This window comes from Ixodes scapularis, unplaced genomic scaffold (assembly GCF_016920785.2).
Source record: "Ixodes scapularis isolate PalLabHiFi unplaced genomic scaffold, ASM1692078v2 PGA_scaffold2__306_contigs__length_199485367, whole genome shotgun sequence".
Taxonomy (NCBI): domain Eukaryota; kingdom Metazoa; phylum Arthropoda; class Arachnida; order Ixodida; family Ixodidae; genus Ixodes; species Ixodes scapularis.
In genome coordinates this window covers 89,478,303-89,550,391 of record NW_024609857.1, presented here as the reverse complement: position 1 = coordinate 89,550,391, position 72,089 = coordinate 89,478,303, and the positions used below count along the sequence as shown (strand labels likewise).

At 45.7% G+C, this 72,089-nt stretch overlaps 2 protein-coding genes and 1 pseudogene across 2 annotated transcripts; 1 reads left to right on the top strand and 2 right to left on the bottom strand.

Annotated features, from left to right (window-relative positions):
• Positions 1-2,880: 2,880 nt before the first annotated feature.
• LOC120841349 lies at positions 2,881-5,970 on the bottom strand (annotated as a pseudogene).
• A 2,935-nt stretch (positions 5,971-8,905) lies between these two features.
• LOC120841348 lies at positions 8,906-9,961 on the top strand. Its single transcript, XM_040212228.1, has one exon. The coding sequence runs from the start codon at positions 8,906-8,908 to the stop codon at positions 9,959-9,961; it is 1,056 nt and encodes a 351-aa protein (XP_040068162.1).
• A 53,588-nt stretch (positions 9,962-63,549) lies between these two features.
• On the bottom strand, positions 63,550-68,171 carry LOC120841347 (homogentisate 1,2-dioxygenase-like). Its single transcript, XM_040212227.3, has 3 exons — positions 68,125-68,171; positions 65,889-66,017; positions 63,550-63,696 (listed from the first exon to the last, which is right to left on the bottom strand). Exons 1-3 carry the CDS (start codon positions 68,167-68,169, stop codon positions 63,550-63,552), a joined length of 321 nt encoding a protein of 106 aa, XP_040068161.1. The 5' UTR covers positions 68,170-68,171.
• Positions 68,172-72,089: the final 3,918 nt, after the last annotated feature.

The following is a 72,089-nucleotide window of genomic DNA, read 5'->3' as shown; positions in this document are numbered from 1 at the left end:
TTCGCTATGCACGAGCTGCCACACCGTCGGGTCGTCATGGCATCCTTGGAAGACTCCTCGAAGTCTGGTAGAGATAACCAACAGCCACGGTGTGTTGTTCTCGCTGAGGGTATTGTACAGCACCCCTTGTCGATCAGCGAAGGTAGGCAGGAGTCGTAAGAAAGAGGGGGGAACCGTACTCCCTTGCATCTCTAGGTAATCGATGACTGCTTGCAGTTCAGGGTCGTCTCGTTCGAGTGCTTGCATGACGCTGACATCCAGAACGCAAAGGAAGCACTCACCGTTGTTATCGGTGGAGGCAGAACCTGCCTCAACGGGAGCCCTTGACAGGCGACTGGCGTAATTGTACTTCCGGTCGGACTCGTACACCTCGGTCATGTCAAACTCCTGCAGTCATGGGCTGTACCGGGCGAGGCGTCCAAGGTGGTCCCTCAAATTCTCAATACAGCGGAACGAGTGGTGTTCTGGGACTATACTTTGTTTCATACTTAGCGTGCAACGCTGTCAAAGCTACTGGCGCGAGCGCGTGGTTTCATCCATGGTTTTGTTTGCGCGAGATCGCGTGCAAATGATCTGTGAGATCTAACCCCTTGCTCGCGCCGGCAGCTTTGACAGCGTTGCACACTAAGTGTGAAACAGAGTATACGTAGAAAAGACTCTCATACAAATATGGGCGAAATTTTGCCACTGCTCAGACGACAACAAGGAACTCCTTTTCAGTCGTTGCGTAGTTCCTCTCCGCCTTAGACAGCGTCCGACTTGCGTAGGCGATCATTCGCCCTCCGCCCTCTTGACTTTAGACCAGCACCGTGCCAAGTTCAGTCTTACCGGCGTCCGTGTGGATCTCTATTTTAGCGAACTGGTCGAAATGGCCAACAATCGTGGACGTCTAGAGTCTGCTTGAGCTCATTGAATGACAACTGGTGTTCTGTCCACTCAAACTTTACGGCGTCCCTTGTGTGGTTCGTCAGTGGTGCGGACAACTTTGCGAACTCTCGAACAACCCGCCTGTCAAGGGCACATAATACGAGAAATCTCACCGCCTTGTTGTCAGATGACAACGTAAATGCTGGCTACGGCGCGTGTCTTCTTGGGGCCAAGGCACAAACATCTGTTGCTCACGTCGTGGGCCAGGAAATTAAGTTCACCGTAGGCTAACCAACACCTTGGAGGCTTGAGTGATATGCCGGCGGTCTTGATGGCATAAAGCATGGCTCGAGGTCGTCTCAGGTGTTCGCCGAAATGCCGTGAAAACACACGAGAGAGTCAAGGTTCACGAAACAGCTCTGCCGTTTCAGGCTTGCCAGCACGGTGTCCCTGGCATGCTGGAAGGTGGCTTGTGCTGCACGAAGTCCGAACGGCATCACTTTAAACTCTTACTGCCCGTCTGGCGTGACGAAGGCAGTTTTCTTCGCGGTCTGGTTTGTCCACTTCAACCTGCCAGTAGCCTCTCTTCAGGTCCATCGACGAAAAATGTCGGGAGTGGCGCAGCTGGTCTAGCATATCGTCGATATAAAGAAGCGGATGTACGTCCTTCTTAGTCACAGCGTTCAGTCGATGTTAGTCGACGCAAAGCCTCAGGGGTCTGTGCTTCTTTGCAGGGACGACTAGGACGCCCATAAGCTTCTTGAAGGTTGAATGTGTCGTCGTCAAGCATTTTCTGGGTCTGATCTTGAGTCATTTCCCTTTCCTTCAAGAAGACTCAGTGCAGCAACTGGTGTACATGGAGCACCTCGTCGTCTGTAATGATGCGGCGCTTCGTTACCGTTGATTGTCGCACTCAGGACGTCGTGGCAAAACAGTCGCCAAACTCGCTCAGAAGGTTAAGCAGCCGTCTTCTTTCAGTAGCTGGAAGCTTCAGGTCGACGTCAGGTTCCGAGGGCGGAACTCTCTCGCGTGCTGCGGTGAAGTCAACTCTTTCGAAAGGTCAGCTCGATGTGGACCACGGCGATACCTGTTGTAAGGTGTGGCGGCTGTTATCGGAAGTTTTTAACCAGGACCACGCCACGACCGTCTTGAAGTCTGTTACTCCTCTTATGACACCCATTCTTCTTTCTAGACGTAACTGGACGCTTCCCTCGAGCAGAATTTCGCTACAGATAGCTTCATCGGTCCCGACGGGTTTGAAAGCACTAGACGGCGGCGGTAAGTTAAAGTGCTTTGCGAGGTCGTGGGCCGCGAATTACGTCGCGCTGGGTTGCTCCGGTGGTAGGCCAAGCTTTCGTAGCGTCAGCCGGTTTGTTCCCAAATAAATGATGGCGATCGTACTCGCAAAGGAAGTCAATTCCGAGGTTAATGTCCCTCACAGTTTTGCTTAACATCGAACTTCACGGGGCACGTCTCACCATGGACCACAACTCGTGCAGTGCACATTCCAGTCGGCGCTATTAGGTGGCTTCCTGTGTTTCGTAATTGCGGGCCATCCCACGGCGTCGTAGCTTTCCGAGGACGGCGTGAAAGCCGCTCACCCCATACGGAGCAGTATGCTCCGGTCTTAACTACTGCTGACGCGTCGCGGCCGTCGATGGTCACGTTGAGGCTGTTGGGCACCATTGCAAATCCGTCGCTATAGCGACGGATTTGCAATGGTTACTAACCGTGGGTTAGTAACTGCTTGTCACATATGTTACTAACCTCTTAGTAACTACAGTTAGTAACGGGAGTGTTAGTAACAGTTACTAACCAAATAAGCTAGTAACGGGAACTGACCTCATCCGCGAAACCTTGTTGGAGCTACTAGCTTAACGTATATATACTCTAAAAGCTATGGCTCGATTTCTTTAGCAAGCCATCAGCAAGAATAAAGCAGCACAACATAATTAGTTCTTGAACGTTTAATCAGTATGCACTCAAAACTGAAGACTTATTCAGCACTAGACATCATTCAACATTGTTCAAAACGTTCTCGATGGCAGAAATTGCCCGTATCACCAATGGTGTCTGCGGTGCGCTTGGAAGTCCGCAGAAGTGCTCGAGGAGCGCCAACGTGTTCTTGCTCTGGCTTGAGTGCTTGATGTTGAAGATCCAATAAATCTCCATGACGGTCGTGGCACCAGCAATAATGTCGACGACCTCCACATCCACATTCAGGCCTTCAAACACGGAAAATATATCTTTGGCCTCGTGTGCCTTTGAGCCCTCAAAACGAAGGGCAGGGTAGATGTCCTGTAACATTTGCATTTATAAAAATCAGCCGAGTTGCGACGACCTAGACCGCACAAAAGTGAAGAGGGTATTCCTTACCGGTCCCTTTAGAAATCTCGGTTGTTCCTTTACCAGCATAGGTAATAACTGTAACATGCCAACTGCAAAGCAATCTGTTGCAAGAAAATTTCAATTACGACGAGCAACAGCACGGTTACAGCATTGTTAAGACAATACTAGGCAATCCAAGGAGGAGGTTTTTAACACATACACTTCCTGGCATCTCCCTCCAGTTTTTCGAGGTCTCCTTCCAGCTCGTGCACCGTCTCCTTCGCGCAGCGGCGAGACTTCACCAGGTAGAGGCATCTCTCCCCGTACTTGTTAATAAATGCCAGCAACTTTGACTCCAAATCTACGCCTGTGATGGCAATGAACTCCTGATGCAGCTAAAATTATGGGAATAGCATTTGTATGGGATGATTGACCAGGAAAACATAATACTGTTATCGGAATACAATTTAAGTAGAAACGGACTTTATAGCATTCGAGTAAAGAGTTAATTAAGAAAGTTATAAAATCTTGTGCGCATACATTGTATCTGGAAGCATTACAAGTACTAGCCTCATGCTGTGCTTATTATTTCAGCGTCTGCTAAGGCTGGGTACTTTTTCAGTACATCAGCTGTTGATGGTTGCGTCCGTCTCCATAATCCATTTTCTTCTCGAAGAGCGAGTCTTTTTCATAGAATCTCCGAGCTTCCGTAGGTCAGGAGAACGTCGTTTCATCTCCCTCGTCATGAAGTCAACATGTCCGTTTATGACGGATGCGTCGAGCTCGACACCTGTGTCTAGTAGGAGATTTGCAGTCTAACAGGAAAGAAACACTACCAATAACATTAAAAAGCTCTCGTACTAGCTTGCACTGATTTTCGCACTAAACTTCAGGCGATGACATAGCTTGTTCTGATTCTAAGAAAATGTCATTAAAATATGCCTTCAGCAGTGTACAATCAAAATGAGGCCAGTGCATGCTGCAGTATTGCCATTCAGTTCCATTAATACTTGGTTTCTTATAATAAGCCTATTGTATACCCGCAATGTTGAGCCCTTAGAAATTTTACTTTCAAAACAAACGTCTCTGGGGCCCTGTAGCAAATAAGGCTGCGCCTGGTCCAAGCAGATAACACATTTTCAAATGCTCTGAAATGCTGAGATTGTGACTCACCTTACGACACTGTCTTTTAGTAGCCGCACTGTCCTCAACGTTTTTTCGCTTGCCAAATTTCTCCCTTGCTGCTTGTACAGTAGGCACTCTGTCCAGAGTCTTTCTCACATTTCCCAACTTATATTGAAAAGACACTTTCCATGAGTCCTGTGAATACATATTTTCTCCTTGTTAAAATTGTGTGGTAACACCAAGTTTATTACTATGGCTAAAGTGCACGCTGCACAGAAAGACAATCTAGGACAAAAAGAGGCATCTTTACATGTGTTTCCTTACAGTACCTGCTGCGTAACTGTAACTGTGTTCGTGCTCACCCAGCCTGTGCCGATTGTGTCCCTTAGCACGGGATACTCCTGCACGAGGGCCTTTGCAGCCGTCTTGTAAAGTCCTCCTGGATAGCTGTGGGCATACCAAAAACGCAGCCCCTATTACACGAGAGACATGAGAATGCAGGCGCGCACTTACCAGTTGATTGTCAGCAAATGGCTTGTTATCCAGGAAACTATCCAAGATTTCGTACGACTGGGCACTTTTCCCAGTTCAGCATTGTCGATGGCAACCTTGACATCCAATGGTACAGGAGGCAGACTGTAATCACTTTTATTGGAAGCAGGCTGCTGACCGTCAGGAAGGCTGCTGCCCGGAACCATTCTCACCATCTCTCCCTCATTTGTGCTGAAAACAGAATAGATGCAGAAGCCGGTGCCACACCAGATTTGACTGGGCCCCATGCTTGCAACTCACCCACTTACCTGCGTTTGAGTGGCAAGTTTCCTTCGTCGCCGGTACTCTCATCACCAACAAGCCTAATTCTGTCCCCGTCACAAAAAATGTGGTCATCTGACGTGTCCACATATGCATCAAATCGAGCATTGTAGACCTGAAAGGAATGCGGATGTTTAGGACCTCGCGTATTTAACGTGACTAGCAATAGAGCCCCTTAAACAATATACTACGCGGGATATAACTAGCTATTTTAACCAAGGGCTCGTATCTGTAACCCACTGCAAGGTCCATAAAACGTAGGTTTTATGGACCTTAGTAGCACCCGATGCCGACACCACGCGCTCACAGGGAAAACGCAAAGAAATCTCAGGAAGCAAAATGTCACCGTAGCAAAGACAGCGCCACGAGCGCGAGCAGGGACACGCTCTTTCACGCGCTTCAGAGCAAAAAATAAAAATTAGCGTTCGATACAAAATGGCCAGATGTCATCACCCCAAGCAACGCGCAGATGAAGGCACCCTAGCCTCGTGTACACGCTGGATTCGCGTATTTCATGACCGTGGGTGAGCGAAACCCGTCAGTCGCTTTTTGAAGCATAAAACGGCGCCGTCGACACTTTTGATCTCAATGGTGAACATCATTCAATTTCGTGCTATCCGTACTCAGTGCGCAGAACGTTTAACACAAAAACTCGTTTATTCAAGCTAATATGGAAAAGAACAAAGAACTCACCTCCATCCGGCCGGAGAGCACAGCATCGCAAAGATCTGTCGCCATCAAGGCGAATACCACATCCGCTTTGTTTTGACCGTTGACATAAATAATCTTCTTACGGTCTTTCCACGTCACTAAGCATTGGATTGGCGGCGACGACATGGCTGCCCAACGCGTCCGCCAGCAGAAAACTAAAGCAAACGGTGTGAGAGCTCCACAGCACGCAGGACAGGGGGGCCCCTTCTGACGCCACGGGCTACGCGCGGCGCGAGCGGATCCGAGTTACTCCGGCCAGCTCCGACTGGTCATGTCACGAGACAGCGCAGCTATAGCAACGTTCGACGCGAGTATATTTTCGAACGCCAGGGTACAAAACTTTTACTCCGGCGTGGGATCAAGTAAATTTCGAACACGGCCCTGAAGAATAAGAGAATAAGGATGGATGGATAGATAAATGCTGACGCTACCCTTTATAACGGGTGTTACTTTGCTCCACCTTGCCTAGAATTACTCCCCCCCCCTCCCCCGCAAGGAAACAAAAAAAGATAAAAGACTTAAAAGTAAACATCAGACAGAAGTCTGTCTGGTTGGAGAAATGATTATTAAAAAAGGACGACCAACCAATCCCTAAATCAGGGGCCCAACGTTTCGAAACCGGTTCGGCTTCTTCTTCAGGGGCGACTATGGAGGAAAGGAGCCGCAATCTTCTTTTTCCTCTATGACGGAGGCGAATGTGCACGATCCCATCTTCTACCTCTTTGATCGTTTTTTGAAGACACATGGTGGAGCCCGTTCACATACACAGATGGCAGTGCGCCAAGAGACCTATTAATGTTTGTTGGCGTGGCCTGAATGTGCAAAGGTCTCTTGGCACATTCATTGGCATTGGCACATTCATTGACATTGGCACATTGGCACATAATAGGTCTCTTGGCGCACTGCCATCTGTGTATGTGAACGGGATCCACCATGTGTCTTCAAAAAACGATCAAAGAGGAAGAAGATGGGATCGTGCACATTCGCCTCCGTCACAGAGGAAAAAGAAGATCGCGGCTCCTTTCCTCCATGATCGCCCCTGAAGAAGAAGCCGAAACGGTTTCGAAACGTTGGGCCCCTGATTTAGAGATTGGTTGGTCGTCCTTTTTTAATAAAGATAAAAGACTACACAATTCGTTAACAGCCTCTACATCCTTGGAGCTATCACCGGGCAGGTGGAGTAACCACCTTGAGGAACTTTTGAAATTGGACAAAGATAAAAAAAGAGCAAAGGGTAAAGGTAAAACTGCGAGGTTCCGTTTTTAAAGAAGATAGTGTGCGCACCCTATTTAAAAATGCGTTCTGAGCATTTTTGTTACAGCTTTCTGCAAGAAAATAAAAGAGCACTGCATAATTTCTTGAAAATAGTAGCAGGAGGAGAACTATATTTCGATGCGATTCAACAACTTTTAGTGGTTTTTGTCGCTAGACCAGTTGTAGCTATCGTACTATAAGCACAAAGGCAACACTGTTATTGTTCGCCTACAGATGTAGGCTGCTGCCAACGTTGGCTGCTGCGTTGCCCGCCCTAGAGCGTAGCCCGCCCCACGTTGCTGCGACGGCGACGCTGAGTTCATTGTCTGGCATGTATGGTCTTGGCGGGAGCTGGTTGCCGCAAGTAGCGTGAGTAAACATAGTGAATACGTGCCCACGCTGTTCGTTTTCGTCCACGAAGTTTTGCAAGGTCGTTTGGCACCTCAGGGACCATCGCCACGATAGTAATTTCTCAATTATGTGCGGTGTAGAGGGGTGTGCAAGGACGTATAAGGAGTTCGAATCGTACCGGAGGCATATTTATCGAGCACACAGGAGCTATATGGATCTCGGTATGCCTGAGGAGACACACGACATCGAACAAGATGACCTTGAGGAACTACCAGCGGGCGTCACGGCGTGCGCCACTGCGATGCAAGACAGTGCTTGGAACGACACTGAATCGTTTTCTTCGGGCCCCCGTCTGAACGGTACCGGCGACGAACACGATGCGACTTGTATTCCTGGCGTTCATGTTGCTAGTACGGTGCATGACCTCACCCTGAAAATGAAGAAACAGTTGTGTTTGCTTTTTTTTCGTGTAGCTGGGGTGCACAAGTTGCCGCACTCTACAACGGAGAACATCTTCAACGACTTCAAGGTGACCTTTCTTGACGTGATTCGCGCGTTCGCAGCCCAGATTCAACAAAACATCACCCTTGAGTCGGCAGGAAACGAGTTGCGCGTCTTGCTTGCTTGTGACTTCCTGGATGAGATTTTTCAAGCTGCAGGGAGCAAGTACCAGAGAGACCAGTTCGCCAAGCAACACCTTCCGTACGTAAAGCCCGAGGAACATGTGCTTGATGTCGGTGACACATTCCAGTACGTGCCCATAACTGGTGTATTGCGGAACCTAATGCTGTCTGAGAGCTTCTGCAACCACCTTGACCACGACTTGACAGCTGGGCAGTCATCACCAATTCTCCGAACCTTTCGTGATGGCTTAGTGTACAAGGAAACACTGACTGCACTTTTGCAGAATGGGTTACAGTACACTTTGTTTCTTGTGCTGTATAGTGATGAGGTAGAGATTGTTAACCCTTTAGGGTCGAAACGTGGAGTTCACAAAATCCTTGTTGTGTACTTCAGTGTGATAAACATCCACGCCCGATAGAGGTCGCAGCTTCGAGCCATCCATGTAGCACTTGTTGTGCTATACAAGCTTGTTGACAAGCATGGAATCGATGCAATTTTGAAACCGCTTGTTGCTGACGTGTCAACTTTGAGTACAACTGGTTTCACTGTGCAGAAGGGTGCAGCTACTCTAAAAGTCATAGGAATTCTTGTTGCTTTCTGTGGCGATAACCTTTCTATGAATAGGCTGGGCGGATTCACCTGTTGTTTCAACAGAGGACATCCCTGTCGATTTTGTACTGTACCGTATTCAAAGCTTAGCACTATTTTCCATGAAATTGACGTGCAAGTCCGAAATAAGACTTTGCACAGAAGCCACGTCGAAAGTGCAAAGGTGAATCAGCCTCTAAGTACAGCACTTTATGGGGTAAAAAGTGAGTCTCCACTTTTAGGTATGGGGTACTTTGACGTGACACTACAGGTTCCGTCCGACCTGATGCATGACTTACTTGAAGGATCCATACCTTACGTGCTCACAGAGGTGTTGCGCGGCCTCATCAGCAGTAACGTGATCAAGTACTCAGATCTCGATAGCATCACAATATTCAGTTTCGGTACACAGGATAAAAAGAACAAGCCTGTGGCAATGGGCAAAAGCTTTCTAAATGGGCAAAGTGCCTACAAGAATACTGCGTCTCAGAAGTGGTGTCTCTTCAGGTTTTTTTCGCTCATGTTCGGAGACATTATTCCAGTGAAGAATGAGCACTGGGAAGTGTACCTGCTGCTGAGGAGGGTTGTAGACATGGCGTTTGCTGACGAGATTCCACGTGACCACCTTGCGTGTCTGCAAGATGAAATTCGGTATTTCTTGAGTGCCTTTGCCACTCTTTACCCAGGTAAAATGATCCCAAAGCTCCATTTTTTGGTGCATTATCCAACGCTAATTAACGAACTTGGTCCATTGAAGCAATATTGGTGCATGCGCTACGAAGACAAGCACCAGTATGTTAAGACGATAGCTTCACGCAATCAGAACTTCAAGAACATATGCAAGTCAATTGCAGAACGACACCAGTTGCTACAGAGCTTTCAGCTCTCCAACTTTGAGTTGGACGGTGGTATTCAGACAACAAAGTCTAGGCCTGCAAAGCAAGAAGACTTTGCCCCATGTGTGCATGGAGTCTTTTCAGTTGGTGTGCCTGTGTGGGAAGTTGCTTCTGCCTCTGTGGAACACTCAACATACAAAGAAATGGACGTTGTCATCCTAGAGAAACTTCAGTTCCCCAGTTTTGGACAAATTGCAAGGCTGTATGTATATTGCGGTAGCCTGTTTTTACTTGTAAATGTGTTAAGGACTGTGACGTTTAACCGACACCGTTGGTCATACGTTGTCTGCAAGACAGAAGAGCAGAAACTTGTAAGACCCATGAACCTCGCATCACCCCAGGTTATTGACCTCTATTTTGAATCCGAGCTGGTGCTAAGGCCTGAAATAATGATTGCTGAGTGAATCGACAGCACTCACTAGTGATGACTCAGTATGCATGACATCTACGCGTCATTGAACAGGTTTAAATAAAAGTGTTTATCTTCATTGAGAGCTGTCTGCACTTTATAGTGATTATGTAATATTACTTATATTACCACATTTTAGCTAAATAACCGTGTGGTCACTGTGGTACAGAAGCCGTCACTTCGTGTCCTCCTAGCCCATTAAACAGGTATTGACAACGACATAAATTTAAGAACCAAATCACATTTTTAGATACATTTCGTTCAGCTATAAAAATAACATTCAATATAAAGCTTAATAATTAACTTGTCCAAAGGCTTATTCTGGTTGGGTGCGAGCGGTGTCGAGATAATTTCAGCTAGTAAAGTACACCAGCTTTGCCACTCTGGCTAGTAACGACGGCATTTACTACCCCCCAGATTCTGAGGTGTTAAATAGTTAGTAACGGTCAGAGGGAGGTAGTAACTGCTGTAGTTACTAACTTCTTACTAACTTTTTTTTAAGAGTGTACGATGCATGGCGTCGGTCGAGTGGGAGCTCTTCGGCGTTCTTGGGGGCTCTTTATGTCGTCGGTCTACGGCAACTACACCTCCACCGTTTGCCAAGCTTAGTTTTCCTAGCGAGACAATTATAGGTGACAAGCTCTCACGGTGCGGTCGCTGCAACGACAAAGCTGGACGTCGTGGAGGCGGCGACCGGGATCCGCGGCGAGGTGAAGGCGGGGGAGTTTGAGGTCGTTGAATGTACACTTCTATCTCCCACGGCCGCTCACCGTAGCATGGGCGTGTTTCGTTCGGGTGGAAGCCGCGCAGCCCTATTTGCCGATAGGGGCAAGGGCGTTTGGTGGGATTGGCTTCCCCGCAGTGGTAGCAGAGCGGCCGCCGGTCGGCTTTTCGCCGCACGTCGGTCTTCATTGACGCAACTTGTTCTAGGCGGACATGTACCCGATCTTTCTGGTGTAAGGGTACTCAGGCGCTGGACGTTCACATCGGGGGTTCGCCATGTACTGATGTGGGGCTGGTGGTGGCCGTAGGACCATTGCGGCGTAGCTTAGAGCGGGCTCCTCCCTTGCTATTACGGTGACGCGTGACGGGAAAGGGCATCAGGCTGAAAGGCTCGGTGAACCTCCTCTCGGACAACCTCAGCGAGTGGGGGTGAGGACGGGCGATCAGCAGCGTGTAGCATCTGAAGGAGCTCTTCCCGGATGATATCACGAATGATATCCCGAAGGCTGTCGACACCGCCGGTGTTCAGGCCCAGTCGGGAAGATGCAGCGGCTGGAACAACAGGCGCGCCGGCAAGTCGGTGACAATAGCTTGCTCAAGCCGACAGTGCGCGCTCAATGTTGCTGGCTTCGGTCACAAAACCGTCAACGGCCGTCGGTAGATTGCGGACTAAGCCTCCGAAAATTTCACTTTTCATGCCACGCATGGAGGCGAAGTTTCTTCTCATCGGCGACGTCCTGATCGGCTCGGAAACTTAGTCGCAGGACAGTTTCAAATAGGCTGGCTACGCTTTTGTTGGGGCTTTGAATCCATGCTTGAAGGAAGTCCTCCGCTTGCTGCCGACGGTGATGGTTGATGAACGCCGTCGTTCATTCGGCGGCGCAGGACTCCCATGAAGTAAATTGAGCTTCTTGGTTCTCCAATCATTGCCTCGCACTGGCTTCAAGCGAGAAGAAGTGGTTTCGGGGACGATACTCAATCGTCCATTTGTTGTGGCGGGCCACACGTTGTTAATGCTGCAGCCAGTCCTCTGTATTCTAGTGGGCTTCCTTGTGTAAGCTCCTCGGAGTGCGGAGAGTGACAGGCAGGATGACGATGGGTGGGGTAGTCATCGTCGCAGTTTTCTTCTTTGGCGTCTGCAGCAGGAGACCGAATAGCGGGGTTGACCTTTGGTGCGGCAGCTTGCTCGAGCTTCGGCGTCTTCTGTGAAGGATACTCATTCGGGGCTGAGCATCTCACTTGGCCAGCGTGTCTTCAGAGGGAGGGGGGGGGGGGGGGTGCGTATCATGGGCATAGAATGCGATACTCAGCACCTCCAACAGAACAAATATAATGAATGACAATTGATAAGGCGATGGGTGGACAGACAGATACAAAAGTTTAATCTGGTGAACCTGCGCCAAACAAAACAAATAAAAGGAGCGTCGCAGGCGTCGATGGCGGCGTAGTAGCGGGATCAAGCGTTGGGGGCAGACTGACTCTGCCTTGCGCGCCACAGCTGCTTTCCTGGAAGCCTAAAACATTCGACCTCTATGATTCTGGAACTATACATTGTGGGTATGACCGAACTACATGATTATATAACATTCTAGAATCTCCCATTAGCTTAGGGAAGGATGAAACAACAGGCGATGGCAGAGATTGAGCCCCGGCCACCTGTGCTGGAACAAAGCACCTGCTTGGCTACGCCGATTAGTCTAGGCACGTGGCACTGTTAAAACCCATTAATTTCTTCGAAGTAACAGTTAAAATGTGTAAAATTACTAGAACTAAAATCGTGCCAGGTAGATAACCAACATTTGCAGACCACGTAATTTCGCGTATGTGCACACGCAGTGATCAATTTCTGGATTGGTAATGCAACCGCGCGTGCGCAGTCTCCATATTCACGCTGCTTCATGGAAAGAAGTGTGCTCGTTCAGACTTGACTGTGTAGCACCCTCGCCACAATAACAAAATAAAATGAGTAGTCGAAAGTGCAAGAAACGTTTCAAGAAAAACACACATGTTGAGTGCGCGGAATAAGCAGAAAACAGCGATTATTTCAAAAGAAAAAAAATGCTTTCGGGTAGTTGATGTATAAAAAACTTTACGAATATGGACGAATAACTGGTTTCAAAAGGGAAGAAATAAAGGGTACGTGCTTTCTGGAAAACGTAGCGTTGTTAAAGAGACATTTACCGACCTATAAGCGTTCGTCACGCAATTAAAATTGAAAGATGATCACTTAGCGATCAAATATGGTTTCCAAGTGCTTGACTTTACTGTCCCACGTTTGTTAAACTATATTTTCGTTAATAACGGCGACTTTCAGAGTCCGTCCTCTGGAAATTTGCGCTTACAATTTCGTGCTTGATACATTGTTGCCGCTCCTTTTTGTAACAAAAGGGCCATAGCGATTTAGTTATTTTGAGCACATTCATTTGGTTTCACATTGAGCAGAGGAGTGAACTAAAGAACGATCTAAAAGAGGGACACTTCTTTAGATCGCTCTTTATTTATGTGAATGTCGTACATTCTACATTTCTGGCAGACTTGCACCTTACCACTGCTGGAATTCGAAGACTAGTCAAGCCGCACACCGCAACCTTTTTTTTCTTAGACGCCTCATAAAAATGAATAATAACAAATTTATTATTATTCTTAGTAGTAGTTGTTGTAGTGGTGGTGGTAATAGTAGTATTTATGCATAAATAAGGGTAACCATGCAGTATACTTACCCATGTTATGGTTGCGCTTAACTTTGTTTTGCGGCGCGGACAATTTGCACACGAACGCTCCAAATTGTTGTATGGCTGCCGGGTGAGACGCGTATAGCTGAGGCCGTGGAATTTCAAGTAGCAATTCCTGTAAAAAATAAGGCCAACAGGCTTACCAAAGTTAACGACGGATGTACGTGTTCGCAGACGACCGACCGACTTGGCGATTAATGTAACTTGTGACGCCATCTTCGCTTTGCTCTCTGCGTCTATCGGCGCAGAGAGAAAACGACACACCCTGTTTGCATACAGCTTGTCTTTAAAAAATATTCACAGTACGTTTGTTTTTTTTGTCACGAAAATCAATTACGTTTTGTACCACGTTCAGTTTTTTCTAAACTGTAGCACTAGCGGTCCGAAACAGATGCCAAAATATCCGAACGGACCGTTGTCTTATTCAAATTTTATAAGCAATTTTCTGAAATCATCAATGGTAGAGTGGTGGCCTGCAGAGACCACGAATACATCAGGCTGAAATGGCGCAAACTACCAACAACGTGGCCCATTTTCTCATTGAAAGTTTCTGCAAATCACTCGCCACTTTTTAATAAAAAATACGTGTAACCGAACGCCCATTCTCCGCCCAAATGTAGCGCTACATTTCAGAGCTAACCGTTCATTCAAAAGTTGTCTGATTTTCTGAAACAATCTGAGGCCCGTTTTTGCTCGTTTTCGGTAACTTGGGTGATTGCAATTCTCCATGTGCTCCATGATTCGAAAGCTCCGTTGCCGCCATTTTCCTATTGAAAATTTCAGATAATAACTTATAACTTTTTTTTTGTTGTTGGATTAACGGTTAGTTTTGAAAATATGGCATGTGGTTCGGGCCGCTGGCGCTACATTTTGGCGGAGGTTGAGCGTACGGGGATGCGTACTTTACCTTTTCGAATAATAAGAAAAGAAAAAGCAGCTTGATTTGTTTTGTTTTTTTTGCGGGACACTTTGAACGCTAACTTACGTTCCAGTGGTGTTGAAGGCCGGGCACCGGATTCTGTGCGTCCAACGACTGACGAAGAGCAACACGGGGTTTATCTAGGAATCCAGTAATGCGCAGAGACAACGCACGATCAAGCGGTACGTCATGCTCACTGGCCTTGCGCAGATGGCGTTTTCAAGCAATCTGTTCGAAAGAATCATTCGATAAACGTGCGCTCCACATATCGCAGTCATGGACCCATCCCGGGCTCATTTTTCGTTTTGTTGTAAACTGCGAAGATAGAACGGACGAACCAGCAGTACAAGGGCGACAACAGGTGTACTTCTTCAAAATAGCGGCACCATTTATAAAACGCGCATCGATGGAAATTGGAACGGATGTTGAACAACAAAATAAGAACAGGAGAGGGGAAAGGAAATGAAGGGGAGGGGGGGAGAAGAGGAAACTATATTTTCTATAGAAAGGGAAGAAAGTATATGATTAATCGGAAACATTTCACGGAACGCTCAAACAAACCACCTCACCTCACCACGATGCTTTTTCCAGCCACTAGCTGTACGATTAGAAATGAACACCACGTCGCAAAACCGGAAATAAATATAACACGCCGCCACTGACTTGCCCAAGTATTTCACCCAAATTGGTGATGCAGCTTTCAATACACAAGGATAGACACAGGCAGTAAACAATACGAGCTGTATCACTAATTTGTAAAAAAATAACCTACTCGTTAAGCATCACACTGTTATATAACCTAGGTCACGGCAACGGGTAACTGGTATATGGTTCTCAAATGTTGAAATGTTGTCTATCTCCACTGCTAAGCCAACTAACATGATGGAACATACCGGGTGCATTAGCGAAGACATTCAAAAATCCTAATAAATTAGGGTGACTGAAAAAGAAAATCTTCCCGGGAACAAAATACAAGCTACGGTTCACGTCAGCGATTTATAAACACATACTAATTAGCTAAATAATTAATTAAAGGTCACAAGCCAACTTCTTAATTTATGAAGATAAACACATGACTGAAAGTAGAAACCTGCTATAAAAAAAACAAAAACGCAAACCACTAAATCAACGTGCACCATGAGGAAGGTAACGCAGAGAAGGGGACGGACAACAAGGGAAGTCATTCTTGTCCGTCCCCTTCTCAGTGCTACCTTCCTCATGGTGAATACTGTTACCTACACGCTCATGTTGCACTAAGTCAACTCATTTTAGAAATATATCTGACAGATGCAGCATTTTACGGCACTCTAAAGAAACGCTCAATTTGGACGCGTTTCTAGATGTCAGTATTCTATCAGAGCGCATCTTTGCGGCAGCGGTCCTGCAGATGGTAGCTTCGCGCCTCAACACCGCGAAAGGGGGGGGGACTGATGACCCATAGTTGCTTTCCGATAGAAAATCGAAACCTTGAAGCGAGTGCAAATTAAGCGGTTGAGTTTTAATGGAACGCCATAAAATGATGTACCTGCCTTGCATCTTTCTAAAGTTACTTTAATTAGTGGTTTTCGATGATACTCAGAGAGTTTCTGATTGAGCCATATACTTATTTTTACTAAATAAAAAGTTAAAAAGGTGATTTTTTAGCTAATTAGTAGTGATTGGTCGAACTTTGCCGAATCGAAAATTCGGCGCCGAACGTTTGGATTCGGCAAAATTAAATTTTTGCGGAACTTTTCAAAGATTCGGCAAAGATTCGGCGAAGATTCAGCAAAAATACATCATTGTGGTCAGACTTAAAAGCTTAAATGTTGTTCTTTCTTGTAAAAAAAGGCTTTTAGTTTTTTTTTTTTTTTTTTTTTGGTGCAACGTATAATGCATCTTGAGATAAGTATACCTAAATAAGGTGATGTTCTTCAAGATGCAGTGAACGACTTAATTTTCGCGAAGACCTAATATTCTCGAATTTCGCGAATCGCCTACAATTCGCGAAAAATAGGTCCTGCGAACAATTCCGATAAAATGTAAACATATTGGAATCTACATTAAGATCCCACCGCGTAGCAAAAATTAGATCCCGCGAATTAGTTCGAAACTGCTGCTTTGACCTAAATCGCAAAATATTGAGCCCGCGAAAAATATGTCTTTGACAGTAGTCGTATGAGCGACATTAATGTCTGTTAACGGGCAATTTTACATTGACTTATTGCAGAGCAGGTGTGACAATGAGGTTGGGTAGTAGTAGCAGGCGCAGTCACGATACTCGAGTTTTGCTTTTGAGGCCTCACCAGCGCAAGCCTGCAAGTATCTGTGCTTGGTTAAAGTGAAATAAAGGCGGTGAAACTTTTCTTGACTTATTGCAGAGCAGGTGTGACAATGAGGTTGGGTAGTAGTAGCAGGCGCAGTCACGATACTCGAGTTTTGCTTTTGAGGCCTCACCAGCGCAAGCCTGCAAGTATCTGTGCTTGGTTAAAGTGAAATAAAGGCGGTGAAACTTTCCTTGACTTATTGCAGAGCAGGTGTGACAATGAGGTTGGGTAGTAGTACCAGGCGCAGTCACGATACTCGAGTTTTGCTTTTGAGGCCTCACCAGCGCAAGCCTGCAAGTATCTGTGCTTGGTTAAAGTGAAATAAAGGCGGTGAAACTTTTCTTGACTTATTGCAGAGCAGGTGTGACAATGAGGTTGGGTAGTAGTACCAGGCGCAGTCACGATACTCGAGTTTTGCTTTTGAGGCCTCACCAGCGCAAGCCTGCAAGTATCTGTGATTGGTTAAAGTGAAATAAAGGCGGTGAAACTTTTCTTACTTTCTCTGCGAGTTAGCGTTTCGTGCAAAAAATGAATGCAACGGCTGCTGAGCCTCCACCCGAAAGATAACATTAATATTGCAAGCATGCATGTTTTTCTTTTTTTTTAATTTGAGTTACTTGACGACAGCTTTGCATGAAAGTGTACGTCCCATATTTGCCACGTCTCATTTTTAACTTTTGTTTATGTTTTCTTTTAACACTCTTGTTAGGAAGGTTTTGGACACGCGCGGACATTTAGGGAGACGGGACAAGTTAGGAATGTCGGATGCGAAACGTCAATCATGTCAGTTTTGTGTTTATTTTATGCGGATAGATGAAAACCGCAAAATAATTTCAATTAAAAAGCAATAATATTTGTTTTTGCACAACCTATTTTTCAGCCAAAAACAGGATTGCTCTAATTGCGAGGAGTGCTTTAAAGTACTTGCCATTCAATGTTGGAACTACCTCGTTGCATCACACAAAAATGTTGCGCTACGATTTATTAGTGTTGTTAACGTGGTGGAGTCAATGTTTGAAATTATGATGCCATGAAACCTTCGGAGTCAAAATAAAATAATAAGTTTGTATTTGAAAAAATATCAAATAAATATTTGATTGATTGATTGATTATTGGGTGTTTAATGGCGCAAGAGCAACTTAGGCCATATTGCGCCAAAACAGAGGTTTTTATAGTGAGCTTAGAGATGCAATCCAAAAGAACTGCAGGCTACAGCTGGTGTAAAAGGCCAGTTTTATGCAGGAAATTTATAACTCGATTGAACGGCACCAAGGGTTGGTCGCCACGTAGGAAATAGGGATGGAAAGGAAGGTGATCTTGGAAAAGTTCTGGAAAACATAATCGGCGCTGTTGATTTAAAGATTTACAATGCCACAGGATATGTAAGACAGTCACAGCTTTACCACAGTTGTCGCAAAGCTTAACATCCTCATCGCAGAGCAGGTGCAGGTGAGTCAAACGGGTATGCCCAATTCTTAAACGGCAAAGAAGAACTTCAACGTGACGATCTTTAAGGGGTATTCACACGAGGGAGAAATCCCGGGGATTTCTCCCTCGTGTGAATACCCCTTTATGAAAAGAGCTCTCCCTACCCCCAGAAGGGGCTTGATAATGTGGAGCTTGTTCTCGTTTTCCATATCCCAATCCAGCTGCCATGACTTCATAATCAGTTTCTGTATGAACAGTTTCAGGTCTTGGTGTGGCAGGCCAAAGGGCAGTTTTGGGCATTCCTTTGCAGAGGCAGCAAGCAAGTCTGCTTTCTCATTGCCAGGAATACCCACGTGGCTTGGGACCCAGCAGAATTTGATCAGGTGTCCTTGTTGAAGCGCTTGATTTAACCGAACCCGAAGACGTTGCACAAGAGGGTTCTTGCTGTCTGTTAAGGACAAAATTGCTACAAGAACGCTCTGAGAATCAACAAACAGAATTGCTTTCATGATATTGTTCTCTAATAAATACTCCACAGTCATTAAAATGCCATACAATTCAGCTGTAAAAATACTTGCAAGAGTGTTGAGTTGTCGAACTTTCCTGAAAGCAATGGAATAAACCGCACATCCCGCAAAAGTTGATGTTTTAGACCCATCAGTGTAAAAGTGCAAATAGTCCTCGTATTTCTGTTCCAATTCGAAAAACTCCTGTTGCAGAACAAATGGAGAAACAGCTCTCTTTCTGTACTTGGACAGTGACCAGTCACAGGAGATTGGTAGAAGGTCCCAAGGTGCAACTCTCTCATTGCTCCTCAGCAAAGCAGCCTCACTAAAGGGAAGATGGAGCAATGTTGCCATGCTCTGCACTCTGAAACTCAGGGGCCGAACAATGCTCGGCCTGTTTTCAAAGAGTCGGAAGGATCTAGAAGGTTGGAGGGCATCAAAAGTAGGATGTTGAGGATAGCTGTATATCTTGTAAGCATAACAAAGACTCAAATATTGCCTTCGTCTCTCCAGGGACATTTGATGTGTATCAGCATACAAGCTCAACACAGGTGATGTTCGAAATGTCCCCGTGGCAAGTCGGAGCCCCAGATGATGGACCGGGTCCAACATCTTTAGGGCGGACGGACGTGCCGACCCATAAACAATCGCGCCATAGTCCAGGCGAGACCGCACCAAGGAGTTATAACGTCGCAAGAGGCACCGTCTGTCAGACCCCCAGGACGTATGCGAGAGGACTTTGAGGATGTTTGATGAACGTAGGCATTTCTGCTTCAACTCTTTCAAGTGGGGTATAAAGGTGAGCTTTTTATCAAATATTATCCCTAAAAACTTGTGTTCCTTCTTTACAGATATAGCAATGTCATTCAAGTGCAACAATGGATCTGGAGACAAGCCACGGCGGAGTGAAAAGGGAACACAGATTGTCTTTTCGGGAGAGAACCTGAAGCCATTTTGATCAGCCCATTTGCTCATCTTATTGATTGTGAGCTGCAATTGCCGTTCACAACTGGACAAGTTGCAAGAAGAAAACGATATCTGCACATCGTCAACATACATTGAATAAAATACAGATGGTGGTATAACTTTAGCCAGACTATTAATCTTCACTGCAAAAAGTGTAACACTTAATACTCCACCCTGAGGGACGCCATTCTCCTGGAGAAAAACATCCGACAGGATGGAGCCCAAACGCACTTGGAAGGTCCAACCCGTCAAGAAGCTTTGAATACAGCGAAGCATGCGACCTCTGACACCATATGAGTGCAAGTCTCGAAGTATCCCATATCTCCAAGTAGTATCATAAGCCTTTTGGAGATCAAAAAAGACAGAAACACAATGCTGGCGATGGACAAATGCTTCTCGAATAGAAGTTTCCAGGCGGACAAGGCGGTCAACCGTAGAGCGACCCGCTCGGAAGCCACACTGATTCCTATCGAACACACCCTCTGCCTCTAAAAAGTGTACAAGACGGCGATTAACGAGTCTCTCATAGGTTTTGCCTAGACAGCTTGTCAATGCAATTGGGCGATAGCTCGTCGGTAAAGAGGGGTCTTTGCTGGGTTTCAGAAGAGGAATTATGTGTGCCATTTTCCAACAGTCAGGAAAACAGGCAGCATCCCACAATAAATTAAAAAAGGTGAGCAAACTGTTTAGAGATTCAGACGACAGTCTCCTTAGCATCTCATATTGAATTCTATCCGGCCCAGCCGCAGAGTCTTTTTTGACGCCGAGAGCCAGTTCAAGCTCACACCGTGTAAATGGCTTGTTATAAGCAGCACCCTGACCTCCAGAGAAAGGAATAGTTTGTTTTTCTGCTACTGATCTAAACTTCTTAAAAGATTCACTATAATTGGCCGAGTTAGACACTTCTTGGAAGTGTTTACCAAGAACATTTGCTTGTTCCTGAAGTGATGTTGCTGATGGAAAAAGGGGTATCCTAAAAGACCGATAGTCTCCCCTGATCTTCCTGAGACGATCCCACACTTCCTTTGAAGAAACAAAACTACTCAAAGAGGTCACATACTTTCTCCAAGAACTGCCTTTGGCTCGCCTTCGCGTCCAGCGAGCTTTGGCTCTTCTTTTCTTGAATTCAAGTAAATTCCTAGGAGTGGGATAACGTCTGAAGATGCACCATGCCTTGTTTTGCGACTTGCGTGTTGTGGAGCAGTCCTTGTTCCACCATGGCTTGCATCTCTTGGGGAGTCGTCCAGAGGTCTGGGGGATACTGTGTGATGCAGCATTTATAATCGCTTCAGTAACATACAGCGTGGCATCTTCAGGGCTCATGTTTACAAGAACGGACGAATCGATAAAAGCCTCCAAACAAAAAATAGACCAGTCAGCCTTTTCCAATTTCCACCTTGGGAGTCGTGTCGGAATAGAAGGAATTGGCATTGTACTTTCTAAAACAATAGGGAAATGATCACTTCCAAAAGGATTATTTAAAACTTTCCATGAAAAGCATGGAAGTAAAATTGGTGATGCAATGGAAAGGTCAATAGATGTAAATGATTGATGTGCTGCACTAAAAAATGTGGGATCTCTCCCATTAAAAAGACACAACCCAGATGATAATAAAAAACGCTCTATGATGCCTCCACGTGAATCCTGGCGAACACTACCCCACAAAGGGTGGTGGGCATTAAAATCGCCTAAAATTAAAAAAGGTTGAGGTAATTGTTTTACAAGCGATTCAAGTTCACACATATGCAGTGCAGAGTTAGGTGGCAAATAGAGAGAAACAACTGTGATCAAGCGGTCAACAAGAAGGCGTACCGCTACAGCCTCTAAGGGCGTAGAAAGGGGTACCTCCGAGCAAGCAACACCACTCTGCACCACCAGTGCCACTCCTCCCGACGTATTTGGGGAGAGTCTATCTTTCCTAAAAACTTGGTGCCGACGTAAAATTTGTGTATGAGTGTCATTTAAATATGTTTCTTGCAGGCTGAGGGCGATTGGTCTCAACTTGTCCATAAAATAATTTACATCATCTATATTTCTGATAAGGCCACGGCAGTTCCACTGCATAAAATGGAAATTGGTCATTGTTTAAAAAATGAGATTAAAATATGAATAAAGAAGAAACGCTGGGCGAATAAATGAAAGTTCTAAAGCTGCTGCATGTGGCATAAATTAATTTACAATCTCACGTTGGAGGGATCACAGGTTTTTTGCTTTTGTGTTTACTTTTAGAAGTCTGCCACTCCATGTCGTCTTGGTCAGACGCGTGAGTGGAGACTTCTCCACACTCATCCATGGCTTCACTTTCCTGAGGCGAGGCTTTTCCTGAAGGTTTCTTCAGGTTTGGGGAACGGGGCGCCATACGCCGCCCGCGACCAGGCCCAGCCAAGGCGGCAGAGGAGGTGCTGGGCGAAGCGTCGCCCAAGTCCACCCGTTCCTGTCCCTTTGGCGCTGCAGGAGCGGCACGAGAGCCATGCCGCTCTTTTGATGATGCTCTCTCCAGGGAGTGTGGGCGAGAGTGTCTACCCATCTCCCTGGAAGGAGACTGTGGAGGAGGGACGGTTGCGGCAGCCACCGGCCCATCCTGGGTTTGGGAAACAGCCTGAGAAGATACAGGCTGTTGCCCTGTTGGAGTGCGAGGGTTCGCACTCTGGCTGGGAAGGTCGGAGGACCGCCCAGCCGAGATTGCACGCCCCGGAAGCTGAATCTTCAGCTGGGGCGTGGGGGAGTGCAGTGGCCTCCCATAGTCCAGAAAGAATGTCTGGGTGGCCACTGCTACCATCAGTGGTGCAGGTCCCCGCTGCACCACCTGCGCAAAACTGCCTTTACGTAAGAATCCAAAGCGACGGCGTGCCTCTGGGTAGGAGAGGTTTTCCTTGACTTTAAGTGCAAGTACCTCCTTCTCCTCCTTCCACGTTCTGCATGATCGAGAATATGCAGGGTGGGGATCACCGCAGTTCACACAGTGTGCGTCGTTGGTGCAAGAGTCTGTGGTGTGGTCATTCTCGGCACATTTTGCACATGTAGCTTTTCCACGGCATTGCTGGGAGCCATGGCCAAACCTCTGGCATTTGAAACACCTTCGAGGATTAGGCACATAGGGCCGAACCCTGCAGTGGAGATAGCCAGCTTTCACGGCCTCTGGAAGTGTGGCGGACTCAAATGTTAAGACTATGTGTTTTGTCTTGAGTTCTGTGCCATCACGACGAATTGTGATTCGACGGGCAGCGACAACTCCTTGGCTAGAGAGGCCCTCCACCAGCTCTGCGTCAGATGTGTCCAACAGGTCGTCTTCGGAAATTACTCCTTGGACGGTGTTTAATTTGCGGTGAGGAGTAACAGTGACTTTATAGTCCGACACAGAGTTAAAGGGGTACTCCACCGATTTTTTGAGCTACCTCAACTAACTATATTTTCTGACTCCCCGGCCTTTACTCTCTCCGGTATGCTATTTAGAATCGCGAAATTCATAATAGTTATTGCGAAATCGGTAAATGAAAATGATGCAAAAACCAACATTCAAATATACGCGCGCTTTTCAGGGCCGTGACGCCAGTGGCAGGCAGGCTTGCCAGTCGAGCAAGCAGCCAAAAAATAGAATATGCCAATTATTTGTTCCCTGCTGGAGCGCGGGTACTGCAGCGAGCTTCCCAAGCATTCATTTGACACTATGAAACTGCTTCGAATCAGTTTAAAACAAAATCTACAGCCCAAAGAGTGAGCCCCTGCCTTCCACTGACGTCACTTTTTCATTGTTGCCAGTAGAGACTTCGAGCTTGAAAAACACGGTGAGGACCAAAACTGTAAATTCAATAACTTCGCGAAAAAACAATATTTTGACCTAATATTTGGGACACTATTTTCGCAATGTTTGTTGGTTAGTTTAGCAAAATTTCAAGCAAATCGGAGACAATGAAAAAATCGGTGGAGTAGCCCTTTAAGACCCCAGAGGGCATCACTCTGCTGCTTTGTAGTGATTTCCACGAGGAGGTCTCCAGACGCCATTTTCTTTGCAGTGACGTTTTTGCCAACAACTCCTTCTAGTGCCTTAGCAACAAGGAAAGGGGACAGTTTGCCCAGTGGCTTTTTATTCTCAGAATGAAGAACAAGAAATCTTGGAAATTTTTCAGAGACAGAGGACTTTTCAGACTGGAGTGGTACTTCGGTGCGGACCCTTTTTTGGGGCCCGATCAGAGGTTTTTTTAGTTTGCAGACCCATAAAGATGGGAAGAAAATTCAGTGCCCGGGTGCACCGCCCACCACGGAGCCCAACAAGGGGGTAGGTAATGTGCCATAGCAAGAAAGGCTTGGCTGACACAATTACTCTACCAGTGCTGCCCGGGCACTATACCCTAGTGTGGTTGCAGGGACAGGACGTGTTTCCACTCAAGGTTGGCCCTTGCCGCCTAAGAAGGTGAAAAAGGAAGGATGAGAGTGGAGAAGAAAGGAAAAAGAGGTGGGAGGAAAAGTGAAAGAAGGAAGAAGAGGGTAGAAGAGGCGACTGACTGAATCATCCTGGTCGGGCCAAGCCAGGACACCCGTCTACGAGAAGCAGGGGTCGAAGCGGTGTATTGCCTCGCCCGGGGAGCCCCGAAGGGTCCAAACATACCCCGGGCTCAGCTCAACCACCAGGGTCCCCTTTTCCCCGGACACGGGTACGCCACGCACAGCCAGGCGTGGGTGGGCGAACCCACATGGCTCGGGGTTCGTAGTGACGCCACTCACCAAGCACCTACTAAAGTAGGTGCCCCCTGCGTGCGGGTATGGTGGCCCACGTGGCTGGGGTCCGTGGTGACGCTACTCACCAAGCACCTAGCACCTAAAGTGCAGGCGCCCCCTGCGGGGCTCGGGGTCCGTGGAGACGCCACTCTCCAAACACCTGCTTTCACAGGTGCCCCCTGCGGGGAAATAAATATTTGATATTTAGTCATATATATATATATATATATATATGGCCAGGGGGACATAGTATAGGGGACTAATCGTAACGGTCAGTCGGCTAATTAGCTAAATTTCGGTAACGAAGTTTTAAATAATTGAAATAGAATATAGCTCCAATTAAAAACTTGCTCAGCGTCATCGAAAACCACTAAATCAGTCATTTTCAGAAAGACTTTGAGCGCGTGAGGAGCGTAGTAGTGCACTAAAGTTACCGCTCTTTGAGCAGGTACAAAGCTAGCGGTTGCGATAAGGCGCCCGCGCGATTTTTCCGTCTCTTATCTAGCCCCAGCCTTGTACCTGCTCCACGAGCGGTAACTTTAGTGCACTACTACGCTTCTCACGTGTTCAAAGTCTTTCTGAAAATTACTGATCGTGTGGTTTCCGATGACGCTGAGCAAGTTTCTGATTGGAACTTTATGTCTATTGTCATTAATTAAAAAGTTAATTAGCGAACTTTAACTAATTAGCCGACTGATCGTTACAATTAGTCCCCTATACTATGTCTCCCTGGCCGTATAACTCACCTGCGCAGACCGCATTAACCTAGCTTTCATGGTTTGTTTTTAAAAATTCTGTTATCTTAAAAAAAATAACACCCTATATATATAATATCATTTGATAAAATAAAAATGAAATAAAATGTGATAAAAATATAAAAACGTGATAAAATAAGTTTTGTTTTGTTATATTAAAACATTTTCTGAGCTTGTATTTTTTTTCTTTGAATCATTAAAATTTATTTTGGGCCATTCTGGCGTCTGTTACGACTGGAAAACGGATATAATGGAAAGGGAACTAAATTCGCTTGGATAAATTCAATTCATTCGGCAGAAATAAACGTCTCAGTGGCCCAAAATATTATTTATGTTTACATGCAAAGTAGAATGGAGATATAGTTTTTTTCGCGTGTTGTACTCTGGTGAACTAATATTTTTATAATTATGGTGAAAGCTTCCACTCTATTGTTACACTTGTGCGCGAAATTCCGTCTAAATCGATTGAGAAACCGTTCATACGGAATATTCCAAGTGCCTAGGAAACACAGTAACCTCCCTGGCAATCAGATTTTCACGCAATAATTACATTACCCTCACGGTGCACCAGCGTAGATAAAAATACTAATTTCCAATCTCCAGTGATGTGTATATATCTCCCAGTTACGTCTTTCCAAAAAAGTTCCAAAGTTGTAGGGTTGCCGCCGCTCAGTTCCTCACCCCGTGTGACACAAAACCACTTTGAATGAACACAAATAATAGCTCACATTAGTGGGTCTGGGAGCACTATTTCTCCGGGTCGCATCCATATTACAACACGTCCGCCCCCTTCGAGTCCACCTCGACCATTCCCTAGAACCCCGACCGATTTCCCGCCAGCCCCGCTCGTCCCTCCCGCACCCGTTGCCCCTGGGCGCGAAGCCGACGGATGCCTTCCTCCACGACGCGGGGGTCCTGACTCTCTTCCCACGCTCGTGCAGGCCCTCGGGGGTCCTTAAAAGGGGGCTGTGGACGTCCGACGTCGCCACCACTGGCCACTAAGAGAGGCAAGTTGACACTGAAGAATCTGAAGATGTTGGGTTATGTCGGGCACTGTTAATATCACAGTAGGAATATGAAGGGAAAGAGAAGTGCCAGAGGAAAGGAGGGAAACGACATTTCGATCAAACGGTATTATTCAGGTATACTATGCTCCGTCTCACCCCACGATGGACTAGGGCCCGAAGGCTGGCGGGCGCAGGGCTACCTCACAAAAGCTTGCATCCGCATTGCAAAAGAGTGCGCGAGAGAAATTCCGACACGCAGAGGACGAAGAGCACTGATCTTACGCACAGGGTTCTCTGTTGTAAGAGCGCTATTTTATATTGCCGAGGTAAAATGACATGGCATATAGTTTCATGAAAATTCATGCCATATTTTATAAACCTGTTATCTGTTTGAAAAAGTTTGAGAGGCGCAGGCAACACTGACATAAAATCGTTTCGCCCTTAGTCCCCCCCCCCCCTCCCCCCCCCCCCCCCCCCCCATAATAATCCAAAAAAATACATTCTAAAACACTCGATCCGACTCATCTTCATTTTTCAGTGGCCACTGGTCTTGATCCCGGGTTTTCTTCGCCACATCGATTTCAGACAGTATTCAATCCGTTCAATAGTCTTCAGTTGTTGCAAGCAGACGGAGCCGCCGCGAGGGTTCGACGAGCAGACGAAAAACTCACCTCCGCATGACGCGTCTTGGCGCAGTGATACGTCCGACGGAGAAAATATGCCTCGTGGTTTCTAACAGGCTCGTGATTGGACCCGGCGGCATGTAACATTAGGCTGTAGTCCATCTTAGGATGAGACTTCATAAGGGTGAGATGGCCGATTAAAATATATACAAAACGCATATACAAAAGGAGAAGGTAACATGTGACAGATGTGACGTCATGGGGTCAGGGAGGGAGAAGGAAAAGTTGGCAAGTAAGGTGCAATAAGTCTAAGTAAATAAATAGAGGAATGTGGGCGGGGGCAAGCTCAGGGCACCCCGCGTGGCTACCCAAATTATCAACAAGAATAACAAAAAAAAGGATGGAGGAAAGGAGAGAGGGAGAGGAGCGGACGAAAGGGGAATGTCTAATTGCAGAAAGAAAGTTTTTTGTTTAGGCCGGAAGGGAATTCCGCCTTTTGGGTTAAAAATTAATGTTTTCTTCCTTTTCGCGTGAGGTGGGTTTTTAGAGGCATGATTTGAGGACGCATACTCACATGGTGAGTTCGGAATGATTTGTGGAAGAGAAGTGTTTAGATACGTGTTTGGAGAGACCACGTTGGCCCGCTCTTTCTACTGTGACAAGCCAGCGGTGATCTCGGAAGCGTTCGTGGAGTCGGCGGTCAGTTTTGCAGAAATACATTAGGGTCGGACAGAGTGTCTAGGGAATAATGATATCAGATTAGAAAATTTACAGGTGTGATTGTCAAGGATTCTCATTAGCAGGTTGGGAGGAGGGCCGGTGTGCTGGCACGTTAGGCATTTCGGGGCGCCGTACGGCGTGGTACCGGGGAGCAAAGTCGGAGATTTGGGGGACCGGTCGCTGCGTACTAGAAGGGATCGTAAGTTGAGCTGCCGACGGTCAGTTAAGGAGAGTGCTTTAGAAATCACCTGAGAGTCTACAAGGTACCAAGTGGTGTCCATGATTATTTTGCCAAGCCTGTATATGCAGGGATGGAACGTGAAGGGTAGGGGGTTGCACGGTAGTTTAGATCTTGGTTGAGGAAATAGGGCGTTATGCCACGAAATGTTAGAGACACGACTGCTCGCCTTGCGCAGAAGACCGAGTGGGTAACTACGTTCAGTAAATAAGACGGTCATCGTCTTAAGCTAATGACGGCAATCGATGTGGTTTATGCAAATCCTATGGAGGCGGAGAAATAGTGAGAATGGAACAGAGTTGCTTTGGGATCTAGGATGGTTTGAGGAGAAGAGAAAGTAGCTATAGCTGTCCGTGGGTTTATAGCGCACATATATGTGAAACATGTGACTGTCACTATAGTCCCTTGCAACTCAAGAAGGTAGGGCGAGGGTAAGACGGGCCGGGGAGGAGAAAGCAGACGGAACGCTGGAGAAGAAAGGGGGAAACCTCCTTTTCGCTTTAGCAATTCGTCTGCTTCCTCCTCCCTGGCCCGTCTTACCGTTGCCCTACATTCTTGAATTGCAACTGACAATAGTAATTTTTAAGTCTAGACAGTTGACAGAGGATTTCGATGTGAGTGAGGTGAACTCGTCCTTGAGCCGGCCTCAGGTGCCGGCGTCTGGTGGCAATTAGGCGGCAGCAGAGCGGGTCCCCACAAAGTGAAGCAGCTAATCTTTATGTATTTTATTGAATGGTTAGCACAACAAAATGAATCATCCTGTACAAAATATTCTTTTTTACTTTTAACATCTTTTCCCGGTATTTAAGGGTTACTTTTGATATGTTTTAAAGGAAGATATGGCATACTCTAGTCCTCATGCTTGCAATGCAAGTTTTTATTGGTTCTTTTATAAAGTGGTTGTGCCTTGCCTTACTTTTATGAATTTTGTTTTATAATACCATGTTTGAAGGACACAATAATTTCGTTTCGCTTCAAGTCCAAGTGGATATGTGTTTCAAATATTCAGCTTATTTGACAGCATTGGGGATGAAATATCTTATCCTCCTACTCAATCAAGGATATTCTATACAAAATTTTGATGCATCTTGGTGACACCATTATTCCGGTTTAAAAGGACCCATATTGCTAGTTAATATGCTTTCAAGCATAACCCTCACCGGGAGTAGTAGGTCTAATAAAGAGCAGCCACAGCATCAATTTCTGAACACGGGTGAATCTTTCAACATCAGCACATTCTTTGGTGTTGCCACACCGTGCACTCCTCCGAATGCTCCGTTTCATCCAAAGTCTACTGCGCTGTCAAAACTAGAGGCTCGAGCGAGTGGTTTTCCAAGTTGTGTGCAGGGATATCTAAGGTACGGGCGTGAGAGCATAGCTGTGCTTAGTTTGCACGTGCGCTCGCGCATAGATGGTACCTTCGAAAACAACAAGCTTGAGCTCGCATTACTGCTGTCAGCGTTCAAAACCAAAGAGGAAGTTCAGAACCGACGCGCTTGCGCTCGCTACCCGTTTTGACAGTGTTGTTGATTAAGCATGACACAGAGTATTGAGATCCCGGAATGCACGAAAACGATCCTTCATGCTCCTGTCTCATAAATGTCACTGGAAAGACCAAATAAAAAAAAAAATGAAAGCCGTTTACAACCCCCTGTAACGCCGAACTAGAGCGCAGCTCTTCATAAGGAGGGCAGGGTACTGAGGGTCACGCGTTCTCTGGGGGGGCGGGGGGGTCGTGTGACCTGGGGGGTCACGTGACCCCCCCAGAGAGAGGTTTCCGCTAGATTTAGCGGGGAAATATTTCCGCTAGATTTAGTGGGGAAATTTTTCCGCTAGATTTTGCGGGAAAATTTTCTCGCTATATTTAGCGGAAAAATTTTTCCTCTAGATTTAGGGGGAACATTTTTACGCTAGATTTAGCGGGAAATTTTATCCGCTAGATTTAGCGGGGGAATTTTTCCGCTAGATTTAGCAGGGAAAATTTTCCTCTAGATTTAGCGGGGAAATTTTTCCTCTAGATTTAGCGGGAATATTTTTTGCGCTAGATTTAACGGGGAAATTTTTCCGCTATATTTAGCGGGGAAAAATTTCCGCTATATTTAGCGGAAAAATTTTTCCGCTGGATTTAGCGGGGAAGTTTTTCCGCTAGATTTAGCGGGGAAATTTTTCCGCTAAATCTAGCGGGGAATTTTTCCGCTAGATCTAGCTGGGAAATTTACCCATAATGCACCGCGCAGTTACGCCGACGGCGACGCCGACGGCGACGCCACTCAAGCCGGAAACGGCGCCTAAGAGCTGCGCTCTAAAAAATGAAAGCCATTTACAACTCTCTGTAACGCCGAATTAGAGCGGAGCTCTTGAGGAGGAGGAGGGAAGGGTACTGAGAGGAAGGTATACCTCTCCACCCTCCTCATCCTGCCCGCTACACCCCCCTCCGAGCGGCGTCGCCGTCGCCTCACGAGGGTCACGTGACCTCACGGGGGTCATGTGACGTCCTCTGTGGCGTCATCATCTGTGACCTCTGTGGCGTCATCATCCCTAGTGACGTCATCAGTGATTTCATTTCATTTCATTTCATTTATTTACCTCAAGGGCGTCTTTGAGGACGCATTACATGAGGGGGGTAGGTGGTACATGCATTCGTAACAACATAGTAACACAATTTTCCAAAACACAATCATTGGTATAACAAAATCATCGCAATCAGCCCAGCACAGTTTACAAAAAGGAAATCACATCGTACGTACACAACTGCAATTTTGAACTGGACGTAACTATGTATAAAACAACAATTTCAATATGGAGAAACGGAAAGCGACTATAAAAACAACAAACAAGCATGTACGTGTACTATTCATGCCACAGGCGCTCGCACATTGTTTTAAATTCAACGGGATTTGTGTTAGTAACCATCTCGTCTGGCAAGTTATTCCATTCAGTAATCGATAATATTAAGGGTGAAAACAGGAAGGAATTAGTGTGTGACTGGTATTGCTGCACCTTACAGGAATTGTCGGTTCGAGGAGAAATATAATGTGCGGAATGACAATAGGTGCTTTTAAAGCACGAGTTGCTGTAGTATAAGTCATGAAAGTAACATATGCGGTGAATATTGCGCCGGGTAGACAATGGAGCGAGACCCAAATTTGTTTTTAAAGCTGAGACACTAGTTTGAGGCGAAAAGTCGTTTGATATGAACCGGGCTGCTTTGCTTTGGACAGATTCTAATTTCGAAGAAAGATAATTTTGATGCGGATGCCATATGATACTTGCATATTCTAGTTTAGGGAGAATGATTGTTTTATATGCTAGCAGTTTTGTTGAAGTGGGGGCCAAGTGTAGGGTGCGCCTTAAGAAACCTAGAGATTTAAATGCGTTGGTGACTAAGTTATCGATGTGTTGTTTCCATGAAAGAGTTTCAGAGATGTTTACTCCTAAGTATTTGTATAGTGAAACACATTCAAGTTGCTGCATGAGTAATGTATATTGGCTGTATGATTTGTTTGAATTCGTAGTAACGGTCATTTGTTTACATTTGTTGGGGTTAACCGTCATCTGCCATTCTGAGCACCAGGAAGATATAGCATCAAGGTCATTTTGGAGGACGTTATGGTCTGTCGGGTCTAAGATTTTTCTATAAATAACACAATCATCTGCGAATAGGCGGATAGTTGAGGTAATCGAAGAGGGAAATCGTTGATATAAATGAGAAAAAGAAGGGGCCGAGAACGCTACCTTGGGGGACGCCTGAAGATACTGGGACTGAGTTAGATGAAGAACCATTCACCGAAACTGACTGTTGCCTATTTGTTAGGAACGAAGCTATCCATTTTATTACTACAGGGTTAATCTGGAGGAGAGAAAGTTTTAGGAGTAGTCGTTGGTGGGGGACCGTATCGAATGCTTTGGCAAAGTCTATAAATATATATAACGTCTGTTTGTAGAGAGGAATGATTATTAAAATGAAGATCCGTGACAAACTCAAACAGTTGACTAGTACATGAGTGGCGCTTTCTAAAACCGTGCTGGTTGGGGAAAAAAAAGTTGCGTTGATCCAAGTATGAGATAAATTAGAATAAATAACGTGTTCCATAAGCTTACACGGCACACTGGTGAGTGAGATAGGTCTGTAATTTGATGGATTTGATTTGTTGCCCGATTTGAAAATGGGTTGAACTCGGGCGAATCGCCAGTCAGCTGGTACATCAGCAGAATTTAAACTTTGTTGAAAAAGAGCGCTGAGTATTTTTGAGGCTGAGTGCTGTGTCATTTTTAGTAGTTTGGCCGAGATAAGATCATTTCCAGGGGCGCTATTAGAAGACAGGTTTTGAATTGCCTTGTGGATTCCTTCCGGGATGAATAAGATTGGAGGCATGCATATTTCCTGCTGAGATAGAGAGTAAGATGGCAGTGGAAATATTTCACGTGTAAATACACTGGAAAAGAATGAATTTAACGAATTGGTCGTCTGGTCATCACTAAGTGCCTCCCCCTGGTCGTTTAGAAACGAAGGGCTATTCTTAGTTTCTTTTGGATTAACTATTTTCCAAAACTTCTTGGGGTCCGTGGAAAGAATGTTAGGTAGGGTGACGGAAAAAAATTTTAATTTTGCTTTTTTTACTTCGGATTTACACAACTTTGAATGAAAGCGATATGATGACCAAGCAGCGAAGTCGTCCAGTCTTTTTGCTTTTAAGAATAGTCTTTTCTTTTTGTTTAACATACGTTTTAGACTGTTGGTAAACCAAGGAGATGCAAGGTCAGATGGAATAGCAGTTTTTGGCACAAAAGTGTGAAGTAATTCTATGAACATGTTTTTAATAAGGAGCCAGTTTTCACTTGCGGTTCTCTCGTCATGAGATGGCATGTAATATCTTTCGAAGTTTAGTATGGCTGCCGTCATTCCATCGTTATTAGCTCGCGAAAACACGAATATTTGCTTTGGAATATTCGCGGAGCGGTTAACCTTCTGTGAAGTTTGAATATGGATCAGAGCGTGGTCACTTATACTTTCCATAGTACTGATAGACGTTACACATTCTGGATTAGTGCTAAAAAATAAATCTAATATAGCATCATTACGGGTTGCTGTGGTTATCATCTGGTGAAGTCCAAACACACTGATTATCGAAAGGAACTCTGTACACTGACGAGAATTAGCATAGTTGGGAAAGGGCAGTAATGTAGACCAGTTTATTTCGGGATAGTTGAAATCGCCAGCAAGGAAACAGTGATCACTGGGAAAATTTTTGGTTACAGTCCCAATGACATGATATAATGATATATTGAATTCAGTTCGATTGACATGAGGCGGTCGGTAACAGACGCCGATTAAGACACTGCGGTAATCCAACTTGACGCGAATCCAAAGCACTTCAAGGTCAGATAAACATTCTATTTGGAAGCATGATACAGCTCTTTTGACCGCAATGATAACACCACCCCCCCTGGCGAGGGTTCGGTCTTTCCGGAAAATAGCATATGATCGATTTAAGATGAGTTCGTCATTTGTTATACTAGGTGTTAACCAGGTTTCCGTGCCAAGAATGACGTCAGGCTCGCTACTGGACGTGATGTTTTCAAGTTCGTCTTGTTTGGATAAGATACTTCGAAAGTTAGCAACAATAAAAGAAAGATTAGCAGGAACAGTGCGATTTGTGGACTTGCGATTTACACTTTGTCAGTCATTCCGCGCAGTGACATCCCGGCGCGTGCGAAGGGAAACAACAGTATCACTCGCCGAGTCATAAAGGAATGACTGTGTACCAACGTGTAGTTTGTTATAAATAATTTTGTATTTCGTTCCGCTTTCTCTAAACTGTTCTGCAAATTCCCACAACTTCTGCCTCGCAGAGCGCACCTTATCAGAAACATCTTCAGAGATTCGTATTGGGGGCGTTACATTTTTAAGCTTAAAAGCATTGCGGAGAACTTCTTCTCGATCTCGAAAGCTAAGAAATTTTACAATGATCGGTCGTTTTGTTCCGGATCGTTTTTGTCCCAACCGATGGGCCCTTTCAATTTCTCCCAAACTGATTCCGAGCATTTCTTGTGCAAAGCCAGTAATGATGACTTTGGCATCATTCCACGTCTCGTTTTCCAGTTCAGGTAAGCCTTTGAATATTAAATTATTTCGCCTCATTCGGTTTTCTAAGTCGTCAACGACCGTATTCATTTCAGTCAGGTGATCACGAAAAGATATCGAGTCGCACTTAATACTGTTTACTGTCGTTTCAATCGTGCTTAAGTTTTCCTGAATTTTCGGGATTTCTTTTACTTGGCCTTCTACTTTTGAGACCCGGGTTCCGAGAGCAGCAATGCCGCTGTTGATTTGATCCAATTTTATGGAGGTTTCTTGTTGATTTTTGTTGGTTGCTGCAATCAATGCTTCGATCGCGTGCTGTAGGTTATCAATATTTTCTGCATTTGTAGGTCCGGGATTTGTCTCAACATCTCCGGCAGAGGCCAAAAGTATGAACATTACTGTAGCTATCGTTAGCAGTCTCGCAAACCCAAACATGGTTCTGACAGGCAGGCGTAGCAACTTAATATGTTCAGGTGAGGTCGCTTTCTTCTTAGGTACAAAAGAACCTATACGTGCTCTGAAGGTAGCGATGTCAACACCCATCACAGCAGACAAACGAATAAAACAAAAATGTAGTACAGAAACACTCTTTGGGGATTCACAGCCACTTCAAGAGAAGAATACCGCGTACGGGAAGCTTTGCGCTCACCTGCAACGATATCGACGGTGTGAATATCGTTGCAGGTGATGATGACGATTACGATGCGAATGCCGGTGACGTCATCAGTGATGTCATCAATGACGATGCCGATGCCAATAACGTCATCAGTGACGTCACTGATGATGTCATCAGTGACGATGACAATGTCGATGCCGATGACGTCATCAGTGACGTCACTAATGACGTCATCAGTGACGTCACGCGTCCCATAATGCATTGCGCGGTTACGCCGACGCCAACGGCGACGCCGCTCAAGCCGGAAACGGGTGCCTAAGAGCTGCAATCTAAAAAGTGAAAGCCGTTTACAACTCCCTGTAACGCCGAATTAGAGTGCAGCTCTTGAGGAGGAGGAGGGAAGGGTACTGGGGGGGGGTCAACTGACCGGAGGGGGGGGGGGTCACGTGACCCCCCCCCCGAGGGACAATGCCGATGATGTCATCAGTGACGATGACGATGCGGATACCGATGACGTCATTAGTGACGTCACTGATGACGTCACCAGTGATGATGACGATGACGATACGAATGTCGGTGACCTCATCAGTGACGTCACTGATGACGTCATCAGTGATGATGACGATGACGATGCAGATGCCGGTAACGACATCAGTGACGTCACTGATGACGCCATCAGTGACGATGACGATGCGGATGTCGGTAACGTCATCAGTGACGTCACTGATGACGTCATCAGTGATTATGACGATGACGATGCGGATGCCGGTGACGTCATCAGTGATGATGACGATGAAGATGCGGATTCCGGTGCCATCATCAGTGACGTCACCGATGACGTCATCAGTGATGATGACGATGGCGATGCTGATGCCGGTGACGTCATCAGTAACGATGACGTCATCGGGGGGTCACGTGACCTTGGGGAGGGGGTCACGTGACTTTGGGGGTCATGTGACCTCGGGGGTCACGTACCCCTCCCCCCGAGGTCACGTGACCCCGGGGGGGTGGGGGCTCGCGCGGTGCATTATGGGACATTTCCCATAATGCACCGCGCGGTTACGCCGACGCCGACGGCGACGCCGACGCCGACGAAGCTCAAGCCGGAAACGGGCGCCTAAGAGCTGCGCTCTAAAAGAAAAGTCAAAGCCGTTTACAACTCCCTGTAACGCCGAATTAGAGTGCACTGTGCAGCTCTAATTCGGACCCTAGCAAGGCAAACCGACCACAACCTTTGGAAAACCTTGCGTCGCTGAGGAAAACTTCTCCGTATCCTACCCGTAACCCAGAGAAATGGAAGATGGTCACGCAGCGAACAAATTATGGCTCTCAAATGTTAAGCTCCACACTCCCGCATTTGTTAAACAGCCTTAACAGCAATAACATTGATCTAGACAGTCTAAGCTTTAGAGACTTGCGCTTATTATATGCTTATTGGAGCTAGCTAGAGGATTTGGTTGCTCGAAATAATGTTTACGTTTGCTCGTGCCACGCCCACGCCACTTCATACCGAAAAAATCGGAAAATGGCGGAATGTCAAAAATGTATTTGAGGTAACGAGTACAAGATACTCGGAATTGTAATTAAAATAGAGTATCAAATACTCTTGATCAAAGGTATTTGCAAGATACCAAGATACTTAAAAAGTATCTAAAATACAGTGTCTTGAGTGGAGTATTTGAGATAGGCACAAGTCTGATTTACGCTTGACACTCTCCATGGTCTCGAACCACTCCCGCTTCTCGCCTAACATCGCTTACTGTGCCATTGAAATTTCCGCGAACATTGACGAAGTCTTCATTGAAGGGGCCTCGCTGCTTTAGGGTTCATTCTTCTTTGTTTCCGGATGTAAGTTATACATAGGCTTCCGCGTTTTCGGGTTCTATTTTTCGAAATTCGGCGTCCTTTATACAAAACCTTATCCGGTTTCTTCGATGAATATAAAATAAACACCAACGGACACTATATCAGATTATCCTTTTAGCTCTGATATCTGTGATCATTCAAAGAATAACGGCACAGATACATTGAAAAAGAAATGGACCCTTCATTTGGCAAATGTGTGCAACTGTAAAAGAAACAGGAAAAAAACACAGAAGTACAAACAAGTCAAATATGAAACCTATGCCCAAAATCATGGGATTTCACCTTCTGTATATCAGGATTACGTGATCTTATTATAGTACACACATACATGTACTTTCTCAGGTTCTCCTCGTTTATCGGCGCTCTTTCTTTTCTGTTAATATGACACTGAGCTTCGACACTGGACACTGGACACTGGCAGGCTGAGGAGATGAAGCGCTGCCTAAGCCAAAATATGCCAATCAATCAATTGTGACCGCCAAAAGTGACACGGTGCGACGTTTTGAAGCACAACACGACACACAGATCTTGCATCAAGTCAGCCTTCCTTACGAGTTTGAAAACACGCTCGTACATGGCGAAGTCAAGGGGCACTTCGGACTTCACGTTCCGATTAATGATGCGCACATTAAACCAAAACGTCGTGATGGCACCCGTGAATCCCATGCATTCGGACACGTTTCAATAGACATTGTCGTTCCACTTTTTGGCCACGGCTCTGCGCTACGACTGGAAGATCGAAGTGACCTTTTCCGGTTAAAACTGAATTCTAGAAAATGGATTCGACGTACTTTTGTCGGTTTTTATAGGTTTAAGTCGAAAATGTCGAACCTAAAAACTGATTTTTTCCGGTTAAAACCGAATTTCCGAAAATTAATTCGGCGTAGTTTTATCGGTTTTTATCGGTTTAAACCGAAAAATCCGAACCCTAGTTATACGTTATATCAAGCAATAATGGACTGCAGGCGGTAACAGCCCATTTCATCTAAAAGAACATATTTTGGTGTGCCGCTTTTATTGAAAGATCGGCAACGCACATCCGAGTGCACACTGTGACCTCTTAGGTTCACTGATATCTCAAAAGCGTTTTTTACCTTTCTTTTTTTTAAACAGGGGTACTGGCGTCTTTAGTAACAATATAAAAATGCCTGTATATACACAGTTCATCCTCAAAATAGCTCTCATTAGTCCGGACTGCGGGTTTCTATATTAAGAGGGCAGAATTGCATGGCGAGAGATCGGTTCCCAAAACTTTTGTCCATAATTGCGGGTTGTCTGTATTAACGCGGTGAACATTACCGAGGTACGACTATATAATTTGTTTTTCTTGTTCACATGGACTTTTTTCAGTTCTGGTTTGTGGGGCAATATATTAAGAGTGGCCAATGGAAGACAAAAGGCCAAGAAAGAATTTCCCATGGTGTTTTATATCCCTTTAATAGATGACAAAAACTATGAAACGAATATGCAGATATGATCATGTATCCATGCTCAGACTCTGCAATAGCACACAGGGATGTTCATAAGATGGCATGGTCGTGTAATACATAAATAAGATCAATACGTTCCGAACTCCACTACCAATCACTTCTTATCACCATTTTTTTTTATTATTATTTAACACCAATCATGTCAACATATCAAGAATTATTGTGCTCAAAATCTGCATCTTGTTTTTTTAGAAAGAAAAATACGTAAATATTTCTGCTCTCTCACGGGCGCATATACTTCATGTACAAAGGGTATTGATGTATTCTTTTACGCGACTACGGGGTGAAAAACTCTTACTGACTTCCTCATGCTCGGAAGAGATAACTGTCTGCTGCCAATCATTTTTGGTTTATTACTTCGCGGCTGCAACAGCTTACAAAGAAACATTCCCACATAATCCGTTTTCACGTTTCTGCAATAGACCGATCTCACCAGCCAGCTTGACAACGCCACCGCTGCCGCAATGCATCGAGGGAACTTTAGTCTACGTACGACAACTTCGCTGGAGCTCTGCGCGTGTGGAGCATGGGGCTGCAATAGCCGTCTTGTGCACTGCTGACTGCCTCCTGCGAACTAAAGTTATGGCGGCGTCACGCATACGCCGAACGCTTGCTGAGATCGGTCTATTCTGCCTGCGAATGTGCTCATGCTCCCATTCGCATGCACATGTGCACACGGGAGCTGATGAATCAGTTTCTGCTTGTATGTGTTGCCTCTTCATTGTCCAGAACCGGAGCCACTAAATAAGCTACGCTTCAGAGTAACGACACTCACTGATCTTGGGGCTTAAAATCATGGCTTTTGAGTTAACTAAAACTTTATCTGAAATCACAAAAAAAAAATTTAAAAATCCGTTTTTCACAAATGTTTAAGCAGATCGCGACAGAGCAAATCAAAATTACATGACCTTCCTAACATTGAATCTAATGCTGAGGAGGTTACACTTTAAAATTATGATGATCTACAGTTGCGTCTGCTCTGCATTAAGTACCAAAATAAAGGCGCCCACAGCAAAATCTAGGAGCAGAGTGCCGATACTCTCAGCGTAGCTAATTTATTGACTCCAGCTGGAATCATCACCAAACAAAACTATCTATTCTACATAATAAGAAAAATTGCTAGGCATTTGTGTTGCATATGTGAAACTTTCTAGCATCACACACGTTTAGCGCTACTTTGAGTGTCCAGACGCCAGACGCCTAACATTCACGGCGCTCTTCATCAGATAGTTTAACGCGTACAAGTGTACACTTGATAGTTGTTCCTAGAATGAAGCGACACTATCGCTAATCGGGCTGATAAGCCTGACAATCCTCCAAAGCTTTACACATTCTCGAGTTCTTCTCCCCCAGTGCGCATAGGAGCACAGGTGGTCGAGCTTCTCGCCTACTTTACTCCACCGTACCCTTCTGGTCACATGACCTCTCCGACAACCAATCATTGTCAAACACCTTACTCCTCTGCCACGCGTCAACGAAGCAGTGTTGTCGAGCTTCGAGGCCACACTTTAATCGGGGCTTCACGAAATGCTGAACACCTAGCCAAAAAACGTTTCAAAGTTGAAACGTGAGATAGTGTCAATTTGTTATCCGCCGAACGCTGAGCGGATAACCCGCACTGATTTCCCGCTAGCTCCTCGATTCATCTCGACGGAAAGATGCTCGTATTATTTAGTTATATATTCGAAATGGCCTAAGTTTGATCTCCGCTTGGCGCAAAACGCTCTTTTTTTACTGTGATGGCCTTTTCTGTCCCACTCAAAATGGTGGCGGTGTCCAAAATAGGTGTGTGGCGTCATCACCTGGTTCAGCCAATCAGCATCGAGTTAATCAGCGGCTTCGGTTTCATGCTTCAGAAATTTCTAGACCCCCTGAGGAGACAAAGCATGGTTCAGGTCAAAAAATGTCCTTTGAACCCTGCAGTGAGCCTGTAACGTGTTACCCTCTAACTTCGTGCGAAGTGCGAATCGAGGTCGGCTGTATCGGGGATCAAAAACAAGGCTTGTTGGCTTGCGGTGTACATATCGGAACTAAAAAAACATTAAGTTTTTTTTCGCTGATCCAGTCTTGTTTGCACTGCAGCACCGCTACCATTCATTAGCAGATATGTTATGACAGGTAGCCCTCGACATCTATTCTAAGATTCGCAGAGCGTCAAAACAACACCCTTTGTTTGATTTCTCAACATAACAAAAACAAAATAAAATGCATATGTTTTTCGAGAATCATACGCCGCCATATGTATTTCGGAATAAATACGTCGTAACGACGTCGACAAAAGGACAATGTAAAAAAATGCTACCTGGCGTGAAATTCTGACGCGAACAGAAATATATACATCGTAGGAAACAGCGCGAAAAACAGACGAGGACGAAGAAGAAACACACGGGACGAGCGCTGACTATCAACTAAAATATGTTAATAGGAAAATACATGAAAACGACCATTCATCTTTGGCAGTACGGCCCCCGTCTGCGTATCACGAGACAATTCATAGCAGCGTGATGGCACGTGTTAAACGCAATAAAAAGTGATATGGTATACTATCCCAATTCCAAAAACGCCACCTCACTGTCCAGCAGTGCGAAATACGGTTGACTGACAGAGGAGGCTCCCGCCCTTTTTATCTGGTATGCCTCTACTATCTCTCTAGACACTTGGTCTCTGTGCTTGAACAAAACTTGAGTGTCACTCAATCTTGGCTCACACTCACGACAATGCATCGCAAGATGAGAGTACGCACACCCCTTCAATGAACTCTGGTGCTCTCCCAAAACGGATGTTCAAACAGCGCCCCGTTCGACCAATATACACAGACCCGCATGAAAAATGTATCTTCCGCATGAGAAAGGTATCTTATACACTGCTCTAACGGTGCATAATACGATCTGCGTGCCATGCTTCACGGTGCAACCATGACTATCCGGTTTTTCCGCTTACTAACACACCCTTTTATGGCGGGGCAAATCTGGCTCAGCTTGTTTTTGGCCGAAAAAACAAACACTCACTCCGTATCTTGCCGCGATCCCCTTTAACCAGTGTGAAACGCGGTAAACGTTAAGGATAGAAGCCACATTCTTTTGCTACTCACTTCCCGCTCAGCGCAGTTTGGTGCAGCATTGGCCGTGATACTCGTTTTCACGTTTTCGCAGGCTGCGGTAATCACCGGATCTGGATAACCTGCTTCTCGGAGCCTAGCTATTTGGTATAAAACGCTCTCCTTCATTTTGTGCTCGCACGATTTTGAAAGCGCATTCCGAACACAATACAGCAATACCATTTATTATCAGCTTTGAATGGGTGGACCGATAATCGAGCAAAAACTTAGCGGTTCTGACCTGGGACAGTGAGACCAATTCAAACATGCTCTGCTTAGCATCGATACTCATATCCTGAAACAGAATTTGGTGCTCTTTAAGGGTTTCGAACGTAAATTTTAGTCCTAATCCTTGTTCAGTGTAGGCCTTTGGCACGTTCTGGAGTGTCTGGCTAAAATCGGGTTTTTTTACGAACACAAGATATACATACACGTATCTGAAAAGCCTTCCAGTAAGTCCCACTAACTTGTTTTTAAGTTCTCTGTCCACTCCGGAATGGTCGCAACAAGTTCGCTTCTTCAGAGACTGCCTTCGTGTCACATGCGGCTACACGCAACGACAGCCACGAGAGATACGCCAATTTCGGGAGTGGTCGAACTTCACAGCCCAGTTCACCGAGGTCGTGTGGAATGAAGTGCGTCCCACGTTACCAACCAAGAAGAAAACCAGCGCTAAGGAGGGCACAGCGGTGGTCCTAGGCGAACAGCTGGTCCTGGAAAAACACAAGCTCATTCTGCAAAGGAGCCTTAAGTTCTCTCCCGAGCCGGTCCTCAACCGACTTAGAAAACTGGGGATATCAAGGTCTGTGTCACGCCAGGCACTAAAGGAAGAATAACAGAGATGCATAGTGGAATGCGTGGACGTTCTGGCAAGGTCCGGAGCTAGACCTACGAGAAATCGAGCGCTGGGACCTGTTATAGAACATCTGGCTTCCCATGAGCTACGTGCACTGGTGCCAGATAAGTACGGGTTCTTCGTCATTCTGCCAGAACGCATGTTCTCAGAAAAAGCGAGCACGGTGGTCCAGAAACACTTTCGACAGAGCCTTTAAAAACCCGCAAAACTTAAGGCATAAGCTGTGAAACTCCTCAATAAACAAGACCTCCAACAAGTGGCCACAGGTGTCAAGAAACAGAAGAACCTCGTGTTGGAGGTATCCGTTGTGGCTAAGACGCACAAACTTGATATTCCGTTTCGTACTATTGTTTCGGCAAAAGGTACCTGGTTCCACGCCTTGTCTAGGTACCTACAAAGGAACCTTGACTTGCTGGTGATAGGCGACCCATTTGGCATCCTGAGTTCCTTGGTTATCATGGAGTTTCTGAAGGAAACAACTCAAAAGGCTGCAGTGCTTTCAGCATAGACGTCGAAGACCTGTACTATTCTATGACCCACGACTGCCTCATGAGTAGCGTAAAGGAATGTATTTGAATGAGGCGATAGCCCTTAGATCTCAATGCGGTGTAACAGTGAAATATTTTCTTGAAATACTATCATTTTATTTAAAGTCCACTTGTATTGGTCGCAAGATAAAGATTGGATTAAAAAATCCGGAGTGTGAATTAGGTCGAGAATGGCCCCTGTACTGAGAAGTAGTTTTCTTGGAAAAGTAGATCGAGCACTTAAAACAAGTTAAAGGGACTTACTGGAAGGACATTGGGACGGAGAACAATGGGAAATGGTAGTGCGAAGGACAAATTACGGCTCTCAGATGATTAGATATACGCTGCCTAAATTGCTCAACCAGCTTGATGCTGGTGAGTTGGATCTGATTAGGATGTCATTTAAGCAACTTAGAGAATATTTTGTAAACAAGATAGGTAAAATACCAGTGATATGACGGGTTGTTTAATGTTTCCAGGATTATTCAATCTTTATTTTTTTATTTGTGTGTTGTGTGTTTGTATATTATCCACCCATTTTGTGCTTTCGCATGAAGTAGCATTTTTTTTCCTGTACCTCTGCTGCTGTGCCTATGTAGGGGGTCGAGGGCCTTGTCAAGTTGTATTTCACAGCTTTTTCCCTCAATCTCCACCATCAATGTAGATGGAAATAAACTAATTATTATTATTTTCAGACACGTGGATCTTGTATTCATAGAAAAACCCGATTTTAGCCAGAAACTTTAGAACGTGCTAAAGGCCTTCACTGAACAAGGATTAGGAATAAGATTCACGTTCGAAACCCCCAAAGAACAGCAGATTCAATTTCTGGACCTCAGTATCGATGCTAAGCAAGAGCATGTTTGTTGGTCTGACCATCCCAGAACTGCTAAGTCCTTGCTCGATTTTCGGTCCGCCCATTCAAAGCTAATAAAAACGGTATTGGTATATCATGTGTCCGAAATGCGCTATCAAATTGTTGAATTAACAGCGCAAATACGACAGGAAGGAGAGATAAGGGAGACAGGATAGAGCGCTGTCCTTCCTGTCGTATTTGCGCTGTTAATTCAACAATATGATCAACCAACTAGCCCACCAGATGATCGTGATGCGCTATCAAGATCGTGCGAGCACAAAATGAAGGAGAGCGTTTGAGACCAAATTTGCGACTCCAACTAACTATAGGTGGCGCCACTCATTTTCCAAAATGGTGGTTATAGTGAGGGTTGGAGATGCGTGCCGCTGTTGAGCCTGTCTAGTGTGCTGACTTTACTGAGCGAAACAAATTATTGCTGGTAATACGAGGAAGCTAGGGTGTTATGGGCGCAGGTCACCTCTTTACCCCGAAAACAAGAACGGTGTTTAGCGTAATATTTACCCGAGAATGCGCGTTTTAATTCTGGAGTGATACCGAAACTAGCCTCTATTTCGGAATTAATTTCTCGGTATAGGTCTTAATTTCGGGTTCTTTCATACCTCAAGATGTGTCTCACATCGCAATTACTTAGTTAGAGAAGTTGTTCGCGGAAACTTTATTTTGTGACATACATGTCCGATCCAGGCTGATATTTGTAGTTGTTGTAGTTGTTGAAAAAATTAGTGCTAATGTTTGTGCGTTCTCGCTGCCTTTTCTCGCTCAGATAAATATCATGAAAAAAATGAACTGCGGGCCTTTATGAGTTTTTTGGTATTTAGATTATTAATTGGTTTAACATTAGTCCCAGCACAAGAATAAGAGAATAATTTCAATTTTTACAATATGTCCACAAAACGTCTAAATTAATAAACACTGTCCTCACTGCAACAACCCAAAGACCGAATTCTAGTCAGACAACTGAAGTGTGTGTGTGTGTGTGTGTGGAGGAGGGGGGGGGGGCTTCATAGCAACGCGTGACGGATATGACTTTATATTACATCCAGTCTTTGACTGTTTTTCTATCTAACGATGTCAGAGTTTTTCATATGCTAAAAACAAAACAAAATAATACCTTTCCGGAAAGACTATTATGGTTAAATGGCGTGTTTTCGTTATCTTGGCGTTAATTGAGGACACACATTGCCGCGATTTGTATTAATAATAATAATATTAACATTCAGATATTTTAATACGCAATTTTTTAAGCTGTAATATGTTTTGTTGCTTATGATTTAATTTCAAACGTGCGAACAAATATGACAATACAAACTGAGCTAATTATCATCCCTGGTGCCAATTGCAGCATTTTTTATTACCAAGTAATAAAATTAAAAGGCTAAAAACAATATAAACATTCTTGCTAATGTGAGAAATCCATGTAAAATTACATTAATTGCGGGTAAAGTATATTTTGCTATTAAAGTCACGACTTTTGACTCGGCAAGACGTCCAAAGTCGCCGCCAACGTCCTTCCAAACCAAATGCCCAAAAATAAAAAAAACAAAAAAAAATGCAAAAAAAAAAAATATATATATATATATAGCGAGAGTGGAGGAGATCCAGGAAAGGCCTTTTTTTACTGCACCGACGTTTCAAGCGGGGACCGCTTTTCTTTAGGGTGAATGGTTGTGAAATGTCCTCTTCTTCTTGTTGATCGATGTTCGTGTGGAAGAGGAAGAGTTACTATGAAGGGTATTAAAAATATTCAGAACAGGAGCAAAAAAAATTATCGTAAATCTTTGAAATTAGTAATTATAAACAATGTTAATCCAATTCAATAAAACGAAATAAATTGATTTGTAGTATTTGGCACAGTCTTTGTTACAGCTCCTGAGCACAATCACCCCCGAGCAACCAGAGCGCACACAAAAGTAGCAATGATGATGTGTACGGGATTAGCACCGCTTCGGGAGCGGAGATCTAGACCACGCAAGGGTGCCGTGGCGGTTTTTTATGAAGTATTTATGTCATATTTGAATGATGCTTACGCGCCCAAGAATTTAACGCAGCGGAAGGATTACCACGGGACGCACGCTCACGAGGATGTTCACGAGAGGCGTGGAACGAGCTCACGATGGCAGGCGCCTTTGGTGCAACAATGTCATCGACACGCTCGGCTAGTACAGTCCGTGCAAAACCAAAATAATTGTGTGGCCTCGGCCCTACACACAGCGTGGCAGCCAAGTGAGCACGCCTGGACTTGCATTAATACCACAAGCAACCGAATTGAATTTGTGAATGAAAAAAGCCTCCTTCAACTCTCTGTCGTGATCAGAGCTAAATCCAGATTCCAGAAGGATGACACGTATTTTTTCAATGCTATGCTCTTTAAGATGCGTGTGTTTTGAGAAGGGGAGCGTGGGTAAGGACTTGATATGAGACTTGTGATTGTTGAAGCGCAACCGAAATGAAGTACTGGTTTGTCCTATATAATCCATGTTACATAGTTTACAGCGTAAAAGATAAATAACGTTACGCGTACCGCAGTTGAGGTTACCAGTGATTTTGAAAGAAAAGCCAGAGTTCGCGCTAGTGACAAGATTGGTGGTTTTGACATATTCACAAATTTCACACCTGGGCGTCTGGCAAGGTCTACAACCAGAAACGTCAGAAGTTCTTGTTTTTCGAGTGCACCAATATGTCCTTAAGGTTTCTACCTCGTCGATATACCACGCGTGGTGATACCGGAAAAAGGGTGCGTAATTTATCGCTTTGCTGCAAAATACTGTGATGTTTCCAGAGAATATTGTTTAAATTTGGAAGGCGGGCTGAATATTTAACCACCAGGTTGGCGTGCTCGTTTTGTGACATTTTGGGTTGGGGTTGATTGATAACTTGCTCTCGGTCGAGAGCACGTGCTTTTTCAATGGCCTTATCGACAATGGCTGGTGGATAATTCTGCTTGGATAGCACGAGTTTCAGATTGCTGGCGTTGCGTTCGAATTCATCTAAACTGGAGCATATTCTCCGGAATCTGTGAGCTTGAGAATAGGGAATACTTGTTTTGCAATGTTTAGGGTGGGAGCTCTTGAAGTGCCGGTACTGTTGACGGTCCGTCGACTTCCTGAAGAGTTTTGTTGTAAGAGCATTCCCGCTGATCTCGACTGTTACGTCAAGAAAATCAATGCTCGTTTTAGAATAACTGTGCGAAAACGTAATACTGGGGTGGAGACCGTTGAAATCCCGAATGAAGTCTGTGAGTGCTGACTCCCCGTGTGCCCATACCATAAATACATCATCGATGTATCGCTTATAAACCAGAGGTTACAGACAGCGACTAGACAAGAAGCGTGACTCTAAATCGGCCATAAAAAGATTTGCATAGTTAGGGGCCATCTTTGTGCCCATTGCAGTTCCCCGAGTCTGTAGAAAGTGTCGTCCCTCGAATTCAAAGTTGTTGTGTTCTAAAACTAACCTGAGAAGTGTTGCGAGGACGTCGTTGTTGACACGAATTGTTGGAGGGTCATTGTTAGACGCCTTGATTACTGCTTCGATGCCATCCTGGTGAGGGATGTTTGTATATAAGGACGCAACATCCATGGTGACCAGGATTGCGTCAGTAGAAGTTCTGTTATTTCTCGAAGAAAGTGATTTGTGTCCTTTATGTATGATGGCATCGTAGGGGGAAGGTTCATAATAAGGAAATTGACAAAGCTAGAAATTCTCTCTGTCACCGTGTCTATTCCGGATACAATTGGTCGTCCTGGATTTCCTTGTTTGTGAATTTTAGGTAATGTGTAAAAGCGGCCAGCCTTTGGATAGGCCGGCTTCATTGCTTTATGCATCTCCTCCGAAATGTCTCCATTATCCAGCATTAAGTCCAAAGTGTCCGTTATTAGTTTAGTGAATTTTTTGGTCGGATCTGCTTGAAGTGCTTTGTAAAATTGTTGGTTCATTAGCTGGCGAAATCCTTCCTCTAGATAGTCTTGCTTATTCATAAAAACTATGGCTCCTCCTTTGTCAGCAGGTTTAATAATAATATCATCTCTTGAGCTGAGTTCACGCATAACGATGCGTTCAGCAGGAGTGAGATTGTGACGTAGACATTTTCGTTGTTGATAGTTTCTGATCACATCACGCTGCACCGATTCGATGTACAAATCAAGGTACTTGTCGCGTTGCTCTTTTGGAGTCCATGACTTATTCGAAGTATTAGGAATGCGCTCTCTGGTGTCTTGCGGATGATCGTGGAAATACTCTCTGAGTCTCAGGTTTCTTGCGAAGTTATCGAGGTCCTTATATATTTGGAATTCATTGTATTCTCCTGACGTGGGGCAGAAGCTGAGGCCTCTGGAACACAATGAGAGTTCTGTGGCGGATAGAATAACACTGGACAAGTTTATAATATTCAGCGATTGGATGATCATTCCTCCGGTAGATGAGCACTCAGTAGGTGCAACTTGTGTGCATCGTTGTGGTTGGTTCGAGGTAGTGAGTTGTGAACGGGGTTGAATGTTAGTATGGTCATCTGAGATATGGATCATGTCCGTACGGCGAGTGACAGTGTTAGAAGGAGCAGCCGATAATCCTACCACATTGTCGCGTGCCAACTTTTTATTTTTTGTTACGTTAATTTCATTTAGTCTTTTTCGCTCGTATTCTTCAAGCGCGTTTTTCTCGGTGTGAGAAAATAATTTGCTGGACTTGTAACTATACTCTGTGACGGCAAGGTCACCGGCGCGTCGTTCACTATGTTTGACAATAACATTAACTAAATCCAGAGATGCTCTTTTTAAGACGTTATTCCACTCATTCATTTCTCCTTCGTTAAGGGTATTCATGGAAGGAGTCAAATGTAAGCTTAGTCCCCTAGGCGCGGTGCCACAATTAAGATACCTATGGAGTGTTTGAGCATGAAGGTCAAATCGTATTCTCTTATCTATAATTTTGCGTGCCTCCATAAAACATCTTGAATGATGTTGCTCGCGAACTCTGGCTTTTCTTTCAAAATCACTGGTAACCTCAACCGCGGTACGCGTAACGTTATTTATCTTTTACGCTGTAAACTATGTAACATGGATTATATAGGACAAACCAGTACTTCATTTCGGTTGCGCTTCAACAATCACAAGTCTCATATCAAGTCCTTACCCACGCTCCCCTTCTCAAAACACATGCATCTTAAAAAGCATAGCATTGAAAAAATACGTGTCATCCTTCTGGAATCTGGATTTAGCTCTGATCACGACAGAGAGTTGAAGGAGGCTTTTTTCATTCACAAATTCAATTCGGTTGCTTGTGGTATTAATGCAAGTCCAGGCGTGCTCACTTGGCTGCCACGCTGTGTGTAGGGCCGAGGCCACACAATTATTTTGGTTTTGCACGGACTGTACTAGCCGAGCGTGTCGATGACATTGTTGCACCAAAGGCGCCTGCCATCGTGAGCTCGTTCCACGCCTCTCGTGAACATCCTCGTGAGCGTGCGTCCCGTGGTAATCCTTCCGCTGCGTTAAATTCTTGGGCGCGTAAGCATCATTCAAATATGACATAAATACTTCATAAAAAACCACCACGGCACCCTTGCGTGGTCTAGATCTCCGCTCCCGAAGCGGTGCTAATCCCGAACACATCATCATTGCTATGTTGTGTGCGCTCCGGTTGCTCGGGGGTGATTGTGCTCAGGAGCTGTAACAAAGACTGTGCCAAATACTACAAATCAATTTATTTCGTTTTATTGAATTGGATTAACATTGTTTATAATTACTAATTTCAAAGATTTACGATAATTTTTTTGCTCCTGTTTTGAATATTTTTAATACCCTTCATAGTAACTCTTCCTCTTCCACACGAACATCAACAAGAAGAAGAGGACATTTCACAACCATTCACCCTGAAGAAAAGCGGTCCCCGCTTGAAACGTCGGTGCAGTAAAGAAAGGCCTTTCCTGGATCTCCTCCACTCTCGTTTTACGTCCAACCGGCCCGTTGAACCTTCTTACCGTATATATATATATATATATATATATATATACGGTAAGAAGGTTCAACGGGCCGGTTGCACGTAAAACGAGAGTGGAGGAGATCCAGGAAAGGCCTTTCTTTACTGCACCGACGTTTCAAGCGGGGACCGCTTTTCTTCAGGGTGAATGGTTGTGAAATGTCCTCTTCTTCTTGTTGATGTTCGTGTGGAAGAGGAAGAGTTACTATGAAGGGTATTAAAAAATATATATATATATATATATATATATATATATATATATAATATTGTGAGGACCGGTAGGCAGATAAAGAATGTAAAAAGGTTTAATTAAAGGGGCCATCAAACGAATTTCGGGGTGGGATGAATGATTTTAAATTGGGACTTTACTAATCGCATATCGTTTAGTTGGCCAAAAGAAAGAGGCTAGAAAGTCAAAAACCAGCTTTTCGGTACGAACATTTGAAAATATAGCGGACTATTTTGTACCTTCTTGCCTTCGAAAGCTCTCCGCCTTTTCACTATGATACATCCGCGGTTCCAAAAGCGCGTCACCGGCACCAAGCTGACGTCAGCAGAGCCTAGCTCACGCATTGGACACGAGAACTGCGTCACTCGGACGTATGCGTTCGTCAACAATCAATCCGTCGACGAATATTTGGATTCGCGTTCGTGGCCAATGAGTGCCCTGACGGAGCTTATTGTCACTGGGGAATGACAAGTTCTATGGTGTGCATAAAAAGCACGGTGGAAGCTAGGAGTCATCGCACCGGTGCCGAAGGAATGTCACGACCACGTGATTTCACAATTCGCATTTGAGTTGAGGATTAAAGCTAAGGAGGAAGAAGTAGGAAAATCGTTTCATGAGAGAGAACTGGGCAACGTTACTAAAACACTCAGTTGGGAAACTCGCCGTCGAAACCTGGGCCGTTGGCGTCCACCGAGACCGAGCTAAATGCGACAACAGCGCCACTCTTTTTCGTTTGTCTGTACTACGGTCACCTCGAGCTTTTTGAAAGCCTGTTTTTTGCGTAAAAACAAACGGAAAAGACTCTTTTTGTATGAAATTTATTGGAGTTTAGTACCAAATGATGGGCGCGTGATGTTTTTATCATCTTTAGTTCGCAAGGTTTTGCGGAACAATTAATATTGTTTTTATAAAACCATGCCTCAGCGGGCCTTTCAGGTAGCGCGTCCCGACCTAGGTGCATTTTAACTTCACTAGTTCAGCGCGGCGCGTCCGCCGGGAAGACGGGGGTTCACCCCTGTCAAAGCCAAAAATAGAAGTCACGTGCAGTTTCTCGAGTGGCCGCTGCGGGAGAAATGGTGGCGTTGTGTTCGTCATTAGCTCGGTGCTCGGAGACAGATTGGGGCCATATTTTTAGGGCTGTCTCTATGGGAGTTTCCCAACTGAGTGTTTTAGTAACGTTGGAACTGGGTTAGATGGCGGCATAACGCGCCGAGGCGACCAAGAACAACTGCACGCGCCAGTTCTTGAGCGCGTGGGCACGATGATTGCCAGACCGAATTGCGGATTTTGCCGTCTGGCTCACATCCCACCCCTCTTTTAACTAATCCTGGTTCTCTTGAACTGTTCATTCCTCATGGTCATCAATCCATCTAGGCTGCTGAATGTGGCCCCGCAGACTACTAGAATTTGACGGTGGCTCTTCTTTGCCTGAAGGAATGTGTGGGGTAGGGTTCACAACAGTTTCAGCGAAGGCATCTCTATCACTCGTTCCACCAGGTTGCGAAGTAACGGGGATGGATCTTTCAAGGGGGAAGAGCGCAGGGTCCATGTATGGCGGACGGAACGGCTTAAGTTGGCTCGAGTGCATAACCTTCTCCTCCCTGGAAGAAGTGCTGGACGCATGGGCAGCAACGCGGCGGACCACATAAGTGATCGGGGTCCTTTGTTCCGTGATTCGATAGAGACCCTTGAATGTTGGGGCCATTTTTGTCGTCCCGTTTTGTTGGCCTGTATTTAAGTCAGCCTCTAAAGATTTATTCGAGACCGCAGTTTCCTCTTCTGAAGTCGGTATCGGTGGTTCTTTAGCAGCAGAGATACCCTTTGAGGACTCTCCCTCTTTGACTTTGGAGGCCAGTCGCTCGACGGCAAAGGCTTTAGAGCAGTAGAAAGCGCTTTCCTGCTTTTTGTCGAGACTGGCTTCCTCCCGTGTTACAATGAGCTTGGAGCCCACAATCTCGGCCTTGTAGCGCACTCTTCTTTCCGGCCTGCGCTGCTCTTTCGGCGCCTAGTCGCGCTTTTCGTCGCCATGACCAGGTGGCCTCTGTCTCCGGACGTATTTTCTGTTAGGCCCTACTTTCCGGCCCCTTTGAAATCCTTGAGCACGGTAGAACTGTAGACTCGCGGGTTATTCCTAAAGGGCGGTACCCTCGTGAACGTCTTATTGCTGCTGTTAGCGTTACTGTACGTGGAGCTCGCGGAACGTTCTGGCTTCACGGTCGTTGTCATCCGAGGCGGTTTCTTCGGCTTGGCTCCCCATAAGTTTGACTCGGGACCCTCCTGAGACCTGTGGATCGTCATGCCAGTCGGCTTGGCCTTGGTCTGCGCGGATTCTCGATTGGGCTCCAGAAGCGGCAGGCAGTCGTCCGGGGTCCTGTCTGACCTCACGGAGATCGGAAACGCGGTATCCTTGGGTCTATACTGGAAGATGCCCGGACTCGGCGGCGGGCTTAGTAGGTTCGACGTCGTCGAAGGCGGCGACTGGCTCTTGGTCGAAGACCCGGACGTCGTTAGCATGTCAGCCGCCGTTGCCGCGTAATGATAGTGTTGACGACTGTAAGGAACAGCGTCTGGAATAAGGTCAATGCCATGCTCGGTTCCTTCTTACAGGCCTAGGTCGTTATCATTGGTGGCGAAAAGGGGAATGTGTTGTTGCAGGACATGTTGAACTGCGGCGGACTCTTCTGGCTGTAGCTGTGTTCCAATCTGGGCATCACACAGAATGGAACTCGTCCCGTTGTACTGAAGATTACTTGTGTCAGACGTCTTTCGATGGTTATTTCCTTGCTGAAGCAATCTTTCATGGCGTGCCAAAGCTAACCACGGTGGCTGGTTGGCATCTGAAAGAGGTTCAAGCTGGAGATCCCTGTCACTGGGACTGTCGGTGTAGCTGATGGTAGTGTCGTGGTGCAGAGAAGAACAGTGTTGGACACCCTCGGCAACACCTTCTCTTGGCACAACAAGGCAACACCTGTGCTGGAATGACGAATCTCAGTCGGGTTAGGTGGTCTCACGAGAAGTTCTGCGTGTGCTGCTTCAAACCAGTCCTCGCCGAGGATCAATGGCAGGGGAATGCGTGCAAAAACAATCAACTCAACGACTGCAGAGATGGGTCCTACAGAGATGCGGGTGCACAGTTTACCCGATGGGACGACCGTGCCACCACCAAAGACGGCAATGGGTGGCTTTGTCCACGGTAGCAAGCTTGAGGACTTGACGGCATCGTGCGACAGTATGGTCCGTTTGGACCCACTGTCCGGGAAAGCGTCAATCTTGCCGATGGCAGGATTGTCGGCTTGGATCACTGCATACTGGATCAGTGAGCCCTCAAGCGAATTAGGGTCTTGAAGGCACGACATGGAAGGGATATTGGCCTTGGAGTTAGCAGGCTGACGGTTACGTGAAGTCCTTGCTTCAGTACACCTGGCAGAGAGATGACCCTTCTGTCGGCAGTTGTAGCATACGGCGTCACTCAAGTCTTGGCCGGGACGGTAGGCGGGGGCTCCGTGTCTGGAAGTGATCGTAAGGTAGCGAGCATCCTGTTCATCTGGTGGGAGAGATGAAATGCGTGACGGCGATGCGGGCATGTGGTCAGCTCTGTCTGAAATGCTTGCTGCGAGTGAATTCTGCGTAGATGCCGGGTACGGCTTGGCAACTGGAGGCTTGGCGTTTGAGTTCTCCGCGCGGCTCGGTCGAAGAATGGAGTGGCTTAATGTCCGGTCAAGTTCTGTGACAATGTCCATGTACGTAGCGACTGTTGGAGGGCGTTGCGCTGCAATGGATGTCGCGAAGTGTCCGTCCTGAACCCCTTGAATAGCATACTCAATACGTTGGACGTCGGTCAGAACGACCGGGCACTTGGAGATTAGCTTTATTTTGCTAGAGAGTAGTCCACCAGGCTCTCTCCACGCAACTGTAATCGAGAGGTAACCTTGTGCTGCCACTGCAAGAGGGATAACCTGTCGCCGAACTGCGCTTTGAACGCGATCTTGAAGCTATCCCATGTTGGGCACTGACGGCCAGTGACAACTTTCCAGTCGGCTGCCGGGCCACGAAGCTTCCCGAGGGCGAGTGCGAGCAGCATTGAAGGTTCCCAGGACGCCAGTCCTTGTGTTCGTTCCAATTCCTCAATCCAGTGTCGGGCTGAGATGCCTCCGTCGCCGCTAAGAGTCGGCAGCGACGCGGACAAATCTGGGAGAGTCGTTACTTGAACGGGGGTCATTGGGTGTGGTGAGACATGTTGAGTAATTGTTGAAGCAAGCTTGTCAGCAGCTGCGTACTTTGCGCTGGGTCAAGAGTCTGAAGAGGCAATGACTCTTGCGAGCAATGCGCGGAAGTCGCAGGGTCGGGAAGGAGCAATGCCGGTGGCGTTGGCGGTCTGTTTTGGGCGATGTCAGCGAGGAGGCGGTGGATGATGTCCTCCTTGGTTCCGGTAACTTCGAGGTTCCGACGAGGTAACTCATTTCGGAGAAATTCCACCGTAAATCCGGTGAGGTCGTCGGCTCAATTTATAAGTGGCATGGTGGCTGAAAAAAAAAGTCAAATTTGGGGGTTATACGTGCCAAACCAACGACGGGCATCTGGCACGCCCCAGCGGAGGACTGAGGATTTATTTCGACCACCTTGGTATCTTTTGCCGTGCAACCGAAAGCTCGCCTACACGGCGCCTTCTCCGCAATAAGCCTCCGTCAGATCGCGGGCACCTCGGCCGAGATCCGAACCCGCCACATGGGGATCCGTAGGCCGACGCTCTCGCCTCGGAGCCACCGAGGTGGCGGCATGGTGGCTGGCGGGCACTATAGGCGGGCTTGCGTTTGCGGGCGGGTGAAGTACGAAGGGCAGGCAGGGCGGGTTACGAAATTCGGACTGTCGATTCAGGCAAGGCGAGCAGGCGGTGCGGTCGGGCGAGCGGCGTTCGGGGTCCCTGACATTGTTGGCTGTCGACCGCGCCAAATGTGAGGACCGGTAGGCAGATAAAGAATGTAAAAAGGTTTAATTAAGAGAGAACTGGGTTAGATGGCGGCATAACGCGCTGAGGCGACCAAGAACAACTGCACGCGCCAGTTCTTGAGCGCGTGGGAGCGATGATTGCCAGACCGAATTGCGGGTTTTGCCGTTTGGCTCACGCTGTTTGCCGTTTGGCTCATATATATATATATATATATATATATATATATATATATATATATATATATATATATATATATATATATATATATATACAACACGGGCACTTCACAGCATCGTACGTGGTCTCCGAGGAGGATATGAACGAAACGAAACGAAATATATGAACGAACGAACGTTCATATATATATATATATATATATATATATATATATATATATATATATATATATATATATATATATACAACACGGGCACTTCACAGCATCGTACGTGGTCTCCGAGGAGGATATGAACGAAACGAAACGAAATATATGAACGAACGAATGTTCATATATATATATATATATATATATATATATATATATATATATATATATATATATATATATATATATATATATATATATATATATATATATATATATATATATATATATATATATATATATATATATATATATATATATATATATATATATATATATATATATATATCAGCCTTTCCAGTTCGGAGGAACGCCTACCTGCTTGCACGTCCGCTCACTGCAGCACGTTTCGTTGGCGTTGGAAGCCGGTGAAACTGTATATTTAGTATTGCGTATACGAGCGAACGCAAGCGCTGTGTGCCTGCGTTAGCTTTGCGTGTTCCACACTGCGCGTGCGCGGAGCCCAAAATTGCGGTCTTGGATGGCGCATGGCGGTGAGGCGCACGCACAACGTGGGGCACGCAACTCTAACGCAAACACACACCGTTGCGTTTGCTTCTATGCGCAATACTAAAACCCGCCAGTAAGGTACAATCCCATACCGGCTGCAGCACTACGTTGGGACAGTGAAGAGTGTTGTTTGCATACGAAAATGACAGTTCGCGAGCCATGATCGCGAGCAGTTCCGCCGTGCCCGCTGAGCAGGAGAATCGGGGGACCCTCACTAGAGCGCTTCCCGTTTTCGCCGCTGGAGGGCGAGCGTCGAGCTGGAGATGCGAATAGCTAGGCTCCGAGAAGCAGGTTATCCAGATTCGGTGATTACCGCAGCCTGCGAAAAAGTCAAGAAGGGTATCACGGCAAAGGCAGTAACAAACTGCGTTGAGCGGGAAGTGAATAAGAAAAAGAAGGTGGCTTCCATTCCTTGCTTGGGAGAAGAGCCTGTTGGTTTAAGTCAATGATGAAGAAAGAATAAAACAATTAAAACAGGGACAACACAACCACATCTTTCAACTGGCAACAGACGAGTAAACTTTCAAAGGCGAGCAGCCGACTATACCCAGTAGGAGTAGGGGAAAGAAGGGGGAGAGAAGGAAAGATAAGAAACGCGAAGTGCAAGTCAGGGTGGTAGGGTTATCTCGGATTTTAAAAATTCAACCTCAGTTTTCGTCAGCAGGAGGGAAAGGTTTGACACGTTGTTTCTTGCTGTGGCCATGGCGAATGATTCTATGATTTCCCTGCCGAATCTGCTGTCATGCCCCCCCCCCCAGGATTTTTGTGTCATCAAAGAGGGGATGACAACGCAAACACGAACGGGCATGTATGACTATGGGATGATAAGAATCTGGAGAGGCCTTAGAAACTTCGTTGTGATGTTCGCAAAGTCTGTGATTGGTGCATCTGCCGGTCTGTCCTATGTATTGATGGCCGCAGCTCAAGGGGATGGAGTAAACTTTCTTCTCTTTGCATGGAACGAATTTCTTTTCGTGTTTGACAGTGCAGCCAATCGGAATCCGGTTGTTGTTCACTTGTTGACAGAGTTGTTTAAGACGCATGCGGCACGAGAAGACAACACTCGTGTCGAACTTTGAGGCGATGGATTTTATCCGGTGGGCTGAATTGTGTACGTAAGGAATGACGGCGAATCGGGCTTTCTTTTTTGTGGCTGGTGACTGGCGATCAGGCCCGCGAATCATCCTTTCCATTACAGATCGGAGAAGGTCGACGGGAAACCCTGCCCTGACGAGCCTCATGTGCTGCAATTTGAAGCTATCTTCTGAAAGATGACAGCAAGACTTCGTGAAGGATGAAGAAAACAACAATTTGATGATACCGTGTTTTACCGACTTCGAATGGGCGCTAGAAAACGGTAGGACAGGTTTGGCAGACCTTTGTTGAAAGGCTCAGCAGAGTCCAGTGGCACTGACATGAAGCCGCAAATCTAGGTACTGAAGACCTTCATTCGATGGTTCTTCCTTCGTGAATGTAAGGCCTGACGAACAAGCGGAAAAAACAGCTGTAATGCTATCTGGAGAGGTTCGAGCAGGATAAATGATTAGGTAATCGTCTACATATCTGAAAACATGGCAGCCAGGCGCGGAGATGTCCAGTTGTGCTTTTATAGCTGTGTCAACGAATAAAAGGAATAATTCGCTGAGAACAGGGGCGACACATGAACCGATGCAAACTCCCTCTTTTTGGCGGTAGATCCCTCTCTCATGTTCGACTAAGGTGGACTGGAGATATAGATGAATCAGGTCCACGAATCCGGCAACGGAGAGACCGGAGGAATTCTGAAAATCCACAGCTCCGTGCTCAAAGATGGCGTCGGAGATTGGGGCAAGCAAAGCGGTAGGATCTAGATTGAAATACATGTCTTCTATGTCAAGTGAAAAGTAGAGTGGGGCAAGGAGAAGAAATGTTGGGAACTGATGACAGAGATGAGTTCTATTGAGTTAGACACTCTAAAGGGTTGAGGGAGGTGGATGCAGGACAGATGCTTTTGTAGAAAGAGCCCGAGCTGCTTCTGCCAATAACCCTTTTCCGACACAATACTTCGGAGGGGAACTCCAGTCTTATGTGTTTTTGCAGTGAAGAAAACTGAAAGTTACTGCTTCGCTGGACTACTAATGGCGGTTTTTAGGGACGGCAGGTTCAAAGATCATTCCTTGCGTTCACCGCGTTTCACAAGGGTTAAAGGGGATCGCGGCAAGCTACGGAGTGAGTGTTTGTTTTTTCGGCCAAAAACAAGCTGAGCCAGATTTGCCCCGTCATAGAAGGCGTGTTAGTAAGCGGGAAAAAACGAATAGTCATGGTTGCACCATAAAGCATGGTACAGGGTTCGGCTCATGCACCGTTGAAGCAGTGTATGATATATCACTCTTAAAAAAAGGCTAGTAGTATTTACTAGGTAAGAGCTAGTAACCGCTTGTCACATATGTTACTAGGTACCTAGTAACCTTAGGTAGTAGCGGTCAAGCTAGTAACGGTTACTAGGTCATGAAGCTAGTAACTGTTACTAGTCTCAAAGTAGAATCCATGCATTTTACTACCTTTAGCTAGTACCTAGCACTACCTCCCGACGGAAGACAGGAAACGCAACTAGTCACGTGATTTCCGGTGGAAAAAAAAAAGGTGTGTGGTTATGCCACTTCCCACCAGGTGGCGAGCGAAACAAAAATTGAAATTGGAAATGAGTAATTCAGGTGGCGCTAGTCACCGTTCAACTGAACGTACACAAAAAAGGACGCCGAATATTCATAGTTTATTGCAATTCTTCAACATTTGCAAGTTGCCATGTAGATACATATTAAACCACATTTTTAGCACACAATCGACACAATACACACGCTTACTTAATCACTCTAATAGCTAACGTACGGGCGGGGGCAGCGGGGATCGAGCCCAGGATACCCAGGAGGTTCCCCACGCAGGCTTACGAGCGGAGACGCTTTAGCCCACTCGGACACTTCCTCCCCGCTAAATTCCTTGACTGCCCTTAAGTCTTTTATACTGGCCATTTGAGTGCGCAAACTTGCCGTCGTGTATCAGAACGTCAGTTCTTCGCAGTCGCTAGGTCAGTTGCGCGACGAGGCAACCCGCATGAAAGCGGCGGGAACAAGTGGTTAAGGCGGTGAGCGACGTTTCCTAGATATTAAAAAAACCGAGCGCCGCGACGGGTGACCGTGAGAAATTAGGAAATTTTCGTAGATCGTTTTCGCAGTCCCGCAACGCTCTCCGCAACGCGCTACGATACTCGGAACTCCACGGTCAAGGCTATCGGCGCGCAGGCGCAATAGCAACTTCTTCGTTGCGGAACGCTTAGCGGAGGGGGCAGCGCGGTCTACGAAAACTCCCTATTGCCGTCGCTCGTCGCTGTCTCCGTCGCTAGCTCGTCGCTCGCTAAATCGATTACATGCGGTTCAGCCTTTAGAACGAATGCGGTCGCCGTCGGCAAGAGAGTGCTTTCTTGCCGTCTCCCGCGGCGAACGAAGACTGCGATTGTGTGCTGCACTTCTTTCGCGTGCTGCGCTGCAAAAATGCATGCTAAATTAATACCGCGTGCAGCTGGCATCTTAATTTTGTAGTACACTAACAAATGCTCGCGTTTTTGAGGAAGATTTAAGCAAATTCAAAAAAATTCGTAAAATGCCAAAAGTTTTTTTTTTTTTTTTCATTAGTCCCAAAGCTACATACACTATTTACGACGCACATCAACGGTTGTGAGAGTGTACTGTCACTACCGAAGACAGCTCAATCAGAATCATTCAACCACCGAGCACACACAAACCGTGAAGAAGTTCTCAGTGTCAAGTAGGAGTAGGCAGAGAAAAGCTCCTTGGACGACGAAACCCAATCCAGTGACAGCGGCACCGGCTCGTTAGAACTACCCTCGGAGCAGTCCAGGTCCATGCTCACACTCGCCCCGTCGAGCGCACGAACGTTAGCTATGCACTCCAACACGGGAAAACGAGAACTGCACACGACACAAGGCAAAAACGGCAGGTTCACATCGGAGAAATTAGCGTCTTGCGAACTCCAACGCTCCAACTGGCCCCAACTTGCTTGTCGTACAATGTTGCCAAGCGTCGTTTGTGAAAGAAAAACAGTTTTAAAAAAATACAAAAATATAAAAAAAAACGGAATTAATTTTTTTGTTTTTGTTTTGTTTTCGGAAACGTTTTTAGTATGTGCTACGTGGCTATTTTCATCCCAGTTAAAAGCAAAATGAAAATATACACGCTTACAAACGAATGCAAACGAAAAGGAAAGTAAGTAAGCTGCATGGCCATTGCATCAACAATGGCTTCTGCAGGGTGGTAAAGGTGGGTGAGGAGGAGTGGCAAATCCCGTGCGCCGACATCCTGGGTCCCGAGTGAAAGATCGCGAAGGAGAGCGACAGAACACGAGAGAAAGAAACCAACGTTGCCAGCTGAAGGACGACAGTCGCAATGGTAATCGCGGACACTGAAAACTCTCATCAATATAGACAGTGATAATTTAACGTTGTAAAGTAAATTCTGAGCTATTCTAACGCTTATAAAAAGCAATATATTTATTACGCTGCACTAACTTTCCTTCTGTTGAAATCTCGGAAATCTGGTGGTTGCTTGGTTTCGTATATTCCTGGGGCGCGGCCAGGCGCGGCCACCTGCGAAGTCGGTTATATGGGTTAGTTTCGTTTTGACGGGAGGCCGCACATGTGCGCGCTATGCAAAAAGAAAGCTTCGAAATGAACGCGAATATCTTTCCACCAGTAAGTTCGTGGATTGTTGAAGTTCATGACACTACTCTGATGATATAATTATATTTGTGAAATCCCAGGCAGGTTGGTAACCATGTGTGGGACCCCGAGGGTCTGCCTGCAAGCTCCGCCGCTTGCGGCAGCCAAAATGCATGGGAAAATGGCGGACCTTTGCCTCTAGGGTTAGTATGTATGATCTCTATGGGCTGCTGCGCTCGCTGCAGCGCTGGCTTCCACGTCGAGCTGGTACGGAGGCTGCGATCGTTATAAAGTCAGCTCCAACCCTTAAACATGCCCCCTCATTCAATATTTGACGCTACGATTGCGTGTAGATACCTCCCCCTGCGATCCGAAACAGCAAGTACGTCGCTAACGCTGGCAATCGGGTATGAAGCAAGCGCCGCCATCTTCTCCGCGCCTTTGCGGTAGTAAATAGCTAGTAAAGAGGTAGTAACGGTCAGAAAAAGGTAGCAATGGCTGCATCTGCTAACTCTTTACTACCTATCGCGCGTTTGAGATAGTAAATTTTAGTGAAAGGTAGTAACGCTCACAAAGGGGTAGTAACTGCTGCAGTTACTAGCTTTTTACTAGCTTTTTTCTAAGAGTATATCTTTCTCACGCAGGCGGGTGGGTGTATAGGCTCCTTGCACTGACGTCACATCGCACACATTTGAACACCAAGTAAAATGAGGAGAGGGAAGCTGCTTTTGTAAGAATTTTGAGTGACAGGTTAATCTTCTATAATCTTCTGGGAGGAGAATGGCGACGCGTGTGCGAATCCGGGAGGCACAAAGGAGGATCCTGATAAGAGGGGAGCTCCCTCTTCCTCTCTTCTCTGGAGGGCAACGGAAATGTCGTCCGGTGCAAGCCACGTATATTGGTCAAACGGGGCGCTGTTTGAACATCCGTTTAAGGGAGCACCAGAGTTCATCGAAGGGGCGTGCCTACTCTCATCTTGCGAGGCATTGCTGCGACTGTAAGTGTGAGCCAAGATTGAGTGACACCGAAGTTTTGTTCAAGCACAGAGACCAAGTGTCTAAAGCATACTTGTGCCTATCTCAAACACTCTACTCAAGATACTGTATTTAAAATACTCTTTGAAGTATCTAGGTATCTTCCAAATCCTTTTGATCTAGAGTATTTGATACTCTATTTTAGAGCGAGCGACGAGATCGTGTTCAGAACTAGCCTCGAACCAGGAGTAGTTAGTTCCGCGCCTCCGCGGAGTGCGCTGAGGTGCGAGGTCCCTCCTCGGCGGCCACGGTGTCGGCGGCGTAGCGTGCTCGCCTTTTTCGCGGTGTGGTGATGTGGTGGTGGTGTGCAGTCAGTGGCTGGCCTCGTGTTTTGCTTTGGTGCTGTGCCGATCACAGGTGCCACCATCGTGCACGAAGGTGAGCCTTAACACGAAAAAGAAGAAGGAAGAAAACGCAGATTTACGGACTCTGGTGACTTGTTGGCGGCGTGGCGGCGGTGAGGTGCAATAAGAAGTGGTGAGCGAGGAACTACGGGACAACCGCTGGGAAGAAACAACCGGAGCGGTCGGTTCGGGAGGGATTCAATATTTCGGCACCATCTATCCTCGTGCGAGTGAAGCGCGCTCAGTGCGTCGCACATAATGTGGCCACTGCGTCGGCCAGAGTGTCATCACCTAAATGTGTTTCCTCCACCGTGGGTGCAACAAGAAGCGGTGAGCGAGGGAATGCGGAACAATCGGTGGGAGAAACAACCGGAGCGGTCGGTTCGGGAAGGACTCGATATTTGGGCGCCATCTATCCCCGTGCGAGTGAAGCGCTCGGTGCGCCGAACGTATTGTGCTCGCCGCGTCGGACAGAGAGGCATCACCTAAATGTTCTGCAGCGCGAGCTTTCGCTTCGTGTGCTTCGAGCTGGTGTGCGCTAGCCCACTCTGCCACCGATCCCCCGTTTCATCCGGTGGAGGTGGAGCATCGTATCGGTCTCCGGTCGCATATCACTACTGCGTGGGAGGGTTAAAGGGGTACTCCACCGATTTTTTGAGCTACCTCAACTAACTATATTTTCTGACTCCCCGGCCTTTACTCTCTCCGGTATGCTATTTAGAATCGCGAAATTCATAATAGTTATTGCGAAATCGGCAAATGAAAATGATGCAAAAACCAACATTCAAATATACGCGCGCTTTTCAGGGCCGTGACGTCAGTGGCAGGCAGGCTTGCCAGTCGAGCAAGCAGCCAAAAAATAGAATATGCCAATCATTTGTTCCGTGCTGGAGCGCGGGTACTGCAGCGAGCTTCCCAAGCATTCATTTGACACCATGAAACTGCTTCGAATCAGTTTAAAACGAAATCTACAGCCCAAAGAGTGAACCCCTGCCTTCCACTGACGTCACTTTTTCATTGTTGCCAGTAGAGACTTCGAGCTTGAAAAACACGGTGAGGACCAAAACTGTAGATTCAATAACTTCGCGAAAAAACAATATTTTGACCTATTACTTGGGATACTATTTTCGCGATGTTTGTTGGTTAGTTTAGCAAAATTTCAAGCAAATCGGAGACAATAAAAAAATCGGTAGAGTAGCCCTTAAAGGGATACTTCAACGAAATTTGAAATATTCCCGTCGTGTTCAAAAATAGGTTGAATATGATCCACAATATCCGTAAATGACAATCGCACGTTTGTATTTTGATCATGGTGGCTGTATTTTTCGTTATAAACGGCCCACTCTGGCAAGCGCTCGGAGAAGGCCCAGCTTAGAGCACGTGACATCCAACGCAATCGTGACGTAGGTCGTTTCAAGACGAGCAAAGCTACGGCGAGGCTGACGTCGAGAGGATGGCCTAGTCGTTCTAGCCACCGAAGCGGCTGCTTTTGTACGAATTTTGAGTGACGGTTTAATCTTCTATAATCTTCTAGGGAGACAATAGCGACTTCTGCGACACACAAAAGGGATTCTCGGGAAGAGGGGAGTTCCTCCTTCCCCCCTTCTCTCGTCGTGGCCGGAGACGAGACAACCTCCGTCGCTAGCTGTCAAGGTTCCTAGTGGGGCATTAAAAGCGAGGCGTTAGCGACATCCACCAGGTGCTCTTTGCTAATCGTTTAATTCGTTTTAAAATTCCTTTTCGAGACTTTTTTTAACAAGATATTGGTATTTTCCACGTGATACTGCTTTTTTGAACACATATAGACCAAAAAATGAGCGCCGAAATTTTGTTGTAGTATCCCTTTAAGGGCTCCGGTTACCATTCGTGTATTTGCTACATTTTTCATCTAGGTCATCTGGAACACGAGCACAAGCACCATTACAAAACGCCCTTTTTTATTTATACTTTATCTGCCCTAATCACAGGAACTAGTTCAGGGCTTTCTTCACACCCTTCCAAACTCGGTTCAATAAATATGCTTTGAATATAGCATCATTGCTTCTAGGGTTGGTATCATGGTTATGCCTGCACCGCATTTTATTTCATCCAAGCGACACGCGTGATATGGCGTCTTGTTGGGGAGCGGCGGGGATGTGACGTGCATGAAGACGCGTCTATTTGAGTGCCAGAAATGGCCCTTACGACATACGCCACAAGCTTTGCCATACCCAGGAAGGGCTTCTATAAAAACTAATGTGCTAGAAGGAGGTTCATTGATCACAACAACCATCTTAAAGACTAATTTCGCAACATCCTTCAACATCCTTGCATTGCAGAATATTTATTAAATGAAATCCACAAGCGCGAAGTTCCGTCTCGCATCTCTAGGACAGAAGACGGTGTTCCTCCATCTACTGCTCCTTGGGAGGCTTCCAGTTGGGGTTGAAATTTCTGGGCATGCGCTGCCATTCCTTGTAGTAGTCCGGGTCAAGCTTTCCGCAGTCGTGTTCGGCCCACTTGGTCACCGTCATGTTCAGCGAACTCTCGATCATGAACGCCTGCGGATGTCAAGATACTACGTCTGATCTATGCTCGTTGGATGAATGAGAACGGAAGTGTGCCCCTCTTGAAAGTCTGCCTTCAGAACGCGCTCGTTGTCTTTCGTCGTGCTTTGGAAGCGCGTGTGCGCTCGAGGCTCACGAGACAACGAAGCGTTATCGAAGGTACAGAGCTGGAGGCAGGACAACTGAAGGTCCTGCTTGCCGTTCTCATTATGTTTTTGGCTATAACTTCGAAAACATTTCAAATGAATAGAAACGATTTCTCGATTTCCAGAAGGTCAAGAAGCAGGAGGGAAATATTAGGCCGTGTTTATATAAGAAAAGGGGGATGAAGATGAATATCTGAAGGATGAACCTACACCAGTAAGAAGTGACAAGTAAAATACGAGATGGTTTTTATAGCAGCGGTGAAGTTAAGCGCATGAGTGTCTCTTGTAAGCCAAGAAACTGCGTCGTTGTTTACAGTTGTAAACTTTCGCTTTCTAACGCTTAGGGCTTCTGCTGTTACTACTATTAACTGCAAATACAACGTAAAGAATGTTCGAAAGAAAAAAAAATTGTTTTTATCATAAAAATAAATTACGCATTGCCGATCAATGTCTTTCCGCCAAAATATAGCGGTAGCGACCAGAACCAGATTTCGATGTTTCCGAACTTACCGCTAATTAATTATTACGTAATAAGCGATTTTTTTTATTCGATGATGAGATTTGTTTCCGGTATCAGAAGCCCTGAATCAACGCCATCTGGTAGGCCTTGTTGGCCGCTATTCATGAAAGATATCTGGATATTGTGTATATAGTTTGCTCTTGACTCCGACAACGGTGACTTCAGAAACTTTTGCGTCTGGTGGTCTCAACCGCTAGGCTACATTGGGCGGAAACTGAGTGTTTGGGAATGCGTAGTTTATTTAAATTTGTTTTTGTCAAATAAAAATAGTATCTTTTTTTTTTTTTTTTTTCAAGCACACGGTATTTTTTTTTTTTTTTTGCAGCTTCTGTCCCTGGAAAGTTCAACTTTGTATATTTACGTCCGAGAAAAAAAATAGTCCCAATTTTTAGGTTTACGAACATATTTTGTGTCGTACAGTCCCTTTTTCTCGTCCTCTATGTAGAATTGTCAAATATTTTCAAGAATTACGTACAACAAGGGCTGTGTCTGGGAAGACTTTTCAGCAACAGACTCTGATAGGGAGGATTGTCATATAGGTACGTCACTGTACAAGATTCAGAAAATATGTCCAGCTCACAAAAGTCACTCACAACAGTGCGTCCTAATTTGCTTGTTTTTAACTGTGATAATTTTGTCGACTTTTTGGCGTTGCGTGATGAGACAAAAATTATGTGAATGCACAATCTGGAAGAACAAATTGATGTCTGAACGGCGTCATCTCGCCATCAAACAAGTGAGTCGAAGGTTCGCTTGCATTTCTCACAAGCGCCGTGAGATGGCGCAGCACGTCTAGGGTAGTAGAAGCCCTACGAGAATCACTCGAGCTCGAGAAACCGTCGTTACTCGCTTGTTCGTTACACGGACGCGTGGCTCGCGGGACGGCTCCTGCGCTAAGTCGCCTAAACCGACAATGCCCCTGGAGGGTGAAGCGCAAAACCAGAGAAAGTTTTGCCGCCTTGGCTGGCCTTGTTCGCGCACCTCTCTCTTCTTCCACTGTGGCTGAACACAAAAGTTTCTCGAGTTTTGGCATTACTTTTTTGTTCAAATTCAGTCCGCAGGAAGCGGCAAATGTTTATGACTATCTAGCTCAGGCCAAGAAATGTGGTACACTGCGCTAAACAACAACCGGTCCGCAAACGTTTCACAAGCCCTTAAGGCGCTATCAGATTTGTTATACATCATACAACAAACAACACACATTGTCTCAGGTGTGCTTTTTCTTCCTTGTATAACCGTCCTGTCACATGTTGTACAAAGCTGTCGGCAGACATGTTCGGAGCATGCATGTGTACGAAGAAAACATGCTCCCGACATGGTTGACTCGTGTCCGCGGCAATTTCTCTCATCATGTCTGACGCAAACACCGTGTCTTTTGTATTATGTATGATCAGGCTTTAAAACGCTCACAAAGACTTTAAGGAAGGGGGAAATGGGGATGTGCCTAGCCGACTCGACATCCTGAGGATAACTTAAGCACGCATATGACAGGAGCAGGAATAACGTTCGACGTAACTGACCATAGATCCTTCGCCGACGCGCTTTGGAACCAGTTCGGCTGTCCTGTTGTATTCGTACCACTCGGCGTCCACACCATGAGAAGCCATCATGCCGTGAAAGGTGGCACCTCCAGGCTGGAACCTTTTCTCCTGAAACAAAGAACGTAGAAGTCCCACCACAAGCTTTACTTGACTGATCCCATAGGGCGATCCCTCTAAGGCTCTAAGTCTCGCCAGACGCCATGTTGATGAACTTTCGCGCTAAGTATTTCTGTGCGCGGAGACAGTGTTTTTCAGCTCACCCTAGTTCTTTCGTGTCGTGATCGACTGCGCCAATCGGAATAGTCGGGAACATAAAGGAGCAACGGCTGGTGCCCGATTTTTACAGATACAGGTATTTATTCGGACCTAGGACAAGCAGGCGATTGAGAAGTCGACCTGTCGGAGGTCAAAATGGCCGCAGAAAGATGCCGCCGGGGCCACTCCAACAGAAAAACAAATGGTAAGGAAGTCTGGGTTTATGCGGGCCAAATACGTCCCCGATCATACTTACTGACCTCTGTCGTCGATGCAGTTATTCTCCGCACTTGACCGTTTCAGCAACAACGCCAGTAACTAATCCTCTGTATGCAAACCATTATGGAAAGTGGCGAATGCTGCTCATCTACATGGCGTAACGCGAATAAGGGGAAGTGAAAACACGTTTCGTGGAACTGCCCTAGAGCGGAAGTCACCAATGAACATGGGGATACTTCTCAGGTTCTTATAGCCGACAGATATCCAAACTAGAAAATCTTATACTCCGTTCTTCCCCTAATCTGAGAGTGGGGTGGAGGCGACTTGGTTGCCAGACCAATCGACATACTCCTTTTTATCACCTGGCCCCGGTCTCTGCGCGTGGATATAGCCGAGAACGAGGTCACGTGGCGGAAAATAGAAATATATCTGGTCCAAAGAGCACGTAGCTTCCACGTCGCTGTCAGCTTAAAAGTGAATGGAGTATGGATGGTTCATCCAATTTCCCATTTCAGCATATTGCACTTCCCATCATACAACACACGTCAGATCAACAGTGTAGGTTTCGTTGAAGCCCTAGGCCTCTAAACTTTCCTCTGACTTCGATCACATGGAACGTCAACAAACATGAGGTCATTGGAGTCAGCTTTGTTTATGGGGGGGGGGCAGGCTTGCAGCCACCCCACAGCCGTCGGACGACTGTTCCATGCGCGCTTAGATCGCTGTCTAACTGCAATCTACACATGTCATTATTAAACAGCAAGGAACACGGCAGTCATACGTTATTTAACTTAGGCTATTTGGTCACTGAGAGCATGGCAACGGCAGGGCGGTCCTTTAGCTGTTCCGCCTTCAGCGCGAGATGTCTACTTTCAACAACGCTTCGACATCTCGTGCGCCTCAAGTGTGCATTACAGCAGTCAACTCGGGAAGCTGAAAAAGACATCGTGCCGCTCTCATTCTGTAAGTGACTCGTTGAGAGTTGAACAGCCGTCAAACACCTGCCCCGCGAACCAACTGTACGCGTTCGCACACGACGCGTGTGTTCGCAAGAAAAATAAGAGAAAGAAAGAACGACCAGGTGGCGTCTTAAAAAGACACGGCGTCTTTTGCCACGAAGGCGGGTAGTGCACCTCAGCTTTGGTTGTGTTTCTCGTAAAATTAAACTCGGCCTATAACTGTTTAATCGAGAAATAAAACTCATCTGCAGTTGTTGTTTTGATTAATGCGAAAGCATTAACTGTCCCCTGGAGTGAAGCCGGCGTTATCTGAGGTCTGTAGCGGCGGAACACGGCAGCTAAATATCCATTAGTTGAGCGACACGGCACCTAAATACCCACTGGTTGAGCGAAACAGCACCTAAATTCCCATTGACTTCGCGAAACGGCACATACGAATTCCCATTAGCTGCAAAGCGAACACGCCACGAAAAAAATAAAACACAAATAAAAGCACAGCAACGCAGATGCTTCGTCACGAAAGCCGGTGGGCGCTCAAGGTCAAAGCGGACGCGCCTCAGAAATAAAACATAAAGAAAAGCACAGCAACGCTGGAGCATCGTCACGGAAGCCGTGGAGCCGGCGGAGGTGCCGCGCCTGCGCAATGGAGGAGCGTGATGTCACCATCGGGCCGCCGTGTGAAAAAAGAAAACGTGGCGCGCTGCATGCAGGAATGCTCTCGCATTCCTACACGTAAGCTGTCTTAAGTGTCTTCGTTTAATTGTTTTTATTAGCGTACTTACACCGGGTCTGTATTCAGTCGAGATCAGGCCCATGAACTCACTCATGCTGTTTCCTGTAAAACAGATAAACCTACAAAGTCAGGAGTCACTTCATAGTCCCGGTTTGGTTCATCTCGCTACCAAAAGTACGACAACCGTTAAGAAAAAAAGCTTCCTAAGAGCGTTTTAGAAATTTTTACGCACGCCTACAAGTTTACAAAGGTACAACTTGTACAGAAACCACATGAGAAGAAACTAATATCTATGCTTTAAAATACCGCCACTCAGGGACAAAAACGGCCGGTCAAGACGACTGGTCAGGCCTTCCTTATTTATTTATTTAATCATATTCGATGACGAGAGATCACTACAAATGTTTGGCAATTCATGAGAGGCCTAATGCAGGTGCCTTTCAAGAGAATTTTATCATCGCTTCGCAGCCAGTGAAATTGAGACGTTAGCTGATAAGAACACCAAATAACTAATCGGGAAGCGCGAAGCTTTAACATTAACACGCGTGGTCAATAAATTGACCACGCGTGTTAATGTTAATTGACCACGCTTCGCGTGGTCAATTAATGTTAACAGTAATAACATTATTATTTTATTATTACATTAATAATGTTAATATTAAATTATAATTTATTATTATAATAATCGCGTGGTCAATTAAAGAATTGACCACGCGTGTTAATGTTAACATTATTGACCGCGAACCTCTGACATTGAGCAGTCGGTCACCATAGAAGCAACTGTTGTGTAATTATATTCGTCAACAAAATTCGCTGGCATCGGGACAATGAAATACCACGTAAAACTCAGCCCGTTATGTATCACCGAAGGACTACATAAAATTTGAAGATTTTGATAAGCGAGTCTGCACGCATCCGTCTCCGTCCCCTTTCCCCCCTGCTTAGTGACCATTCTCTTCTTAATCACCCGTACAGAAATGTCATAGATGGTCATATCAAGATTTGGTCAAGTATATATATACATATGGTGACCGAGTGAAGATTGACAAGTGCAGCCGTAGTAATATTGTGAACGAAGAGGGGAGAAGGTGAATATTGAATTTATTGCATTAAAGTTAGGGAAAGAGAAAGAGAGCTGGCGAAAAATTGGGCCAGGAGCGGGGATTGAACCCGCAACCATCACCTGTCCGGGGTGACGCCTTAACCGATTAGACCATCCTGGCCACTGGTTTCGGCGGACTCAATATTTGACCAGGAGTTCGCTTAACTGGGTAGACGACAAGCGTTGTTGATTTAAGGTCCGCGCTAGTTCCGAATTGCGGCAGTGACGTGGCACGTCATCTCCTCCCCATAGGGACAGGCTGCACTGTATATATAATGGGAATGAGTGGAGGTTGGCAAGTGCAGCCGTAGTAATATTGTGAACGAAGAGGGGAGAAGGTGATTATTGAATTTAAAAAGAGCTGGCCCAATTTTTCGCCAGCTCCCTTTCCCTTTCCCTCTCCTTAACTTTAATGCAATAAATTCAATAATCCCTTTCTCCCTCTTCGTTGACAATATATATATATGTATATATATATATACTCAACAAAATATTAGCCCCTAAAGGAGTTAGCCGAGGAGGTTGCCCAAAAAGTGAGATTGATGAAACGTTTCGGGCCTGGTAGGCTCTTCGTCAGTCAAGTGAGAACACTTCGTTCTCCTTTTCTTTCAATCAAAGAAAAAACGGCCGGAAAAAAGAAGTTAATTCGAAAAATGCTTACCGTTTAGCGGGTACCTACTCAACTAAATTCTCGCTTAAAAGTTTAATATATCCCGATACCAATGCAATAAATACTATGGAAATAATTAAATATAATATTATTACTGCCATTCTTATCATAAAACCAGTTTTTGGGACATGTGGTTGGGAGAACGAAGTGTTCTCACTTGACTGACGAAGAGCCTACCAGGCCCGAAACGTTTCATCAATCTCACTTTTTGGGCAACCTCCTCGGCTAACTCCTTTAAGGGCTAATATTTTGTTGAGCATATTTCTCTCGAGTGCCGTCTTTGGTTCCCAGGTGCTGTTCCGTTGATCATGGCCTCGGGACGTGCCCCTGCCCTCCTAGGCCTGGAGACCGTTGCCATCGTGGGAACCTCCATCATTAAGTATTTGCACACTCTTGTTCTTTTTAACGGTAGTGACCCGACGGTTGTTCCGAAATCTGGTGGTGTAATTTCGGATTTTTTTTCTATCGTAGACAGTCTCCCCCGTCACGTCAATTCCATTTTTTTACAAATCGGGTCAAACGATATTTGCCGTTTACCGCCTTTCCAGTGCGCCATTTTATTTAATAATCTTATTTTACACATTCGGCAAATACGACCGGACGTGACTATAATTATCTCTAGCGTTCCTCCCCGGTTGGAGGATAATTTTAGGCCCCGTGGACCAGGCTACATACGATGGATTAACGAAAAAATCTTTGAATTAAACTTTTTTCTGAGGGAGTTCTCTTTTATTTACGAAAATGTAGTATTCTTAAATCACCGTTATTTTTTTGAGACCCCTCATCGCTTTTTGTCTTTCGATGGGTTACACCTAAGTAGGGAGGGTATAGCTTAATTGGCCAACCATTTCAAAAAATTTTTAGTTACTCACTTGCTGCGCAAGTGCCCCTTAACACCTAGGTTCCCTGAATTTGAAGATGTTGCCCGAGGGAAGAGGGTACATAGTGGGCAGGTTTCAGGGGTTGTTCCTCCTTCTTTTGGCACGCCTTCAGATTCTGTTCTATTATCGTTGCCGGAGTCATTCCCGCAGCTTTCACGGCAAAGTGTGAGGGATGGCTCCGCACGTAATAGAAATCCCTTAGCGGGTCGTTTTCGACGCGCTCCACAATGTAAACGCCGACGTTCGTCGGATTCACATTGACTCCCACAGGCTTTTCTCCAACCCTTTTTTAATCTTCGCGTTGGTTTCGATAAATTAATTCGATTTGAATCCCATAAACTTTTTTTGCAAAACTGCCGCACACAAAAAAAAGATTCCGTTCGGTTTTTATAACACATATACAGCTCCAACCATACAGTTATCCCATGTAAATGTGCAGACATGGGATAGCGCTATTTTTAATTTTAGAATGTCTTTACTGGACATTACAATACAGAAGTCAATGGAAAATATTCGTGCTTTAGAGTCTCAGATCGATATTATTTTAAAAACTTCCCCTGGTTTACCTTTAATAATATTAAAAGAATTGCAGCATTACATACATAAAAAGGAGCGAGAAGTAATTAATACCAAACGACGTAAGGCACTTAGAGATAATGTACTCTTGGATTTTTTTCTCGCCCCTAATAGAAAAATGGAAAAACTTCTTTTCACGCCTAATTAATAGAACACAGCATACTAATCCATGTAACTCAGAACATTCTACAGATTTGGGTGGAGAAAAGTCTGAAATATTCAATTATTCTTCCTATGTAATTTCTAAACACGAAGAGATAGTTCTCAAGAAGGGATTAAAGTTTTGCCCCACTCCTCGCAACAATAGTGATGATTTGGACTTCCACAAAGGTTTAAATGAATTTGCACGGCAATTGCACTGTAAAGTTTTTTTCAAAGGAGCTCCTTATCAAGAGCCCTTATATAAACACAAATCCTATTGGATTCCGCCGTTGAATAAACAAAATGTTAATGTCATAAAATACATAGAGGCGGTCCAGAAATATGTTTTATCAGCGTATAAAAAAGACAGACCACTTAATAATAATTTAACTTATAAGGATAGGCAATGCTTAAAAAACCTGACGGAAAACAGAGATATCATAACAGCCCAGGCTGACAAAGGGGGAGGTATATGCACAGTTAACACAGCCGACTATGTATCGGAAGCAATTAAACAACTGAACGACACTAAGTTCTATAAAAAAACTAGATTATGATCCAACACTTAAGTTTCGAGAGACGATAAAAACACAATTAAAATACCTAGTAGATAATAAGAAAATAGAGAAAAACATTTCTACGTA

Excerpts from the sequence above, each read along its gene's own strand:
- LOC120841347 (XM_040212227.3), bottom strand. The coding sequence starts at position 68,169 with ATGAGTGAGTTCATGGGCCTGATCTCGACTGAATACAGACCCGGT. Across the intron at positions 66,018-68,124 it reads CGACTGAATACAGACCCGGT|GAGAAAAGGTTCCAGCCTGG; the intron begins GTAAGTACGCTA and ends TCTTTGTTTCAG. Across the intron at positions 63,697-65,888 it reads GCGTCGGCGAAGGATCTATG|GCGTTCATGATCGAGAGTTC; the intron begins GTCAGTTACGTC and ends TGACATCCGCAG.
- LOC120841348 (XM_040212228.1), top strand. The coding sequence starts at position 8,906 with ATGGGGTACTTTGACGTGACACTACAGGTTCCGTCCGACCTGATGCAT.